Here is a 72,089-nt window from a genome sequence, read left to right on the forward strand (position 1 = left end):
CGCCGCCGGTTTTGGATCCCCGGCGAGTCGTTCTATCTCAGCGCTTACGAATTCCACGAAATCGTGATAGTCGTTTTCGGCAGTGGCCATACCGTTCTGTTTAAAGAACTAGTATTCCTGCCTTTGCGCTGGCTGTACTAATTTCCGTACAGCCGAGTACCGATCCGTGAGTTCCCTCCATAAGTTTTTGGCAAACTCGAGCTTTTCCTCAAGGCCTCGCACCGAGTAGCTCGCTTTTCCCTTCTTCTTGAGGTTAATGCCCAACTTATTGAGTCGGTATGCACCCTCGGTCAAGGCATCGATGTGATCATCGAGCTCCGACCACGTGGCGTGTTTAGCTACCGCTATAGTTGGGTTTTCGAGGATAAAACCGCTCGAAATAACCTCTTACGAGGTTAATTCCACACGTGTACGATCGTGCACCTTTTCCTGGTCCAATAAACCTCGTTTGGATCCGGCTCGAAGGACCTTATGTTACTTTAGGGAGGTTTCAAATATTTTACTTGAACGCCTCGTCTAACGGAGGTCCGGATCACGAGGGAAAGGACGTTGGAAATGTAGTAATTGCACGTTAGTTTATTTTTCGCTTCGTCGAATTTTCGACGAAGCCGATTATTTCAGTACTTTTTCTCTTTCAGGACGAACACAAACACAAACTCTTAATTCTAGCCGCCTGGCCGTCTGGCCGGCGTCTAGCCAGAAAAAGCCCCGCCGATGGGCCGTCTCCTTTTCGGCGGTTCGCGTCGCTCTATCCTGAAACAAAAGAGACGAGACTATGCGTAAATATCGAGTAACGTGAGTCACGTTGTTCGTCTCGTTCTAAGGTTCACGCGCTCTTGGTTGCGCGTGTCGCACTCACGAGCGGGGAACTCGGCCGCCGCGTTACGCAGCTAAGCTAGTGGACTGTATGTGAGAACGTTCCGTTTAAATCCGGAAACGTTTGATTGCAGATTTGGGAGACGAGAATCGATCTCGATTTTTCCCGACTGCTAATTTCGACTGTCGCAGGAGAGGTTAACAGAGGGAGGTTGTAAGGCTCCAACTATTTGCCTGCTCCTCGGCCGTTTATCGTCCTCGTAATGCGTACGGGCACTGTGTGGTGCAGCACTTTTACAGCGCATGCAGCGACTTGTAATTATAGTGCGTACACCACGGCGCTATACTGAGCGGTTCTACGCACAGGGTCCGTACACACTGACGATGATTGAACAGCGCCCTAGCTGGTCGCCGGATGCCGGAACTCAAGTATTGTCCCGAACACCGACTGGAGGACGGTAATACCACCCAGGGTATGCACGCCACGAAGGCCCCTAAGGGTGGGTTTGCACCGTTCGACAGTCGAGAGGTTCGAGGTTCAAATTCGAAACCTCGGACACGACCTCTGATTGCAGCGATACGTGTCTGATGTCAGACTGATGTGGACTATAGCCACCGCTGAATGGGAATTTCGGATTATAATTCACGAAATTCTACAGTCGCTTTGATCTGGTCGAAACCCGGCCTGATCTATATCGAATTACAACGAGTTGCGAAAGGAATCACGGGAAGAGATTGATTCACAATCCGTCCTCGTATTCGATTCCTTTCCTCGTTTACGATTTTTTAATTTAAATTGTAAACGGGTTACGGAAGGAGTCACGGTAAAAGATTGTTTTTACAATCCGTTCTCGTATGGAGTCCTTCCTATTCCACGTTCAGAATTTGTTCGAAAAGTTCGAGTGACTCGTAACTATTCGAGAACTATGGAATGACCGAGGAGCGGGGTCGTATGCCCATGTGCTCCCGCCGGTTCCAGATTAAGAGTGACGGACGAGCACGGACAGTCAAAATGTTCGCTCGAAGGGTGAAACCTCTGTAGAGCGGCCCTGTGAACGTTTTTTGAGTCCGTCTTTGTCTAATACAAAACTGTCGTACCTTCTCTAGACACGCGCGTCGAAACTTTCGTTTCGAACTTAAGCGTTACGTGATCGATCGCGTGAGGTCTCGAAAAAAACCCGAGAGCAGCTGTTCTCCTATCCCGTACTGTTTTCGCGTAGCGGACACGACGACCGAGGTACCTCTGGTCTTACGTACGCCGAAAATACAATACCGGGTGACGAATTATATTTTACTCGAAAATACGTCGAATTAACGCGATATTTATACACTCAGACATAAGCCATACCAAACCGGTGCTGTCAACTAAAATATAGATCGAAACCAGGTTTAGTTGACTATATCGGGATTATCCAAACCTGAAGAAAACCCAGGATCTGGCCAAGAATTATGAGAAAAATGCGAACGTATGAGCAAGATGAGGGCAAGTCGTCTATCTAACCGAGACCCAACCGGTGTTATCCTCTAAAATATAAATCGAAACCAGGTTTAATTGACTGTTTCAGTGTGGTACCACATTACTGCGTGATCCCAACCAGAAATAGCCCAGGATCTGGCCAACAGGTATGCGAAAGATGCGAAAGTATGAGCCAGATGAGGGCAAATCCCAGACATAACCCAGACCTAACCGGTGTTAACCTCTAGAATATTGATCCAATCCAAGTTTAATTGACTGTTTCAGTGTGGTACCACATTACTACGTGATCCAAACCAGAGGAAAACCCAGGATCTGGCGAACAAGTTTGCGATAAATGCGAAAGTATGAGCCAGATGAGGGCAAACCCCAGACATAAGCCAGACCTAACCGGTGTTATCCTCTAAAATATTGATCCAATCCAAGTTTAATTGACTGTTTCAGTGTGGTACAACATTACTGCGTGATCCAAACCAGAAATAGCCCAGGATCTGGCCAACAGGTATGCGAAAGTTGCGAAAAGTATGAGCCAGATGAGGGCAAATGCCAGACATAACCCAGACCCAACCGGTGTTATCTTCTAAAACATACATCGAAACCAGGTTTAATTGACTGTTTAAGTGTTATCCACACCAGAAACAGCCCAGGATCTGGCCAACAGGTATGCGAATGATGCGAAGGTATGAGTCAAATGAGGGCAAATCCCAGACATAACCCAAGCCTAAGCGGTGTTATCCTCTAAAATCTAGATCGAATCCAGGTTTAGTGGACTGTTTCAGTGTGGTACCACATCTGTACGTGATACAAACCAGAAATAACCCAGGATCTGGCTAACAAGTATGCGAAAAAAGCGAATGTATGAGCCAGATGAGGGCAAATCCCAGACATGACCCAGACCTAACCGGTATTATCCTTTAAAATATAGATCGAAACCAGGTTTAATTGACAGTTTCAGTGTGGTACCACATTACTACGTGATCCAAACAAGAAAACCCCAGGATCTGGCCAACAGGTATGCGAAAGATGCGATAGTATGAGCCAGATGATGGCAAATACCAGACATAACCCTGACCTAACCGTTGTTATCCTCTAAAATATACATCGAAACCAGGTTTAATTGACTGTTTCAGGGTTATCCAAACCAGAAGAAAACCAACGATCTGGCCAAGACGCATGAGAAAAAGGCGAACGTATGAGCCAGATGAGGACAAATCGCCGATCTAAGCGAGGCCCAACAGATGTTATCCTTTAAAATATTGATCGGGACCTGGTTAAATTGACTGTTTCAGTGTGGCACCACATTACTACGTGATCCAAACCAGAAAACCCCAGGATCTGGTCAACAGGTATGCGAAAGATGCGATAGTATAAGCCAGATGATGGCAAATCCCCGACATAACCCTGACCTAACCGGTGTTATCCTCTAAAATATAAATCGAAACCAGTTTTTATTGACTGTTTCAGTGTGGTACCACATTACTGCGTGATGCAAACCAGACGAAAACACAGGATCTGGCCAACAAGTATGCGATTAATGCGAAAGTATGAGCCAGATGATTGCAAATACCAGACCTAACACAAACCTAACCGTTGTTATCCTCTAAAATATTGTTCGAAACCAGGTTTAATTGACTGTTTCAGTGTGGTAACACATTACTGCGTGATCCAAACCAGAAATAGCCCAGGATCTGGCCAACAGGTATGCGAAAGTTGCGAAAGTATGAGCCAGATGAGGGCAAATGGCAGACATAACCCAGACCCAACAGGTGAAATCCTCTAAAATATACATCGAAACCAGGTTTAATTGACTGTTTCAGTGTGATACCACATTTCTACGTGATCCAAACCAGAAAATCCCAGGATCTGTCCAACAGGTATGCGAATGATGCGATAGTATGAGCCAGATGAGGTCAAATGCCACACATAACCCTGACCTAACCGGTGTTATCCTCTAAAATATAAATCGAAACCAGTTTTTATTGACTGTTTCAGTGTGGTACCACATTACTGCGTGATCCAAACCAGGAATAGCCCAGGATCTGGCCAACAGGTATGCGAAAGATGCGGAAGTATGAGCCAGATGAGGGCAAATCCCAGACATAACCCAGACCTAACCGGTGTTAACCTCTAGAATATTGATCCAATCCAAGTTTAATTGACTGTTTCAGTGTGGTACCACATTACTACGTGATCCAAACCAGTAAAACCCTAGGATCTGGCCAACAAGTATGCGATAAATGCGAAAGTATGAGCCAGATGATTGCACATACCAGACCTAACACAAACCTAACCGCTGTTATCCTCTAAAATATTGTTCGAATTCAGGTTTAATTGACTGTTTCAGTGCGGTACCACATTACTACGTGATCCAAACCAGAAAATCCCAGGATCTGTCCAACAGGTATGCGAATGATGCGATAGTATGAGCCAGATGAGGTCAAATGCCACACATAACCCTGACCTAACCGGTGTTATCCTCTAAAATATAAATCGAAACCAGTTTTTATTGACTGTTTCAGTGTGGTACCACATTACTGCGTGATCCAAACCAGGAATAGCCGAGGATCTGGCCAACAGGTATGCGAAAGATGCGGAAGTATGAGCCAAATGAGGGCAAATCCCAGACATAAACCAAGCCTAAGCGGTATTATCCTCTAAAATATAGATCGAATCCAGGTTTAGTGGACTGTCTCAGTGTGGTACCACATTTCTACGTGATACAAACCAGAAATAACCCAGGATCTGGCTAACAAGTATGCGAAAAAGCGAATGTATGAGCCAGATGAGGGCAAATCCCAGACATAACCCAGACCTAACCGGTGTTATCGTCTAAAATATAGATCGAAACCAGGTTTAATTGACAGCTTCAGTGTGGTACCACATTACTACGTGATCCAAACTAGAAAAAGCCCACGATCAGGCCAACAGGAATGCGAATGATGCGGAAGTATGAGCCAAATGAGGGCAAATCCCAGACATAACCCAAGCCTAAGCGGTGTTATCCTCTAAAATATAGATCGAATCCAGGTTTAGTGGACTGTTTCAGTGTGTTACCACATTTCTGCGTGATACAAACCAGAAATAACCCAGGATCTGGCTAACAAGTATGCGAAAAAGCGAATGTATGAGCCAGATGAGGGCAAATCCCAGACATAACCCAGACCTCACCGGTGTTATCCTCTAGAATATTGATCCAATCCAAGTTTAATTGACAGTTTCAGTGTGGTACCACATTACTGCGTGATCCAAATCAGAAGAAAACCCAGGATCTGGCCAACAAGTATGCGATTAATGCGAAAGTATGAGCCAGATGATTGCAAATACCAGACCTAACACAAACCTAACCGTTGTTATCCTCTAAAATATTGTTCGAATTCAGGTTGAATTGACTGTTTCAGTGTGGTACCACATTACTACGTGATCCAAACCAGTAAAACCCTAGGATCTGGCCAACAAGTATGCGATTAATGCGAAAGTATGAGCCAGATGACTGCAAATACCAGACCTAACACAAACCTAACCGTTGTTATCCTCTAAAATATTGTTCGAATTCAGGTTGAATTGACTGTTTCAGTGTAGTACCACATGTACTACGTGGTCCAAACTAGAAAAAGCCCAGGATCTGGCCAACAAGTATGCGAAAAATGCGAAATTGTGAGCCAGATAAGGGCAAATCCCAGACATAACCCAGACCTAACCGGTGTTATCCTCTAGAATAATGATCGAAACCAGGTTTAATTGACTGTTTCACCGTGGTACCACATTACTGCGTGATCCAAACCAGAAAACCCCAGGATCTGGCCAACAGGTATGCGAAAGATGCGAAAGTATGAGCCAGATGAGGGCAAATCCCAGACATAACCCAGACCTATCCGGTGTTAACCTCTAGAATATTGATCCAATCCAAGTTTAATTGACTGTTTCAGTGTGGTACCACATTACTACGTGATCCAAACCAGGAATAGCCCAGGATCTGGCCAACAGGTATGCGAAAGATGCGAAAGTATGAGCCAGATGAGGGCAAATCCCAGACATAAGCCAGACCTAACCGGTGTTAACCTCTAGAATATTGATCCAATCCAAGTTTAATTGACAGTTTCAGTGTGGTAGCACATTACTACGTGATCCAAACTAGAAATAGCCCAGGATCTGGCCAACAGGTATGCGAAAGTTGCGAAAAGTATGAGCCAGATGAGGGCAAATGCCAGACATAACCCAGACCCAACCGGTGTTATCTTCTAAAACATACATCGAAACCAGGTTTAATTGACTGTTTAAGTGTTATCCAAACCAGAAACAGCCCAGGATCTGGCCAACTGGTATGCGAATGATGCGAAGGTATGAGCCAAATGAGGGCAAATCCCAGACATAACCCAAGCCTAAGCGGTGTTATCCTCTAAAATCTAGATCGAATCCAGGTTTAGTGGACTGTTTCAGTGTGGTACCACATTACTGCGTGATCCAAACCAGAAATAGCCCAGGATCTGGCGAACAGGTATGCGAAAGATGCGAAATCATGAGCCAGATGAGGGCAAATCCCAGACATAACCCAGTCCCAGCCGGCGTTATCCTCTAAAATATAAATCGAAACCAGGTTTAACTGACTGTTTCAGGGTTATCCAAACCAGAAGAAAACCCAAGATCTGGCCAAGAATTATGAGGAAAATGCGAACGTATGAGCAAGATGAGGGCAAGTCCCAGACATAACCAAGACCTAACTGGTGTTATTCTCTAGAATATAGATCCAAAGCAGGATTAATTGACTGTTTCAGTGTGGTACCACATTACTACGCGATCCAAACCAGAAAGAGCCCAGGATCTGGCCAACAACTATGCGAAGAATGCGACATCATGAGCCAGATGAGGGCAAATCCCAGACATAACCAAGACCTAACTGGTGTTATCCTCTAGAATATAGATCCAAAGCAGGATTAATTGACTGTTTCAGTGTGGTACCACATTACTACGTGACCCAAACCAGAGGAAAACCCAGGATCTGGCGAACAAGTTTGCGGTAAATGCGAAAATATGAGTCAGATGGGGGCAAACCCCAGACATAAGCCAGACCTAACCGGTGTTATCCTCTAAAATATTGATCCAATCCAAGTTTAATTGACTGTTTCAGTGTGGTACCACATTACTGCGTGATCCAAACCAGAAATAGACCAGGATCTGGCCAACAGGTATGCGAAAGATGGGATAGTATGAGCCAGCTGAGGGCAAATCCCAGACATAAGCCAGACCTAACCTGTGTTATCCTCTAAAATATTGATCCAATCCAAGTTTAATTGCCTGTTTCAGTGTGGTAGCACATTACTACGTGATCCAAACTAGAAAAAGCCCAGGATCTGGCCAACAGGTATGCGAATGATGCGAAGGTATTAGCCAAATGGGGGCAAATCCCAGACATAACCCTGACCTAACCGGTGTTATCCTCTAAAATATAAATCGAAACCAGTTTTTATTGACTGTTTCAGTGTGGTACCACATTACTACGTGACCCAAACCAGAGGAAAACCCAGGATCTGGCGAACAAGTTTGCGGTAAATGCGAAAATATGAGTCAGATGGGGGCAAACCCCAGACATAAGCCAGACCTAACCGGTGTTATCCTCTAAAATATTGATCCAATCCAAGTTTAATTGACTGTTTCAGTGTGGTACCACATTACTGCGTGATCCAAACCAGAAATAGACCAGGATCTGGCCAACAGGTATGCGAAAGATGGGATAGTATGAGCCAGCTGAGGGCAAATCCCAGACATAAGCCAGACCTAACCTGTGTTATCCTCTAAAATATTGATCCAATCCAAGTTTAATTGCCTGTTTCAGTGTGGTAGCACATTACTACGTGATCCAAACTAGAAAAAGCCCAGGATCTGGCCAACAGGTATGCGAAAGATGGGATAGTATGAGCCAGCTGAGGGCAAATCCCAGACATAAGCCAGACCTAACCTGTGTTATCCTCTAGAATATTGATCCAATCCAAGTTTAACTGACTGTTTCAGTGCGGTACAACAATACTACGTGATCCAAACCAGAAAACCCCAGGATCTGGCCAACAGGTACGCGAAAGATGCGATAGTATGAGCCAGATAATGGCAAATCCCCGACATAACCCTGACCTAACCGGTGTTATCCTCTAAAATATAAATCGAAACCAGGTTTTACTGACTGCTTCAGTGTGGTACCACATTACTGCGTGATCCAAACCAGAAGAAAACCCAGGATCTGGCCAACAAGTATGCGATTAATGCGATAGTATGAGCCAGATGATTGCAAATACCAGACCTAACACAAACCTAACCGGTGTTATCCTCTAAAATATAGACCGAAACCAGATTTAATTTTCTGTTTCAGTGTAGTACCACATTTACTACGTGATACAAACTAGGAAAAGCCCAGGGTCTGGCCAACAAGTATGCGAAAAATGCGACATTGTGAGCCAGATAAGGGCAAATCCCAGACATAACCAAGACCTAACCGGTGTTATCCTCTAGAATATAGATCGAAACCAGGTTTAATTGACTGTTTCACTGTGGTACCACATTGCTGCGTGATCCAAACCAGAAAACCCCAGGATCTGGTCAACAGGTATGCGAAAGATGCGATAGTATAAGCCAGATGATGGCAAATCCCCGACATAACCCTGACCTAACCGGTGTTATCCTCTAAAATATAAATCGAAACCAGTTTTTATTGACTGTTTCAGTGTGGTACCACATTACTGCGTGATGCAAACCAGACGAAAACACAGGATCTGGCCAACAAGTATGCGATTAATGCGAAAGTATGAGCCAGATGATTGCAAATACCAGACCTAACACAAACCTAACCGTTGTTATCCTCTAAAATATTGTTCGAAACCAGGTTTAATTGACTGTTTCAGTGTGGTAACACATTACTGCGTGATCCAAACCAGAAATAGCCCAGGATCTGGCCAACAGGTATGCGAAAGTTGCGAAAGTATGAGCCAGATGAGGGCAAATGGCAGACATAACCCAGACCCAACAGGTGAAATCCTCTAAAATATACATCGAAACCAGGTTTAATTGACTGTTTCAGTGTGATACCACATTTCTACGTGATCCAAACCAGAAAATCCCAGGATCTGTCCAACAGGTATGCGAATGATGCGATAGTATGAGCCAGATGAGGTCAAATGCCACACATAACCCTGACCTAACCGGTGTTATCCTCTAAAATATAAATCGAAACCAGTTTTTATTGACTGTTTCAGTGTGGTACCACATTACTGCGTGATCCAAACCAGGAATAGCCCAGGATCTGGCCAACAGGTATGCGAAAGATGCGGAAGTATGAGCCAGCTGAGGGCAAATCCCAGACATAACCCAGACCTAACCGGTGTTAACCTCTAGAATATTGATCCAATCCAAGTTTAATTGACTGTTTCAGTGTGGTACCACATTACTACGTGATCCAAACCAGTAAAACCCTAGGATCTGGCCAACAAGTATGCGATAAATGCGAAAGTATGAGCCAGATGATTGCACATACCAGACCTAACACAAACCTAACCGCTGTTATCCTCTAAAATATTGTTCGAATTCAGGTTTAATTGACTGTTTCAGTGCGGTACCACATTACTACGTGATCCAAACCAGAAAATCCCAGGATCTGTCCAACAGGTATGCGAATGATGCGATAGTATGAGCCAGATGAGGTCAAATGCCACACATAACCCTGACCTAACCGGTGTTATCCTCTAAAATATAAATCGAAACCAGTTTTTATTGACTGTTTCAGTGTGGTACCACATTACTGCGTGATCCAAACCAGGAATAGCCGAGGATCTGGCCAACAGGTATGCGAAAGATGCGGAAGTATGAGCCAAATGAGGGCAAATCCCAGACATAAACCAAGCCTAAGCGGTATTATCCTCTAAAATATAGATCGAATCCAGGTTTAGTGGACTGTCTCAGTGTGGTACCACATTTCTACGTGATACAAACCAGAAATAACCCAGGATCTGGCTAACAAGTATGCGAAAAAGCGAATGTATGAGCCAGATGAGGGCAAATCCCAGACATAACCCAGACCTAACCGGTGTTATCGTCTAAAATATAGATCGAAACCAGGTTTAATTGACAGCTTCAGTGTGGTACCACATTACTACGTGATCCAAACTAGAAAAAGCCCACGATCAGGCCAACAGGTATGCGAATGATGCGGAAGTATGAGCCAAATGAGGGCAAATCCCAGACATAACCCAAGCCTAAGCGGTGTTATCCTCTAAAATATAGATCGAATCCAGGTTTAGTGGACTGTTTCAGTGTGTTACCACATTTCTGCGTGATACAAACCAGAAATAACCCAGGATCTGGCTAACAAGTATGCGAAAAAGCGAATGTATGAGCCAGATGAGGGCAAATCCCAGACATAACCCAGACCTCACCGGTGTTATCCTCTAGAATATTGATCCAATCCAAGTTTAATTGACAGTTTCAGTGTGGTACCACATTACTGCGTGATCCAAATCAGAAGAAAACCCAGGATCTGGCCAACAAGTATGCGATTAATGCGAAAGTATGAGCCAGATGATTGCAAATACCAGACCTAACACAAACCTAACCGTTGTTATCCTCTAAAATATTGTTCGAATTCAGGTTGAATTGACTGTTTCAGTGTGGTACCACATTACTACGTGATCCAAACCAGTAAAACCCTAGGATCTGGCCAACAAGTATGCGATAAATGCGAAAGTATGAGCCAGATGACTGCAAATACCAGACCTAACACAAACCTAACCGTTGTTATCCTCTAAAATATTGTTCGAATTCAGGTTGAATTGACTGTTTCAGTGTAGTACCACATGTACTACGTGGTCCAAACTAGAAAAAGCCCAGGATCTGGCCAACAAGTATGCGAAAAATGCGAAATTGTGAGCCAGATAAGGGCAAATCCCAGACATAACCCAGACCTAACCGGTGTTATCCTCTAGAATAATGATCGAAACCAGGTTTAATTGACTGTTTCACCGTGGTACCACATTACTGCGTGATCCAAACCAGAAAACCCCAGGATCTGGCCAACAGGTATGCGAAAGATGCGAAAGTATGAGCCAGATGAGGGCAAATCCCAGACATAACCCAGACCTATCCGGTGTTAACCTCTAGAATATTGATCCAATCCAAGTTTAATTGACTGTTTCAGTGTGGTACCACATTACTACGTGATCCAAACCAGGAATAGCCCAGGATCTGGCCAACAGGTATGCGAAAGATGCGAAAGTATGAGCCAGATGAGGGCAAATCCCAGACATAAGCCAGACCTAACCGGTGTTAACCTCTAGAATATTGATCCAATCCAAGTTTAATTGACAGTTTCAGTGTGGTAGCACATTACTACGTGATCCAAACTAGAAATAGCCCAGGATCTGGCCAACAGGTATGCGAAAGTTGCGAAAAGTATGAGCCAGATGAGGGCAAATGCCAGACATAACCCAGACCCAACCGGTGTTATCTTCTAAAACATACATCGAAACCAGGTTTAATTGACTGTTTAAGTGTTATCCAAACCAGAAACAGCCCAGGATCTGGCCAACTGGTATGCGAATGATGCGAAGGTATGAGCCAAATGAGGGCAAATCCCAGACATAACCCAAGCCTAAGCGGTGTTATCCTCTAAAATCTAGATCGAATCCAGGTTTAGTGGACTGTTTCAGTGTGGTACCACATTACTGCGTGATCCAAACCAGAAATAGCCCAGGATCTGGCGAACAGGTATGCGAAAGATGCGAAATCATGAGCCAGATGAGGGCAAATCCCAGACATAACCCAGTCCCAGCCGGCGTTATCCTCTAAAATATAAATCGAAACCAGGTTTAACTGACTGTTTCAGGGTTATCCAAACCAGAAGAAAACCCAAGATCTGGCCAAGAATTATGAGGAAAATGCGAACGTATGAGCAAGATGAGGGCAAGTCCCAGACATAACCAAGACCTAACTGGTGTTATTCTCTAGAATATAGATCCAAAGCAGGATTAATTGACTGTTTCAGTGTGGTACCACATTACTACGCGATCCAAACCAGAAAGAGCCCAGGATCTGGCCAACAACTATGCGAAGAATGCGACATCATGAGCCAGATGAGGGCAAATCCCAGACATAACCAAGACCTAACTGGTGTTATCCTCTAGAATATAGATCCAAAGCAGGATTAATTGACTGTTTCAGTGTGGTACCACATTACTACGTGACCCAAACCAGAGGAAAACCCAGGATCTGGCGAACAAGTTTGCGGTAAATGCGAAAGTATGAGTCAGATGGGGGCAAACCCCAGACATAAGCCAGACCTAACCGGTGTTATCCTCTAAAATATTGATCCAATCCAAGTTTAATTGACTGTTTCAGTGTGGTACCACATTACTGCGTGATCCAAACCAGAAATAGACCAGGATCTGGCCAACAGGTATGCGAAAGATGGGATAGTATGAGCCAGCTGAGGGCAAATCCCAGACATAAGCCAGACCTAACCTGTGTTATCCTCTAAAATATTGATCCAATCCAAGCTTAATTGCCTGTTTCAGTGTGGTAGCACATTACTACGTGATCCAAACTAGAAAAAGCCCAGGATCTGGCCAACAGGTATGCGAATGATGCGAAGGTATTAGCCAAATGGGGGCAAATCCCAGACATAACCCTGACCTAACCGGTGTTATCCTCTAGAATATTGATCCAATCCAAGTTTAACTGACTGTTTCAGTGCGGTACAACAATACTACGTGATCCAAACCAGAAAACCCCAGGATCTGGCCAACAGGTACGCGAAAGATGCGATAGTATGAGCCAGATAATGGCAAATCCCCGACATAACCCTGACCTAACCGGTGTTATCCTCTAAAATATAAATCGAAACCAGGTTTTACTGACTGCTTCAGTGTGGTACCACATTACTGCGTGATCCAAACCAGAAGAAAACCCAGGATCTGGCCAACAAGTATGCGATTAATGCGATAGTATGAGCCAGATGATTGCAAATACCAGACCTAACACAAACCTAACCGGTGTTATCCTCTAAAATATAGACCGAAACCAGATTTAATTTTCTGTTTCAGTGTAGTACCACATTTACTACGTGATACAAACTAGGAAAAGCCCAGGGTCTGGCCAACAAGTATGCGAAAAATGCGACATTGTGAGCCAGATAAGGGCAAATCCCAGACATAACCAAGACCTAACCGGTGTTATCCTCTAGAATATAGATCGAAACCAGGTTTAATTGACTGTTTCACTGTGGTACCACATTGCTGCGTGATCCAAACCAGAAAACCCCAGGATCTGGCCAACAGGTATGCGAAAGATGCGAAAGTATGAACCAGATGAGGGCAAATCCCAGACATAAGCCAGACCTAACCTGTGTTATCCTCTAAAATATTGATTCAATCCAAGTTTAATTGCCCGTTTCAGTGTGGTAGCACATTACTACGCGATCCAAACCAGAAAACCCCAGGATCTGGGCAACAGGTATGCGAATGATGCGAAAGTATGAGCCAGATGAGGGCAAATCCCAGACATAACCCAGACCTAACCGGTGTTATCCTCTAGAATATTGTTCGAATCCAGGTTGAATTGACTGTTTCAGTGTGGTACCACATTACTGCGTGATCCAAACGAGAAATAGCCCAGGATCTGGCCAACTGGTATGCGAAAGATGCGATAGTATGAGCCAGACGATGGCAAATCCCAGACATAACCCAGGCCCAACCGGTGTTATCCTCTAAAATATACATCGAAACCAGGTTTAATTGACTGTTTCAGGGTTATCCCAACCAGAAAAAGCCCAGTATCTGGCCAACAGGTATGCGAAAGATGCGAAATTATGAGCCAAATGAGGGTAAATCGCAGACATAACCCAAGCCTAAGCGGTGTTATCCTCTAAAATATAGATGGAATCCAGGTTTAGTGGACTGTTTCAGTGTGGTACCACATTTCTACATGTTACAAACCAGAAATAACCCAGGATCTGGCTAACAAGTATGCGAAAAAAGCGAATGTATGAGCCAGATGAGGGCAAATCCCAGACATAACCCAGTCCCAACCGGTGTTATCCTCTAAAATATAAATCGAAACCAGGTTTAGTTGACTGCTTCAGTGTGGTACCACATTACTGCGTGATCCAAACCAGAAAACCCCAGGACCTGGCCAACAGGTATGCGAAAGATGCGATAGTATGAGCCAGATGAGGGCAAATCCCAGACCTAACCCAGACCTAACCGGTGTTATCCTCTAAAATATTCAGCGAAACCAGATTTAATTGACTGTTTCAGTTTGGTACCACATTACTACGTGATCCAAACCAGAAGGAAACCCAGGATCTGGCCAACAAGTATGCGAAAGATGCGGAAGTATGAGCCAGATGAGGGCAAATCCCAGACATAACCCAGACCTAACCGGTGTTAACCTCTAGAATATTGATCCAATCCAAGTTTAATTGACTGTTTCAGTGTGGTACCACATTACTACGTGATCCAAACCAGTAAAACCCTAGGATCTGGCCAACAAGTATGCGATAAATGCGAAAGTATGAGCCAGATGATTGCACATACCAGACCTAACACAAACCTAACCGCTGTTATCCTCTAAAATATTGTTCGAATTCAGGTTTAATTGACTGTTTCAGTGCGGTACCACATTACTACGTGATCCAAACCAGAAAATCCCAGGATCTGTCCAACAGGTATGCGAATGATGCGATAGTATGTGCCAGATGAGGTCAAATGCCACACATAACCCTGACCTAACCGGTGTTATCCTCTAAAATATAAATCGAAACCAGTTTTTATTGACTGTTTCAGTGTGGTACCACATTACTGCGTGATCCAAACCAGGAATAGCCGAGGATCTGGCCAACAGGTATGCGAAAGATGCGGAAGTATGAGCCAAATGAGGGCAAATCCCAGACATAAACCAAGCCTAAGCGGTATTATCCTCTAAAATATAGATCGAATCCAGGTTTAGTGGACTGTCTCAGTGTGGTACCACATTTCTACGTGATACAAACCAGAAATAACCCAGGATCTGGCTAACAAGTATGCGAAAAAGCGAATGTATGAGCCAGATGAGGGCAAATCCCAGACATAACCCAGACCTAACCGGTGTTATCGTCTAAAATATAGATCGAAACCAGGTTTAATTGACAGCTTCAGTGTGGTACCACATTACTACGTGATCCAAACTAGAAAAAGCCCACGATCAGGCCAACAGGTATGCGAATGATGCGGAAGTATGAGCCAAATGAGGGCAAATCCCAGACATAACCCAAGCCTAAGCGGTGTTATCCTCTAAAATATAGATCGAATCCAGGTTTAGTGGACTGTTTCAGTGTGTTACCACATTTCTGCGTGATACAAACCAGAAATAACCCAGGATCTGGCTAACAAGTATGCGAAAAAGCGAATGTATGAGCCAGATGAGGGCAAATCCCAGACATAACCCAGACCTCACCGGTGTTATCCTCTAGAATATTGATCCAATCCAAGTTTAATTGACAGTTTCAGTGTGGTACCACATTACTGCGTGATCCAAATCAGGAGAAAACCCAGGATCTGGCCAACAAGTATGCGATTAATGCGAAAGTATGAGCCAGATGATTGCAAATACCAGACCTAACACAAACCTAACCGTTGTTATCCTCTAAAATATTGTTCGAATTCAGGTTGAATTGACTGTTTCAGTGTGGTACCACATTACTACGTGATCCAAACCAGTAAAACCCTAGGATCTGGCCAACAAGTATGCGATTAATGCGAAAGTATGAGCCAGATGACTGCAAATACCAGACCTAACACAAACCTAACCGTTGTTATCCTCTAAAATATTGTTCGAATTCAGGTTGAATTGACTGTTTCAGTGTAGTACCACATGTACTACGTGGTCCAAACTAGAAAAAGCCCAGGATCTGGCCAACAAGTATGCGAAAAATGCGAAATTGTGAGCCAGATAAGGGCAAATCCCAGACATAACCCAGACCTAACCGGTGTTATCCTCTAGAATAATGATCGAAACCAGGTTTAATTGACTGTTTCACCGTGGTACCACATTACTGCGTGATCCAAACCAGAAAACCCCAGGATCTGGCCAACAGGTATGCGAAAGATGCGAAAGTATGAGCCAGATGAGGGCAAATCCCAGACATAACCCAGACCTATCCGGTGTTAACCTCTAGAATATTGATCCAATCCAAGTTTAATTGACTGTTTCATTGTGGTACCACATTACTACGTGATCCAAACCAGGAATAGCCCAGGATCTGGCCAACAGGTATGCGAAAGATGCGAAAGTATGAGCCAGATGAGGGCAAATCCCAGACATAAGCCAGACCTAACCGGTGTTAACCTCTAGAATATTGATCCAATCCAAGTTTAATTGACAGTTTCAGTGTGGTAGCACATTACTACGTGATCCAAACTAGAAATAGCCCAGGATCTGGCCAACAGGTATGCGAAAGTTGCGAAAAGTATGAGCCAGATGAGGGCAAATGCCAGACATAACCCAGACCCAACCGGTGTTATCTTCTAAAACATACATCGAAACCAGGTTTAATTGACTGTTTAAGTGTTATCCAAACCAGAAACAGCCCAGGATCTGGCCAACTGGTATGCGAATGATGCGAAGGTATGAGCCAAATGAGGGCAAATCCCAGACATAACCCAAGCCTAAGCGGTGTTATCCTCTAAAATCTAGATCGAATCCAGGTTTAGTGGACTGTTTCAGTGTGGTACCACATTACTGCGTGATCCAAACCAGAAATAGCCCAGGATCTGGCGAACAGGTATGCGAAAGATGCGAAATCATGAGCCAGATGTGGGCAAATCCCAGACATAACCCAGTCCCAGCCGGCGTTATCCTCTAAAATATAAATCGAAACCAGGTTTAACTGACTGTTTCAGGGTTATCCAAACCAGAAGAAAACCCAAGATCTGGCCAAGAATTATGAGGAAAATGCGAACGTATGAGCAAGATGAGGGCAAGTCCCAGACATAACCAAGACCTAACTGGTGTTATTCTCTAGAATATAGATCCAAAGCAGGATTAATTGACTGTTTCAGTGTGGTACCACATTACTACGCGATCCAAACCAGAAAGAGCCCAGGATCTGGCCAACAACTATGCGAAGAATGCGACATCATGAGCCAGATGAGGGCAAATCCCAGACATAACCAAGACCTAACTGGTGTTATCCTCTAGAATATAGATCCAAAGCAGGATTAATTGACTGTTTCAGTGTGGTACCACATTACTACGTGACCCAAACCAGAGGAAAACCCAGGATCTGGCGAACAAGTTTGCGGTAAATGCGAAAGTATGAGTCAGATGGGGGCAAACCCCAGACATAAGCCAGACCTAACCGGTGTTATCCTCTAAAATATTGATCCAATCCAAGTTTAAGTGACTGTTTCAGTGTGGTACCACATTACTGCGTGATCCAAACCAGAAATAGACCAGGATCTGGCCAACAGGTATGCGAAAGATGGGATAGTATGAGCCAGCTGGGGGCAAATCCCAGACATAAGCCAGACCTAACCTGTGTTATCCTCTAAAATATTGATCCAATCCAAGTTTAATTGCCTGTTTCAGTGTGGTAGCACATTACTACGTGATCCAAACTAGAAAAAGCCCAGGATCTGGCCAACAGGTATGCGAATGATGCGAAGGTATTAGCCAAATGGGGGCAAATCCCAGACATAACCCTGACCTAACCGGTGTTATCCTCTAGAATATTGATCCAATCCAAGTTTAACTGACTGTTTCAGTGCGGTACAACAATACTACGTGATCCAAACCAGAAAACCCCAGGATCTGGCCAACAGGTACGCGAAAGATGCGATAGTATGAGCCAGATAATGGCAAATCCCCGACATAACCCTGACCTAACCGGTGTTATCCTCTAAAATATAAATCGAAACCAGGTTTTACTGACTGCTTCAGTGTGGTACCACATTACTGCGTGATACAAACCAGAAGAAAACCCAGGATCTGGCCAACAAGTATGCGATTAATGCGATAGTATGAGCCAGATGATTGCAAATACCAGACCTAACACAAACCTAACCGGTGTTATCCTCTAAAATATAGACCGAAACCAGATTTAATTTTCTGTTTCAGTGTAGTACCACATTTACTACGTGATACAAACTAGGAAAAGCCCAGGGTCTGGCCAACAAGTATGCGAAAAATGCGACATTGTGAGCCAGATAAGGGCAAATCCCAGACATAACCAAGACCTAACCGGTGTTATCCTCTAGAATATAGATCGAAACCAGGTTTAATTGACTGTTTCACTGTGGTACCACATTGCTGCGTGATCCAAACCAGAAAACCCCAGGATCTGGCCAACAGGTATGCGAAAGATGCGAAAGTATGAACCAGATGAGGGCAAATCCCAGACATAAGCCAGACCTAACCTGTGTTATCCTCTAAAATATTGATTCAATCCAAGTTTAATTGCCCGTTTCAGTGTGGTAGCACATTACTACGCGATCCAAACCAGAAAACCCCAGGATCTGGGCAACAGGTATGCGAATGATGCGAAAGTATGAGCCAGATGAGGGCAAATCCCAGACATAACCCAGACCTAACCGGTGTTATCCTCTAGAATATTGTTCGAATCCAGGTTGAATTGACTGTTTCAGTGTGGTACCACATTACTGCGTGATCCAAACGAGAAATAGCCCAGGATCTGGCCAACTGGTATGCGAAAGATGCGATAGTATGAGCCAGACGATGGCAAATCCCAGACATAACCCAGGCCCAACCGGTGTTATCCTCTAAAATATACATCGAAACCAGGTTTAATTGACTGTTTCAGGGTTATCCCAACCAGAAAAAGCCCAGTATCTGGCCAACAGGTATGCGAAAGATGCGAAATTATGAGCCAAATGAGGGTAAATCGCAGACATAACCCAAGCCTAAGCGGTGTTATCCTCTAAAATATAGATGGAATCCAGGTTTAGTGGACTGTTTCAGTGTGGTACCACATTTCTACGTGTTACAAACCAGAAATAACCCAGGATCTGGCTAACAAGTATGCGAAAAAAGCGAATGTATGAGCCAGATGAGGGCAAATCCCAGACATAACCCAGTCCCAACCGGTGTTATCCTCTAAAATATAAATCGAAACCAGGTTTAGTTGACTGCTTCAGTGTGGTACCACATTACTGCGTGATCCAAACCAGAAAACCCCAGAACCTGGCCAACAGGTATGCGAAAGATGCGATAGTATGAGCCAGATGAGGGCAAATCCCAGACCTAACCCAGACCTAACCGGTGTTATCCTCTAAAATATTCAGCGAAACCAGATTTAATTGACTGTTTCAGTTTGGTACCACATTACTACGTGATCCAAACCAGAAGGAAACCCAGGATCTGGCCAACAAGTATGCGATAAAATGCGAAACTATGAGCCAGATCGTGGTAAATCCCAGACCTAACACAGACATAACCTTTGCTATCCTCTAAAATATTGATCGAGACCAGGTTTAGTTGACTGTTTCAGTTTGGTACAACATTACTACGTGAGCCAAACCAGAAAAACCCCTGGATCTGTTCAACAAGTATGCGTAAAGTGCAAATGTATGAGCAAGTTGATGGCAAATTTCAGACCTAACCGAGAGCTAACCAGTGTTATCCTCTAAAATAGAGACCGTATCCAGGTTTAATTCACTGTTTCAGTGTGCTAACGCATTACCTACGTTATCCAAACCAGAAAAAACCCACGATATGGCCATGAAATATGGGAAAAATGCGTAAGTATGAGCCTGATGATGGCAAATCCCAGACCTTACCCAGACCTAACCGGTGTTATCCTCTAAAATATTCAGCGAAACCAGGTTTAATTGGTTGTTTCAGTGTGGTAACGCATTACCTACGTCATTCATACTAGAAAAACCCTTTTTTTTTTTTTTTTTTTACGTGGGGAAATCCTCGTGGACACTCCGAGGCCCTTAAGTAGGGGTGGGCCTCGGGGTAGTGCCGGACTCCTACCGGCTAAAACTCCACGGTGACCGTCCTCGGGCGCTGTGGCGGGAGACCGGGAAATCTAGTGAGACATCACAGAGTCCCCCGCCGCGCCTTGCCTGTCGAGGCTCCTCCCGGAGGGAACGACAACGTTTCATGCCCCCCTTATTTCTCCGCCGCGGGCGCCAGGTCACCCGACGCCCGCGGCCCCGGGGCTGACTTCGGTGCTTGGGCCCCTAACGCCGAGCACCTGCAACCCCCACGGGCGGCCCGTCCATCCCCCGGCCATCGACGTGGTGGCCGGAGGTGAAAGCTGACGACCCGCCCCACCTCTTCAGGAGCTATTGAAGGGGGCCAGGAGGCGAAGGTCGCCTCGCCCTCCCTCTCCGAGCGGGATGCGCGGCTTGCTCGCGCGCCCGCTCGGCGGCCTCCTTCTGTGACATAACTACCTCACAGAAGGAGGCCACCACTTGCCATGTCCTCTCGCTGGTCACCATCTTGCCAACTACTGTGGCCAGCGAGAGGTTCCTCCCAACTTCCTGTTGCAGGACACGGCGCTCGTCTGCCCACGCTGGGCAGGCTGCCAGCGTGTGCTGCGTCGTGTCCTGAGGGTCCCCACAGTGGTGGCACACCGCCGTCGCCTCCTTCCCGATTCGACACAGGTACTCACCAAAGCAACCATGCCCGGTGATCACCTGTGTCATCCTGTAGGGCAGCCTACCCGGTTTGTCCTGCCACTCTTGCCAATGTGGCAGGACTGCACCAACGGACCGTTGTGCGGCTCCACCAGCCTGAATTAGTTGGCGGAACCACACAAACAAAACGGTCCGTTGGGCATGGCGCCTCGTCGCTTCGACCGCTTGTCTCCTCTCCTCTGGCGGCCTCCCAGCCTCCTGAAGCTCCCTGGAATGCCGGAAAACCAATTGGTTTCTCCAGGCTAGGAGCTCCAAGGGCGGGAGACACGCCAGGGTAGTCGCCGCCTCGTGGGAGATGGTGCGATACCCTCTTACCACCCGGATTGCCAGCCGACGGTTGACGCTGCGCAGCACGGAGATGCTGCGCCGGCTGGCATCCTGTTGCGGGGCCCAAATTGGGGCCCCGTAGAGGGCAATTGAACGCACCACATCCACATAGAGGCGGCGGACCCCAGCATCAGGCCCCCCGATATTCGGAAGAAGGCGGCCTAACGCGGCAGCCGCCTTCTCCACACGGGGGGCCAAGCGGTCGAAATGCTCGACGAAGCGCCAACGGCTGTCGAGGATCAGGCCCAGATACTTCATATGGGCCTTCACCTCGACGTAGGCTGCCCCAACTCGGATCCGCAGGCCGGCCGGCGGAATCCCACGGGGGCCAAGTTTTTGAAAGTACATGGCCTCCGTTTTCTGGGGTGCCACCTCTAGGCCCAGCCTGCGGATTTCGGCGACGACGGTGGCCACCGCCACCTCCGCGGCGCGCGCTGTCCCTCTCCAGTCTGACCCGCTGACGAGCACCAGCGTGTCATCGGCATAACACGCCAGCGCTACGTCAGCGGGCAGAGGGGCCCGCAGTACCGAGTCGTACCCGATGTTCCATAGCAAGGGTCCTAGAACCGACCCCTGCGGAACACCGCGTACAACCCCCCTCCGCATCGTAACTCCGTCCCGGCCGGTGCAACTGATCCACCTGTCGCTCAGGTAGGACCCAACTATCCTCCTCAGATATGGGGGCACCCGATGAAACTCTAGCGCCCCCATAATCGCCTCCCAGGGCAGGGTGTTAAAGGCATTGACGATATCTAGTGATATCGCCAGAACCACCCTACCCTGGGAGGTGGCCCCCTGAGAGAGGGAACGGACCAGCTCGATGGCATCGAGGGTGGACCGTCCCTCTCTAAAGCCGAATTGGCAGGGGGCCAAGTCGGGTTCCACTGTGGACAGGTGGTTGGAGAGGCGGGCAGCCACTATGCGCTCAAAGAGCTTGCCCGCCTCATCCAACAAACACACCGGCCGGTACGCAGAGGGCGGACCTGCGGGCCTTCCCGCCTTCCGAAGAAGGACCAGCCGCGCCGCCTTCCAGGGCGAGGGTAATTCCCCTCGGCGGAGGCAACCGCTAAGCAGCCTCCCAAACCGCGGGCTCAAGACGCCAAGGGCACAGGCCAACACCTGGCCGGGCATGCCGTCGGGACCCGGAGCAACCCTCCGAGCCCTCATCCGACGAACGGCCCGGCCCATCTCCTCGGGGGTGACCTCCAGTTCCTGGGACCAGATGGCAGGGTCCCAGGGTTCTCGAGGAGGTGGTACCCCAACCCGGTTAGACCCCGGGAACAGGGTTGATACCACCTCCTTTAAAAACTGGAGGTTGAGAGTCTCCGTCAGAGGGGGCGCCCATGGTCGAAGCTTGTCCATTACAAGCCTGTACGGGCGCCCCCACGGATCTCTGTTCAGTTCCCCGAGGAGGTCCTTCCATGCTCGTGCCTTGGCGTCTCGAATGGCGCGTTGGAGGTTCCGCCGCTCTATGGCGAACTCCTCGTATATCTGCGCCATCTGCTCCGCGGTCGGGCGTCGACGACGTGATCTCCGGGCGCGGGTATATCTTCGGCGGGCGCGCACACATCGAGCGTTGCACTGCTCGATGTGTGGCGACCACCAATACGCCGCGCCCTGGGTTCTGGGAGGCCTGGCCCGGGGCATGGAGGCATCGCACACCTCCTTGAACTTGCCCCGGAACCACTCGGCCTCCCGCTCGACGTCGTCGACGGGTCCATCCTCTGGCTGGGACCAAGCTGCCACTGTTGCGGTTGCCTCCGCCATCGCCCAACTCACCCTCTTGAGGGACCATCGCGGTTGAGCCACGGCATCTGCTACACGCCTCCGGCCCAGGGGCTCTCTTCGCGCCGGGGTGGCCCTCACCGACATGGTGATATAGAGGTGGTCACTAAGTGTGGCCACCTCTACGGCCACTCGCCAACCCGACACGAGTCGCAGGGCCGCAGGGGTTGCCCACGCCAAATCGATGATGGACGTTCCCTGCGGTCCTACGAACGTGGCCTCGGAGCCCCGATTCACCAGCCGGAGGTCGTGCTCGGCCGCCCACCCCAAAAGCGCCTCGCCACGGCGGCTGGTCCTAGGGTTGCTCCATGCAGCTGCATGAGTATTGAAGTCCCCCAGGACCAATACTGGGTGGGGTAGGCATCTCCTGATACAATCGCCCACCCCGCTCAGGTATGCCGCATATGTGGCGAGGTCGCAGTTGGGCGACACATAGCAACCCACAACCGCGATGGTCCCCCATTGGACTGCCAGCACCCCCTCCCCACGGAACAAGATGGATAGGGAAGGAGAGTCTGGCGGCCACGCCCAGACCATCGCCACCAAACCGCACAGGCTCCCGATCCAATTGGGCTGATCAAGAACTGTGTACGGCTCAGTGGCGATGACCAAGCCTACCCTTCGGGCCCGCAGGGTGTGGACGAACATGTCGTGTGCCCTGCGGGCCCTCGCCAAATTGGCTTGCAGGAGAGTGAACTTTAAGCATTCACAGCCTCCTCCAGGCCTTTATTTTCGGTTGGGGTGGGGCGTTCCCCCTCCCCCTTCGACTGCGACGCCAGGAGGAGCCCATCCCCCCCGACAGCTTCGTCCACCTCCATCGACGGGGAGGCCGCAGCAGCATCTCCCTGTTTGACAGCAGGTGACACAGCTACCCTCTCCGCTTGCTTCAGCACAGTAGTTGGAGGGGCCAGAGCGGTCTCTCCCCTTTGATTGTCTGGGGCTTTAGGCCCCTTTGCCATCCCCGTTGCACGCCCTCGGCGGTCCTGCCTAGGCGGGGGAGCACAACTCGGCCCCCCTAAACGGTGCCCCGTAGGTCTCCCCGGTATGTCAATACACAACGGACATACCGGGGACGCCGCGCCACACTGCTTGGCTTGGTGGTCGGAGGAGCCGCATCTGTAGCAGCGGCCACTCCGATCCACCGTCGCCGTGCACCGCTGCCTAACATATCCTGTCTCTAGGCAGCGGTAGCACTGCAGTGGACGCGGTGCTAGGACCTCCACTCTCGCGGATGTCCACCCAAACTTTACCCATCCAGCCGCCACTATTATTCGGGCGGCCTTGATGGGGCACCTTACGCATACAGTGCCCAGAGTTGTGGGAGTCCGGCGGATATCCCCCACCTGGACTCCGTCCTCTGGGCATTCCCCCAGAGCCGCCATAGCTCCGCGGACCTCCGCTGGAGTGATGGCATCGTCCAAGCCGCTCACCCGCAACTCAGTCCGCTTGGTGGGTCGGGCCACCCTGACCGCCATCTCGGCCAGAGCCTTCTTCATTTCGAAGGCCAGGGCATCAGCCTTAGCTTCCCCCTCGGGCCCGGGGATCTCTAAGATTAAACCCCCAGTTATTGCCCTCTTTGTTCTGACCTCGGCAATGCCAAGGTACGTCAGCTTAATATTTGCCCGCGCTCGGGTCATTGCCGAGGCCAGGACTTCAGTTGCCCCATCAGTGACCTCGAGGGTCACGGCAGCCATTTTCGGCGCGCGGCCGACCACCGGGGCCTTCCTTGCAGTCCTCCCCTGTGGTTGACATCCAGTCCTCCTTGATCGCTGCTGCTGGGACGCAGGAGGCGAGACCTGGGCCGACTTCGGGGCCTGCTTGCCCCGCCTCACAGCATCCGCCCAGGTTCCGTGACCCACCTTGGCCGCCTGAGAAGGGGAGGCCAAAGGAACTGGTGCAAGGGCTGCAGTTGGAGAGGGACACAACAACGATGATGACGACGGCATCCTGCCCCTGCGGACCGTCGCCGGAATGTGCTGCGTAGTCTGCAGGCCTACCGTTCTAGAGGCGGAAGGGAGTGCTGCCGCCTCTTGCTTCTTCCTCTCTAGCGCCCGCCTCCTTTGGGCGTTCCTTTTTTGCGACCTAGTTAGGCCAGTCGTCGCCACTTTCTGCTGGGTAGTCCCACCAATCACCGGCATCTGACGCTTTTGCTTCGACGCAGATGCCGGACCAACTCGTTTCGGCAGCGAGGAGGTAACGGTGGAGCGTCTGAGAGAGGAGAGCAGCTCCTCCCTCATAGCCTGGCACCGCGCCTCCATAGCGGCCTCGATACCCTTTATCAGGGTGACGACATCAGCGGAAATCGGGGAGAAATCTCCTCCGCCACTCCTCGCTGCTATTGCGCTGTCAGCGGTCCTGGCCTCCTTGGAAGCCAACTGGGCTGGACAGATTTCAACGCCTTCCGACAAGGACGGAGACGAGGGTGCCACGCCGACACTTCGGCTCCTCACCGCCTCTAGCTCGCTTCTTGTAGCCGCCAGCTCCCCAGTCAGTTGGCGAATTTGAGAGGCCATCCTCTCGCCTTCCTCCTCCAAGGCCACTTGGTTTACCATGGGTGCTGCACGACTTCTCAGTTCTGTTGTCGCGGCGCGGATAAATTCCGCCGCGAACTTTAAGTCGCGTACACAGGTGCCCTTGAGGTTGGCGGACCGTTCAGCGACCTCAATGACCTTGTCCGTCTCGTCGCATATTTCGACGGACAAGGTCATCGCCTCCATTTTCATAATCTCCTGCCGGAGAGCCTCCCCCAATAAGTCCTTTCTCTTTATCTTCGTCTTACCGCCTGTGACGTTCCGCCACTCCCCCGAAGAGGCGGAATTACCAGCACAGACCGACTCCGGATCTACAGGATCCAACTGCCTCCTCCGCCGTGCCGTATACCTCTCCCCTGGCCCTGCCTGACTCGTGCGCTGCACCTGATCTGCCTTGCATCTTACCGTCAGACCCGCCGCCTTTTCCTCCTGCTGTGAGGCAGCAGCGGCCGCGATCCGCGATCCCGCGCTGCCTCCTTTCTCCTCACTATCTACGACCCTCCCCCCCTGTTTTGTTATTCTGGAGTCCATAATACATCCCACGAGTGTGGTCGGAAGTGAGGTCACCCCAGGCAGAGCCGCCTTACCTGGGGAAGCCTAGTACTCCGGAGGTTCGGCAGGTGCCCCCGGAGGTGGTCGCTAGGGATTGGGCCTTCTCTCCCAACCATGCATCCCATCGCCGCGCACCATAGCCTAGGATTAGAGGGTAATTTATAGAGTTACCATCCTCGCGGCCCAGGCGGTTAAGCCAAGACCCCAGGGGAATACCAGAAAAACCCAGGATACGGCCAACAAGTACGCGAAAAGTGCGAAAGTACGAGCCAGATGAGGGCAAATCCCAGACCTAACCCAGACCTGTTATCCTCTAACCTATTGATCGCAACCAGGTATAATTGACTGCTCCGGCCTCGGGTCGGTGTGGGCCCGGTGCCCCCTCTCCGCCGCCCGTAAGGTGGCGGAATCCGGGAGGGTGTTGGTGGGGTGGGTTTCGGCGCGAGTGGAAATCCTCGCGCCGCGCCCGCTCCAGTGTCACCGCTGCCCCGAATTGGGGCACGTGAGGCAGTGGTGCACCTCGCCGGTGGACCGCAGCGGTCAGTGTTACCGCTGCGGTGCCAAAGAGCACCGTGCGAGCCAGTGCTCGGCGGCCCCCCACTGCCCGCTGTGTGCGGACATGGGGAGGCCAGCCGATCACAGGGTGGGGAGCGAGAAGTCCCGGAAGGAGAGGAAGAGGCGGGCTGCACCGGCTCCGGTGCCGAGGGCGGTGGCATCGTCCTCCATGGAGGTGGACGGTGTTACGGGGACGGACGGCCGGGAGGAGGCTGGCGCGGCCATTAATTAATGCCGCCCCGCCTCCTCCTCCAGGCCAACCTCAACCACTGCCGCGCGGCACAGGACTTGATGTCCCAAGTCCTCGCGGAGTGGGGGGTTGGCCTGGCGGTCGCCGCCGAGCCGTACCGCGTCCCTGATCACCCTCATTGGGTGGGCGACGCGGACGGCTTGGTGGCGACGGTATGGGGAGGGGGCGACGGGTCCCCACCGTTCTCCTTGTTGGAGCGCGGTCGGGGATTCGTCGCCGTGGACTGGGGGGGGAGTCGCTGTGGTGGGGTGCTACATTTCGCCCCGTAGCGGTCACGCTGCGTTCGAGCTGTACTTGGCCGAGGTCGCGGCATGCGTGCAGCGCTACGCGGCCCGGCCGGTGCTGGTCCTGGGGGATTTTAATGCCAAGTCGGTGGCTTGGGGATCCCCCAGGACCTCCGTTCGCGGCGGGATCCTGGGCGATTGGGCGGCGGGGCTCGACCTCCGGGTATTGAACCGGGGGACGGAGCACACATGCGTGCGGCGATATGGGGGGTCCATCGTGGATGTTGGATTCGCGACCCCCAACGCCGTGCGCATGGTGTCGGGTTGGCACGTGGTCGCGGGGGCAGAGACACTCTCCGATCACCGGTACATCCGGATGGAGGTCTCTGCCGCCGCGAGTGCATCCCGACACGGCCGCCTGCGTGGCACCCCATCACGCCGCTGGGCGCTTCGGCGCCTGGACAAGGACGCCCTGATGGCAGCTGCCCTCGCTGCAACTTGGCCGCAGGGAGCGGCCGAGTTGCCGAGCATAGAGGAGGAGGTCGCCCGGCTCGGAGCATTGGTCGCGGGTATTTGCGACGCGGCGATGCCTCGGGTCGGGCGGGCTTCTCCTCGCCGGGCGGTGTACTGGTGGTCGGACGCGATCGCGGAGTTGCGAGTCGCGACTGTCCGCGCCCGACGCCAGTACACCCGCGCGCGCCGTCGTCAACGTACAGGCGACGGCGTGGCGCGAGCGAGGGCAGCTGATGACCTGTATGGAGCATACCGCGTGGCGCGGGTTGCTCTGCAGGTCGCCATCAAACGGGCCAAGACGCGGGCATGGAAGGAGCTCCTCCAGACCCTTGATGACGATCCATGGGGGCGCCCATATAAGGTGGTGCTGAATAAGCTCCGCCCGTGGGCGCCCCCCGTCACCGAGGGTCTTGACCCCCGGCTGCTGGAGGACGTGGTCAATACACTCTTCCCAATTGGGGAGAGGGGACCGCGTCCTCCGGCGGCGGCGGCTGTCCCAGTGGAGTGGACGGCCGAGCTGGGGGTCACGCAGGAGGAGCTGGCAGCGGCCATCAGACGGCTCGGGGTTCGTAACACGGCCCCGGGTCCGGATGGTGTGCCCGGCCGGGTTTGGGTCTTGACCCAGGGCGTCCTTGGGGCCGACCTCAGGCGGTTGTTCGACCGCTGCCTGAGGGACGGGCGATTCCCCCCCAGTTGGAAGGTGGCGAGGATGGTCCTCCTCCGGAAGGAGGGTCGGCCCGCGGAGTCTCCCTCCGCATACCGGCCCATTTGTCTCCTCGACGAGGTGGGCAAGCTCTTCGAGCGTGTGATTGCTGCCCGCCTCGTCGAGCACCTATCGCGGGGTGATCCCGGTCTGGCCGACTGCCAGTTCGGCTTCCGGGGGGGCCGATCGACTATCGACGCGATAGGTCGTGTGAGGGCCCTCTCGGAGGCGGCCGTCTCCCGGGGAGGGGTGGCATTGGCAATATCCTTGGATATTGCCAATGCCTTTAACACCCTCCCCTGGGAAGAGATAAGGAGGGGACTCGAATATCATCGAGTCCCCCCTTGTCTCAGGGCGGTCGTCGGGGATTATCTCCGCGGCAGGTGGATCGAGTATCCGGGCCGGGATGGTGATATGCGGAGGGAGGTGTACTGCGGTGTTCCGCAGGGGTCGGTCCTCGGGCCACTCCTGTGGAACATCGCGTACGACTCGGTGTTGCGGGCCGGCCTCCCCGACGGCGTCAGCACGGTGTGTTATGCGGATGACACACTGGTGCTGGCCGTCGGGGCGCACTGGGGGAGGGCCATGCGTCGCGCGGAGGAGGGGTCGCAACGCGTCGTCGACCGGATCAGGGGGATGGGGATGACGGTGGCGGTCCATAAGACCGAGGTGATTGCGTTTCATTCACCTCGGCAGGATCCGCCACCCCCTCTGATCCGGGTGGGTGGGGCTGTCATCGAGGTGAAGCCCCAGATCAGGTATCTAGGGCTGATCCTCGATAGCCACTGGCGTTTCGAGGAGCATTTCCGCTGCCTGGTCCCCCGGTTGGAAAGGATGGTTGCGGCTCTGGGCCGGATCCTGCCCAACCTGGGGGGCCCGACGGGCCGAGTTCGTCGCCTCTATGTGGCAATGGTCCAGTCGGTGGCCCTATACGGGGCCCCCGTCTGGGCGGACGACCTGGCTGCCTCCCGGCGCAGCATGACTATGCTGCGTCGGGTGCAGAGGCGCATGGCGCTCAGGGTCGTCCGCGGGTATCGGACCATGTCACATGGAGCGGCGACGGTTCTAGCGGGGATGCCGCCCATGGACCTGCTCGCGCGGTCGCACGCGGTGATGTACCGGCACCGCGTCGACCGTCGCGCGGGGGTGGGGGCGGTCCCGGGCGGGCAGGAACCTGCTTGGGGCGATTTGAAGCGCCAGGCCCGGCAGTCCGTGTTGCTCGCGTGGCAGGAGCGGCTGGCTCTGCCAACCGCGGGGCACCGGACTGTCGGGGCTGTTCGGCCACTCCTGAAGGAGTGGCTGGACAGAGGCCATGGCAGCCTCACCTACCGGATGGCACAGGTGTTTTCCGGGCATGGCAGCTTCGGAAGATACCTGTGCCGGATAGGGAAGGAGCCGACGGCGCGTTGCTGCCACTGCGACGCTGAGCAGGACACGGCGGATCATACCCTGGAGGTATGCCCCGCGTGGGAGGGGGAGCGCCGTGTCCTGGTCGGCGTCGTCGGGCGGGATGTCTCGCTGCCGGGCGTGGTGCGCGCCATGCTCGGCAGCGAGGAGAAGTGGAGGGCCGTGGCCTCCTTCTGCGAGAACGTAATGTTGCAGAAGGAGGCCGCGGGGAGGGAGCGCGAGCTTCAGCGGCGCGCTGAAGCTCGCGCTCGTGCGGTGGCCCGAGGTCGTCGCCCGGTCGCGAGGCGTCGCGGGCGGCCGCCTCGGCGTGGCGGATGACCTAGGCTGGGAGGGGGGTCCCGAGGGGACCCTCCTCCCGCCAGGCGGCGCCGGGTCGGACCGGTTGGGGGTAGGAGTGCCTCCCCCTACCGGTCCGACGCAAGGGGAGGCACCCTCGTCGGTCTGGTGCGGCCATGAACGCCCGGCCGCCGAGGGGTGGAAACGGGGTCGCGGGCGGTTGCGAGTTGGGGCTCGCAGCCGCCACTAAACGCGGCCCCGGACGGATAGCGGCGGGATGGAGTGGCCCCGTCCCGCCGCTATGAGGCAGTGTGTCTACTGGGGGGACCGATTGTCCCCCCGGGGGATGGGCGCGAAAGCGCGGGCACAGGGAGGATACCGGAAGAATGCTTCGAGCGATTCCCGGTATCCGCCCAAAGCGTGCCGAAGGGTCACCGTGGGGTTTTTAGTGGGTAGGTCCCGCGCCTGTCGTTGTACGGGCGCGGGGAATCCCACACAACCCTCCCACCTCTCCCCAAGGAGGTGGGAGGGAGTCTTTCGAAGATTTTCCCCACGACAAAAAAAAAAAAAAAAAAAAAAAAAAAAAAAAAAAAAGTGTGGTACCACATTACTACGTGATCCAAACCAGAAAAAAAACCGGATCTGGCCAAAAACTATGCGCAAAATGCGACAGTATGAGCCAGATGAGGGCAAATCCCAGACCTAACCCAGACCTAACCGGTGTTATCCTGGAAAATATTAATCGGGACCAGGTTTAATTGACTGTTTCAGTTTGGTACCACATTACTACGTGATCCAAACCAGAAAAAACCCAAGATATGGCCAAGAAATATGCGAGAAATGCGAAACTATGAGCCTGATCATGGTAAATCCCTGACCTAACCCACACCTAACCGGTGTTATCCTTTAAAATATTGATCGAGGCCAGGTTTAATTGACTGTTTGTGTGTGGAACGACATTACTAAGCGATCCAAACCAGAAGAAAACACAGGATCTGGCCACCAAGTATGCGATTAATGCGAAAGTATGAGCCAGAAGATTGCAAATACCAGACCTAACACAAACCTAACCGTTGCTATCCTGTAAAATATCGTTCGAATCCAGGTTGAATTGACTGTTTCAGTGCGGTACCACATTACTACGTGATCCAAACCAGAAAACCCCAGGATCTGGCAGACAGGTATGCGAAAGATGTGATAGTATGGGTCAGATGATGGCAAATCCCAGACATAACCCAGACCCAATCGGTGTTATCCTCTAAAATATACATCGAATCCAAGTTTAATTGACAGTTTCAGGGTTATCCAAACCAGAAAAAGCCCAGGATCTAGCCACTAGGTATGCGAAAGATGCGATAGTATGAGCCAGATGATGGCAAATACCAGTCCTAACACAAACCTAATCGGTGTTACCCTCTAAAGTATTGATCGAATGCAGGTTTAGTTGCCTGCTTCAGTGTGGTACAGCATTACTATGTTATACAAACCTGAAGAAACCCACGATCTGGCCAACAAGTATGCGAAAAATGCGAAAGTATGAGCCAGATGAGGGCAAATCCCAGACATAAGCCAGACCTAACCGGTGTTATCCTCGGAAGTATAGATCGACTTCAGGTTTAGTGGAATGATTCAGTGTGGTACCACGTTTCAACGTGATCAAAACCAGAAAAAACCCAGGATCTGGCTAACAAGTATGCGAAAGATGCGTTAGTATGAGCCTGATGAGGGCAAATCCCAGACATAACCCTGACCTAACCTGTGTTATCCTCTAAAATATAGATCGAAACCAGGTTTAATTGATTGTTTCAGTGTGGTACCAAATTACTACGTGATCCAAACCAGTAAAACGCCAGTATCTGGCCAACAGGTTTGCGATAAATGCGAATGTATGAGCCAGATGCTTGCAAATGCCAGATATAACCCAGAACTAACCTGTGTTATCCTCTAAAATATTGATCCAATCCAGATTTAATTAACTGTTTCAGTGTGGCACCACATATCTACGTTGTCCAAACCAGAAAACCCCAGGATCTGGCGCACAAGTTTGCGATAAATGCGAAAGTATGAGCCAGAAGTGGCAAATCCCAGACATAACCCAGACCTAACCGGTGTTATCCTCTAAAATATAACATCGAAACCAGGTTTAATTGACTGTTTCTGTGTGGTACGACATTACTACGTGATCCAAACCGGTAAAACCCTAAGACCTTTTTTTTTTTTTTTTTTTTTTTTTTTTTTTTTTTTTGTCGTGGGGAAAATCTTCGAGAGACTCCCTCCCACCTCCTTGGGGAGAGGTGGGAGGGGTGTGTGGGATTCCCCGCGCCCGTACAACGACAGGCGCGGGACCTACCCACTAAAAACCCCACGGTGACCCTTCGGCACGCTTTGGGAGGATACCGGGAATCGCTCGAAGCATTCTTCCGGTATCCTCCCCGTGCCCGCGCTTTCGCGCCCATCCCCCGGGGGGACAATCGGTCCCCCCAGTAGACACACTGCCTCATAGCGGCGGGACGGGGCCACTCCATCCCGCCGCTATCCGTCCCGGGGCCGCGTTTAGTGGCGGCTGCGAGCCCCAACTCGCAACCGCCCGCGACCCCGTTTCCACCCCTCGGCGGCCGGGCGTTCATGGCCGCACCAGACCGCCGAGGGTGCCTCCCCTTGCGTCGGACCGGTAGGGGGAGGCACTCCTACCCCCAACCGGTCCGACCCGGCGCCTCCTGGCGGGAGGAAGGTCCCCTCAGGACCCCCCTCCCAGCCTAGGTCATCCGCCACGCCGAGGCGGCCGCCCGCGACGCCTCGCGACCGGGCGACGACCTCGGGCCACCGCACGAGCGCGAGCTTCAGCGCGCCGCTGAAGCTCGCGCTCCCTCCCCGCGGCCTCTTTCTGCAACATTACGTTCTCGCAGAAGGAGGCCACGGCCCTCCACTTCTCCTCGCTGCCGAGCATGGCGCGCACCACGCCCGGCAGCGAGACATCCCGCCCGACGACGCCGACCAGGACACGGCGCTCCCCCTCCCACGCGGGGCATACCTCCAGGGTATGATCCGCCGTGTCCTGCTCAGCGTCGCAGTGGCAGCAACGCGCCGTCGGCTCCTTCCCTATCCGGCACAGGTATCTTCCGAAGCTGCCATGCCCGGAAAATACCTGTGCCATCCGGTAGGTGAGGCTGCCATGGCCTCTGTCCAGCCACTCCTTCAGGAGTGGCCGAACCGCCCCGACAGTCCGGTGCCCCGCGGTTGGCAGAGCCAGCCGCTCCTGCCACGCGAGCAACACGGACTGCCGGGCCTGGCGCTTCAAATCGCCCCAAGCAGGTTCCTGCCCGCCTGGGACCGCCCCCACCCCCGCGCGACGGTCGACGCGGTGCCGGTACATCACCGCGTGCGACCGCGCGAGCAGGTCCATGGGCGGCATCCCCACTAGAACCGTCGCCGCCTCATGTGACATGGTCCGATACCCGCGGACGACCCTGAGCGCCATGCGCCTCTGCACCCGACGCAGCATAGTCATGCTGCGCCGGGAGGCAGCCAGGTCGTCCGCCCTGACGGGGGCCCCGTATAGGGCCACCGACTGGACCATTGCCACATAGAGGCGACGAACTCGGCCCGCCGGGCCCCCCAGGTTGGGCAAGATCCGGCCCAGAGCCGCAACCATCCTTTCCAACCGGGGGACCAGGCAGCGGAAATGCTCCTCGAAACGCCAGTGGCTATCGAGGATCAGCCCTAGATACCTGATCTGGGGCTTCACCTCGATGTCAGCCCCACCCACCCGGATCAGAGGGGGTGGCGGATCCTGCCGAGGTGAATGAAACGCAATCACCTCGGTCTTATGGACCGCCACCGTCATCCCCATCCCCCTGATCCGGTCGACGACGCGTTGCGACCCCTCCTCCGCGCGACGCATGGCCCTCCCCCAGTGCGACCCGACGGCCAGCACCAGTGTGTCATCCGCATAACACACCGTGCTGACGCCGTCGGGGAGGCCGGCCCGCAACACCGAGTCGTACGCGATGTTCCACAGGAGTGGCCCGAGGACCGACCCCTGCGGAACACCGCAGTACACCTCCCTCCGCATATCACCATCCCGGCCCGGATACTCGATCCACCTGCCGCGGAGATAATCCCCGACGACCGCCCTGAGACAAGGGGGGACCCGATGATATTCGAGTCCCCTCCTTATCTCTTCCCAGGGGAGGGTGTTAAAGGCATTGGCAATATCCAAGGATATTGCCAATGCCACCCCCCCCCCCCGGGAGACGGCCGCCCCCGAGAGGGCCCTCACACGACCTATCGCGTCGATAGTCGATCGGCCCCCCCGGAAGCCGAACTGGCAGTCGGCCAGACCGGGATCACCCCGCGACAGGTGCTCGACGAGGCGGGCAGCAATCACCCGCTCGAAGAGCTTGCCCACCTCGTCGAGGAGACAAATGGGCCGGTATGCGGAGGGAGACGCCGCGGGCCGACCCTCCTTCCTGAGGAGGACCATCCTCGCCACCTTCCAACTGGGGGGGAATCGCCCGTCCCTCAGGCAGCGGTCGAACAACCGCCTGAGGTCGGCCCCAAGGACGCCCTGGGTCAAGACCCAAACCCGGCCGGGCACACCATCCGGACCCGGGGCCGTGTTACGAACCCCGAGCCGTCTGATGGCCGCTGCCAGCTCCTCCTGCGTGACCCCCAGCTCGGCCGTCCACTCCACTGGGACAGCCGCCGCCGCCGGAGGACGCGGTCCCCTCTCCCCAATTGGGAAAAGTGTATTGACCACGTCCTCCAGCAGCCGGGGGTCAAGACCCTCGGTGACGGGGGGCGCCCACGGGCGGAGCTTATTCAGCACCACCTTATATGGGCGCCCCCATGGATCGTCATCAAGGGTCTGGAGGAGCTCCTTCCATGCCCGGGTCTTGGCCCGTTTGATGGCGACCTGCAGAGCAACCCGCGCCACGCGGTATGCTCCATACAGGTCATCAGCTGCCCTCGCTCGCGCCACGCCGTCGCCTGTACGTTGACGACGGCGCGCGCGTGTGTACTGGCGTCGGGCGCGGACAGTCGCGACTCGCAACTCCGCGATCGCGTCCGACCACCAGTACACCGCCCGGCGAGGAGAAGCCCGCCCGACCCGAGGCATCGCCGCGTCGCAAATACCCGCGACCAATGCTCCGAGCCGGGCGACCTCCTCCTCTATGCTCGACAACTCGGCCGCTCCCTGCGGCCAAGTTGCAGCGAGGGCAGCTGCCATCAGGGCGTCCTTGTCCAGGCGCCGAAGCGCCCAGCGGCGTGGTGGGGTGCCACGCAGGCGGCCGTGTCGGGATGCACTCGCGGCGGCAGAGACCTCCATCCGGATGTACCGGTGATCGGAGAGTGTCTCTGCCCCCGCGACCACGTGCCAGCCCGACACCATGCGCACGGCGTTGGGGGTCGCGAATCCAACATCCACGATGGACCCCCCATATCGCCGCACGCATGTGTGCTCCGACCCCCGGTTCAATACCCGGAGGTCGAGCCCCGCCGCCCAATCGCCCAGGATCCCGCCGCGAACGGAGGTCCTGGGGGATCCCCAAGCCACCGACTTGGCATTAAAATCCCCCAGGACCAGCACCGGCCGGGCCGCGTAGCGCTGCACGCATGCCGCGACCTCGGCCAAGTACAGCTCGAACGCAGCGTGACCGCTACGGGGCGAAATGTAGCACCCCACCACAGCGACTCCCCCCCAGTCCACGGCGACGAATCCCCGACCGCGCTCCAACAAGGAGAACGGTGGGGACCCGTCGCCCCCTCCCCATACCGTCGCCACCAAGCCGTCCGCGTCGCCCACCCAATGAGGGTGATCAGGGACGCGGTACGGCTCGGCGGCGACCGCCAAGCCAACCCCCCACTCCGCGAGGACTTGGGACATCAAGTCCTGTGCCGCGCGGCAGTGGTTGAGGTTGGCCTGGAGGAGGAGGCGGGGCGGCATTAATTAATGGCCGCGCCAGCCTCCTCCCGGCCGTCCGTCCCCGTAGCACCGTCCACCTCCATGGAGGACGATGCCACCGCCCTCGGCACCGGAGCCGGTGCAGCCCGCCTCTTCCTCTCCTTCCGGGAGGGGGGGGAGCACTTCTTGCTCCCCACCCTGTGATCGGCTGGCCTCCCCATGTCCGCACACAGCGGGCAGTGGGGGGCCGCCGAGCACTGGCTCGCACGGTGCTCTTTGGCACCGCAGCGGTAACACTGACCGCTGCGGTCCACCGGCGAGGTGCACCACTGCCTCACGTGCCCCAATTCGAGGCAGCGGTGACACTGGAGCGGGCGCGGCGCGAGGATTTCCACACGCGCCGAAACCCACCCCACCAACACCCTCCCGGATTCCGCCACCTTACGGGCGACGGAGAGGGGGCACCGGGCCCACACCGACCCGAGGCCGGAGGGCGACCTGCGGATCTCTCCGATCCGCAGGTCCTCCACAGGACAGTCCCCCGCCCTCGCAAGGGCACGGGACACATCCTGTGCGCTGACCGAGTCGTCCAGCCCACAAACGCGCATCTCCGTGCGCTTCGTGGGCCGGGCGACCCGGACACCTCGCTCGCCCAGCTGCTCCCGGAGCCTCTGGGCGAGACGATCCGCCTTCGCGCCGCCTTCTTCACCGGGGATCTCCAGCAAGAGACCCCCGGTCACGGCCCTCTTCGCCCTCACGGAGGCGATGCCCAGCTCTTCCAGGGAGATATTCTCCCTGGCGAGCCGCATCGCCTCCGCGAGGGTCAGGTCGCCCCCCTGCGCAACGGTCAGCGTCACCGCTGCCGTTTTTGGGGGACGACCTGGTCGTGCCTTCCCGACCTTCGCGGCCTTTACCTTGGCCGCCGGCGGCGGAGGCGGAGGCCGCGGTTGCGAGGCCTTCCTCGCCGCCCGCTTCGCCTTCCGCCCCACCACCTCACTCCACGCCACCCCCCCTTGGGAGGGTGCCGTGGAGGACGCGACCACCGCGACCACGGGTACACCACCACCCTTGGGGGTCGCGACCCGGGGCCCTGGTGCCGCAACGCTGGGCGGAGCCTTCACTCCGCCCTTCTTTGCCTTCCCCGACTGTACCGGAACAGGTCGGGGAGGCACCGCCTTCCTGCTGACCGCTCTTCCGGCGAGGAGCTCCTCCCGGAAGGCGGCCAGCTTGCCATCAATCATGTCCCCAATCCTCCTCAGAAGATCGTCTTCTGAGGAGGACGGGGACTTCTTCACGGGCGGAGTGCGGGTGGAGGGGCCCGCGGTGCCCCGCACCACTGCCGCCGCACTCCGCTTATTTACCTCCGCCGAGGGACGCGGCGGTGGAGGAGGAGGGAGGATGGGAGGGAGGGCCGCGCTGTTCCACAGCGCCTCTGCCCTCCTCCTCCCCTGTCGCTCCTCCTCCAACAGGAGCTGCAGACGGGCGTTCCGCCCTCTGAGCTCCCGCGCCGCCTCCCTCATTTCCTCCGCCGCGGCCTTCAGGGCCTCCGCGCCACCGCTTTTCTGCCCCTTAAAGGCGCAGGCAGCGGCGACTTTCTCCACCCGCCTCAGGGACGAGGAGATCCTCTCCGATATCTCCTCGGTCACCTCGTCCCTGAGGCAACTCAGCCTCACCGACGGGCTCATCGCCCCGCCCACCTCGACGGCGGCCTGCCCCGCCCTCTTCCTCTTAGAGCCTATGAGGCTCCTGGTGGAGGAGAAGGACGAGACTGACGCAGTCTCGTCGTCCTCCTCCACCTTCCACGAAGCCGGGCCAGGCGCTGGAGGCGGCGCGAGCGCCGCCACCCTAACCCCAACCCCGTCTCCGTCCTCCCCAACCGACAAAACCCGCCCCATCCCCATTTTATTTTCTGAGTTCATAAAAATCCCACGAGATGGTCGGAAATAAAGGTCCACCCGGACAGAGCCGCCTTACCCGGGTAAGCCTAATACTCCGGGGGTTCGGCAGGTTCCCCGGAGGTGGTCGCTTGGGATTGGGCCTTCTCCCCCAACCATGCATCCCATCGCCGCGCACCATAGCTTAGGATTGGAGGGCGATTTTATAGAGTCGCCATACTCGTGGCCCAGGCGGTAAAGCCAAGACCCCCGTTCCTCCTGCCGTCACGTACCATTCACAAAACCAATAGGGAATTGTGAATGGGTCGTTGTGACGACCAACAGGAGGCTTACGGTGTGTGTATGACTCGGGTACTCCGGGTTCGTTAAGCCCGTACTGCAGCTGAAAGGCTGGCAGCCCCTGAGGGAAAACCCTAAGACCTGGCCAACAAGTATACGATAAATGCGAAAGTATGAGCCAGATGATTGCAAATGCCAGACATAACCCAGACCTAACCTGTGTTATGCTCTTAAATATTGATCCAATCCAGGTTTAATTAACTGATTCAGTGTGGCACCACATTACTACGTAATCCAAACTAGAAAAAGTCCAGGATCTGACCAACAAGTATGCGATAAATGGAAAGTATGAGCCAGATGGGGGCAAATCTCTGACATAACCCAGCCCTAACCGGTGTTATCATCTAGAATATAGATCGAAACCAGGTTTAGATGACTGTTTCAGTGTGGTACCACATTACTACGTGATCCAAACCAGAAAACCCCAGGATCTCGCCAACAGGTATGCGAAAGATGCGAAAGTATGAGCCTGATGAGGGCAAAGCCCAGACATAACCCTGACCTAACCGGTGTTATCCCCTAAAATATAGATCGAATCCAGGTTTAGTGGAATGTTTCAGAGTGGTACCACGTTTCTACGTGATCAAAACCAGAAAAAACCCAGGATCTGGCTAACAAGTATGCGAAAGATGCGATAGTATGAGCCTGATGAGGGCAAATCCCAGACATAACCCTGACCTAACCGGTGTTATCCCCTAAAATATAGATCGAATCCAGGTTTAGTGGAATGTTTCAGAGTGGTACCACGTTTCTACGTGATCAAAACCAGAAAAAACCAAGGATCTGGCTAACAAGTATGCGAAAGATGCGATAGTATGAGCCTGATGAGGGCAAAGCCCCGACATAACCCTGACCTAACCGGTGTTATCCTCTAAAATATACATCGAAACCAGGATTAGTTGACTGTTTCAGTGTGGTACCACGTTTCTACGTGATCAAAACCAGAAAAAACCCAGGATCTGGCTAACGAGTATGCGTTAAATGCGAAATAATAAGCCAGATGATTGCAAATGCCAGACATAACAAAGACCTAACCTGTGTTATCCTCTAAAATATTGATCCAATCCAGGTTTAATTAACAGTTTCAGTGTGGCTCCACATTACTACGTGATCCAAACCGGTAAAACCCTAGGATCTGGCGAACAAGTTTGCGATAAATGCGAAAGTATGAGCCAGATGTGGGCAAATCCCAGACATACCCCAGTCCTAACCGGTGTTTTCCTCTAAAATATTGATCCAATCCAAGTTTAATTGACAGTTTCTGTGTGGTATCAATTTTCTACGTGATGCAAACCAGAAAACCCCAGGATCTGGCCAACAAGTATGCGATAAATGCGAAAGTATGAGCCAGATGATTGCAAATACCAGACTTAACCCAGACCTAACCTGTGTTATCCTCGAAAATATTGATCCAATCCAGGTTTAATTGACTGTTCCAGTGTGGTACCACATTAATACGTGATCAGAAACTAGATAAAGCCCAGGATCTGACCAACAAGTATGCGATAAAGGCGAAAGTATGAGCCAGATGATTACAAATACCAGACATAACCCAGACCTAACCTGTGCTATGCTCTAAAATATTGATCCAATCCAGGTTTAATTGACTGTTTCAGTGTGGTACCACATTACTACGTGATCCAAACCGGTAAAACCCTAGGATCTGGCCAACAAGTATGCGATAAATGCGAAAGTATGAGCCAGATGATTGCAAATGCCAGATATAACCCAGAACTAACCTGTGTTATCCTCTAAAATATTGATCCAATCCAGGTTTAATTAACTGTTTCAGTGTGGCACCACATTACTACGTGATCCAAACCAGAATACCCCAGGATCTGGCCAACAGGTATGCGAATGATGCGAAATTATGAGCCAGATGAGGGCAAATCCTAGACATAACCAAGACCAAACCGGTGTTACCCTCTAAAATATAGATCGAAACCAGATTTAATTTTCTGTTTCAGTGTGGTACCACGTTACTACGTTATCCAAACCAGGAGAAAACCCAGGATCTGGCCAAGAAGTATGAGAAAAAAGCGAACGTATGAGCCAGATGAGGGCAAATCGCAGACGTAACCCGGGCCTAACCGGTGTTCTCCACTAAACTATGGTTTGAATCCAGGTTGAATTGACTGTTTCAGTGTGGTACCACATTACTACGTGATTCAAACCAGTAAAACCCTAGGATATGGCCAACAAGTATGCGATTAATGCGAAAGTATGAGCCAGATGAGGGCAAATCCCAGACATAACCAAGACGTAACCGGTGTTATCATCTAGAATATAGATCGAAACCTGGTTTAATTGACTGTTTCAGTGTGGTACCACATTACTACGTGATCCAGACCAGAAAACCCCAAGATCTGGCCAACAGGTATGCGAAAGATGCGAAAGTATCAGCCAGATGATTGCAAATACCGGAACTAACACAAACCTAACCGTTGTTATCCTTTAAAATATTGATCGAGGCCACATTTAATTGACTGTTTTAGTGTGGTACGACGTTACTACGCGATCCAGACCAGAAGAAAACCCAGGATCTGGCCAGCAAGTATGCGATTAATGCGAAAGTATGAGCCAGATGATTGCAAATACCAGGCCTAACACAAACCTAACCGTTGTTATCCTCTAAAATATTGTTTGAACCCAGGTTGAATTGACTGTTTCAGTGTGGTTCCACATTACTACGTGATTCAAACCAGTAAAACCCTAGGATATGGCCAACAAGTATGCGATAAATGCGAAAGTATGAGCCAGATGATTGCAAATACCAGACCTAACACAAACCTAACCGGTGTTATCCTCTAAAATATAGATCGAAACCAGATATAATTATCTGTTTCAGGCTGGTACCACATTACTACGTTATCCAAACCAGAAGAAAACCCAGGATCTGGCCAACAAGTATGAGAAAAAAGCGAACGTATGAGACAGATGAGGGCAAATCGCCGACGTAACCCAGACCTAACCGGAGTTAACATCTAAAATATTGAACCAATCCAGGTTTAATTGACTGTTTTAGTGTGGTACCATATTTACTACGTGATCCAAAATAAAAAAAGGCCAGGATCTGACCAACAAGTATACGGAGAATGCGAAAGTATGAGCCAGATGATTGCAAATACCAGACCTAACACAAACCTAACCGGTGTTATCCTTTAGAATATAGATCGAAACCAGGTTCAATTGGCTGTTTCAGTGTGGTACCACGTTACTACTTGATCCACACCAGTAAAACCCTAGGATCTGGCCAACAAGTATGCGATAAATGCGAAAGTATGAGCCAGATGAGGGCAAATCCCAGAAATAACCCTGACCTAACCAGTGTCATCCTCCAAAATATTAATCCAATCCAAGTTTAATTGACAGTTTCAGTGTGGTACCACATTACTACGTGATCCAAACCAGAAAACCCCAGGATCTGGCCAACAGGTATGCGAAAGAGGCGATAGTATGAGCCAGATGAAGGCAAATCCCAGACATAACCCTGACATAACCGGAGTTATCCTCTAAAATATACATTGAAACCAGGTTTAATTGACTGTTTCAGTGTGATACGACATTACTACGCGATCCAAACCTGAGGAAAACCCAGGATCTGGCGAACAAGTTTGCGATAAATGCGAAAGTATGAGCCAGATGATTGCTAATACCAGACATAACCCAGACGTAACCTGTGTTAACATCTAAAATATTGAGCCAATCCAGGTTTAATTGACTGTTTCAGTGTGGTACCACATTTACTACGTGATTCAAAATAGAAAAAGGCCAGGATCTGACCAACAAGTATACGGAGAATGCGATAGTATGAGCCAGATGAATGCAAATACCAGACCTAACACAAACCTAACCTGTGCTATCCTTTAGAATATAGATCGAAACCAGGTTTAATTGAATGTTTCAGTGTGGCACCACGTTACTACTTGATCCAAACCAGTAAAACTCTAGGATCTGGCCAACAAGTATGCGATAAATGCGAAAGTATGAGCCAGATGATTGCAAATACCAGACATAACCCAGACCTAACCTGTGTTATCCTCTAAAATATTGATCCAATACAGGTTTAATTGACGGTTTCAGTGTGGTACCACGTTACTACGTGATCCAAACCAGCAGAAAAGCCAGGATCTGGCCAAGATGTATGAGAAAAAAGCGAACGTATGAGCCAGAAGAGGGCAAATCGCAGACGTAACCCAGACCTAACCGGTGTTAACATCTACAATATTGAACCAAACCAGGTTTAATTGACTGTTTCAGTGTGGTACCACATTTACTACGTGATCCAATATAGAAAAAGGCCAGGATCTGACCAACAAGTATACGGAGAATGCGAAAGTATGAGCCAGATGAGGGCAAATCCTAGACATAACCAAGACCTAACCGGTGTTATCCTCTAAAATATTGATCCAATCCAAGTTTAATTTACAGTTTCAGTGTGGTACCAAATTACTACGTGATCCAAACCTGAAAACCTCAGGATCTGGCCAACAAGTATGCGATAAATGCGAAAGTATGAGCCAGATGATTGCAAATACCAGACATAACCCAAACCTAACATGTGTTATCCTCTAAAATATAGATCGCAACCAGGTTTAATTGACTGTTTCAGTGTGGTACCACGTTACTACTTGATCCAAATCAGTAAAACCCTAGGATCTGGCCGACAAGTATGCGATATATGCGAAAGTATGAGCCAGATGAGGGCAAATCCCAGAAATAATCCTGACCTAACCGGTGTTATCCTCTAAAATATAGATCGAATCCAGGTTTAGTGGAATGTTTCAGAGTGGTACCACGTTTCTACGTGATCAAAACCAGAAAAAACCCAGGATCTGGCTAACAAGTATGTGAAAGATGCGAAATTATGGGCCAGATGAGGGCAAATCCCAGACATAACCAAGACCTAACCGGTGTTATCCTCTAAAGTATTGATCGAATGCAGGTTTCATTGACTGCTTCAGTGTGGTACCGCATTACTACGTCATCCATACCTGAACAAACCCACGATATGGCCAACAAGTATGCGAAAGATGCGTTAGTATGAGCCAGTTGAGGGCAAATCCCAGACATAACCCTGACCTAACCGGTGTTATCCTCTAAAATATACATTGAAACCAGGTTTAATTGACTGTTTCAGTGTGATGCGACATTACTACGCGATCCAAACCAGAGGAAAACCCAGGATCTGGTGAACAAGTTTGCGATAAATGCGAAAGTATGAGCCAGATGATTGCTAATACCAGACATAACCCAGACCTAACCTTTGTTATCCTCTAAAATATTGATCCAATCCAGGTTTAATTGACTGTTTCAGTGTGGTACCACATTACTACGTGATCCAAACTAGAAAAAGCCCGGGATCTGACCAACAAGTATGCGATAAATGCAAAATTAGGAGCCAGGTGAGGGCAAATCCCAGACATAACCAAGACCTAACCGGTGTTATCGTCTTAAATATTGATCCAATCCAGGTTTAATTGATTGTTTCAGTGTGGTACTACATTACTGCGTGACCCAAACTAGAAAAAGCCCAGGATCTGACTAACAAGTATGCGATAAATGCGAAATTATGAGCCAGATGAGGGCAAATTCCAAACAACACCAAGACCTAACCAGTGTTATCCGCTAAAATATACATCGAAACCAGGTTTAGTTGACTGTTTCAGTGTGGTACGACATTAGTACGCGAACCAAACCAGAAGAAAACCCAGGATCTGGCCAACACGTAAGCGATAAGTGCGAAAGTATGAGCCAGATGATTGCAAATACCAGACCTAACACAAACCTAACCGGTGTTATCCTTTAAAATATTGATCGAGGCCAGGTTTAATTCACTGTTTCAGCGTGGTACGACATTACTACGCGATCTAAACCAGAAGAAAACCCACGATCTGGCCAAAAAGTATGCTATTAATGCTAAAGTATGAGCCAGATGAGGGGAAATCCCAGACATAACCCAGACCTAACCGGTGTTATCCTCTAAAATATAGATCGAATCCAGGGTTGGTGGACAGTTTCAATGTGGTACCACATTACTACGTGAACCAAACCGGAATACCCCAGGATCTGGCCAACAGGTATGCGAAAGATGCGAAAGTATGAGCCAGATGAGGGCAAATGCCAGGCATAACCCAGACCCAACCGGTGACATCCTCTAAAATATGCATCGAAACCAGGTTTAATTGACTGTTTCAGGGCTATCCAAACCAGAAGAAAACCCACGATCTGGCCAAGAAGTATGAGAAAAATGCGAGCGTATGAGCCAGATGAGGGCAAATCCCAGACATAACCCTGACCTAACCGGTGTTATCCTCTAAAATATACATCGAAACCAGGTTTGATTGACTGCTTCAGTGTGGTACGAAATTAATTGACTGTTTCAGTGTGGTTCCACATTACTACGTGATCCAAACTAGAAAAAGCCCGGGATCTGACCAACAAGTATGCGATAAATGCAAAATTAGGAGCCAGGTGAGGGCAAATCCCAGACATAACCAAGACCTAACCGGTGTTATCGTCTTAAATATTGATCCAATCCAGGTTTAATTGATTGTTTCAGTGTGGTACCACATTACTACGTGACCCAAACTAGAAAAAGCCCAGGATCTGACTAACAAGTATGCGATAAATGCGAAATTATGAGCCAGATGAGGGCAAATTCCAAACAACACCAAGACCTAACCGGTGTTATCCTCTAAAATATACATCGAAACCAGGTTTAGTTGACTGTTTCAGTGTGGTACGACATTAGTACGCGAACCAAACCAGAAGAAAACCCAGGATCTGGCCAACACGTAAGCGATAAGTGCGAAAGTATGAGCCAGATGATTGCAAATACCAGACCTAACACAAACCTAACCGGTGTTATCCTTTAAAATATTGATCGAGGCCAGGTTTAATTCACTGTTTCAGCGTGGTACGACATTACTACGCGATCTAAACCAGAAGAAAACCCACGATCTGGCCAAAAAGTATGCTATTGATGCTAAAGTATGAGCCAGATGAGGGGAAATCCCAGACATAACCCAGACCTAACCGGTGTTATCCTCTAAAATATAGATCGAATCCAGGGTTAGTGGACAGTTTCAATGTGGTACCACATTACTACGTGAACCAAACCGGAATACCCCAGGATCTGGCCAACAGGTATGCGAAAGATGCGAAAGTATGAGCCAGATGAGGGCAAATGCCAGGCATAACCCAGACCCAACCGGTGATATCCTCTAAAATATGCATCGAAACCAGGTTTAATTGACTGTTTCAGGGCTATCCAAACCAGAAGAAAACCCACGATCTGGCCAAGAAGTATGAGAAAAATGCGAGCGTATGAGCCAGATGAGGGCAAATCCCAGACATAACCCTGACCTAACCGGTGTTATCCTCTAAAATGTACATCGAAACCAGGTTTAATCGACTGTTTCAGTGTGGTACCACGTTACTACTTGATCCAAACCAGTAAAACCGTAGGATCTGGCCAACAAGTATGCGATAAATGAGAAAGTATGAGCCAGATGAGGGCAAATCCCTGACATAACCCTGACCTAACCGGTGTTATCCTCTAAAATATACATCGAAACCAGGTTTAATTGACTGCTTCAGTGTGGTACGAAATTAATTGACTGTTTCAGTGTGGTTCCACATTACTACGTGATCCAAACTAGAGGAAAACCCAGGATCTGACGAACAAGTTTGCGATTAATGCGAAAGTATGAGCCAGATGAGGGCAAACCCCAGACATCACCCAGACCTACCCGGTGTTATCCTCTAAAATATAGGTCGAATCAAGGTTTAGTGGACTGTTTCAGTGTGGTACCACATTTCTACGTGATACAAACCAGAAGAAAACCCACGATCTGGCCAAGAAGTATGAGAATAATGCGAGCGTATGAGCCTGATGAGGGCACATCCCAGACATAACCCTGACCTAACCGGTGTTATCCTCTAAAATATACATCGAATCCAGGTTTAGTTGACTGTTTCAGTGTGGTACGACATTAGTACGTGATCCAAACCAGAGAAAAACCCAGGATCTGGCGAACAAGTTTACGATAAATGCGAAACTATGAGACAGATGTGGGCAAATCCCAAGCGTAACCCAGACCTAACCGGTGTTATCCTCTAAAATACTGATCCAATCCAAGTTTAATTGACAGTTTCAGTGTGGTACCAAATTACTACGTGATCCAAACCAGAAAACCCCAGGATCTGGCCAACAAGTATGCGATAAATGCGAAATTATGAGCCAGATGAGGGCAAATGCCAGGCATAACCCAGACCCAACCGGTGATATCCTCTAAAATATGCATCGAAACCAGGTTTAATTGACTGTTTCAGGGCTATCCAAACCAGAAGGAAACCCACGATCTGGCCAAGAAGTATGAGAAAAATGCGAGCGTATGAGCCAGATGAGGGCAAATCCCAGACATAACCCTGACCTAACCGGTGTTATCCTCTAAAATATACATCGAAACCAGGTTTAATTGACTGCTTCAGTGTGGTACGAAATTAATTGACTGTTTCAGTGTGGTTCCACATTACTACGTGATCCAAACTAGAGGAAAACCCAGGATCTGACGAACAAGTTTGCGATTAATGCGAAAGTATGAGCCAGATGAGGGCAAACCCCAGACATCACCCAGACCTACCCGGTGTTATCCTCTAAAATATAGGTCGAATCAAGGTTTAGTGGACTGTTTCAGTGTGGTACCACATTTCTACGTGATACAAACCAGAAGAAAACCCACGATCTGGCCAAGAAGTATGCGATAAATGCGAAAGTATGAGCCAGATGATTGCAAATACCAGACATAACCCAGACCTAACCAGTGTTATCCTCTAAAATATTGATCCAGTCCAGGTTTAATTGACTGTTTCACTGTGGTACCACATTACTACTTGATCCAAACCAGTAAAACCCTAGGATCTGGCCAACAAGTATGCGATAAATGAGAAAGTATGAACCAGATGAGGGCAAATCCCAGACATAACCCAGACCTAACCAGTGTTATCCTCTAAAATATTGATCCAATCCAGGTTTAATTGACTGTTTCAGTGTGGTGCCACATTACTACGTGACCCAAACTAGAAAAAGCCCATGATCCGACCAACAAGTATGTGATAAATGCGAAATTATGGGCCAGATGAGGGCAAATCCCAGACATAACCAAGACCTAACCGGTGTTATCCTCTAAAGTATTGATCGAATGCAGGTTTCATTGACTGCTTCAGTGTGGTACCGCATTACTACGTCATCCATACCTGAAGAAACCCACGATATGGCCAACAAGTATGCGAAAGATGCGATAGTATGAGCCAGATGAGGGCAAATCCCAGACATAACCCTGACCTAACCGGTGTTATCCTCTAAAATATACATCGAAACCAGGTTTAATTGACTGTTCCAGTGTGGAACAACATAACTGCCTGATCCAAACCAGAAGAAAACACAGGATCTGGCCAACAAGTATGCGATTAATGCGAAAGTATGAGCCAGATGATTGCAAATACCAGACCTAACACAAACCTAACCGGTGTTATCCTCTAAAATATAGATCGAAACCTGATTTAATTTTCTGCTTCAGTATGGCACCACATTACTACGTTATCCAAACCAGAAGAAAACACAGGATCTGGCCAAGAAGTATGAGAAAAAAGCGAACGTATGTGCCAGATGGGGGCAAATCGCAGAAGTACCCCAGACCTAACCGGTGACATCCTCTAAAATATAGGTCGAATCAAGGTTTAGTGGACTGTTTCAGTGTGGTACCACATTTCTACGTGATTCAAACCAGAAATAACCCTGGATCTGGCTAACAAGTATGCGAAAGATGCGATAGTATGAGCCTGATGAGGGCAAATCCCAGACATAACCCTGACCTAACCGGTGTCATCCTCTAAAATATACATCGAAACCAGGATTAGTTGACTGTTTCAGTGTGGTACGACATTACTACGTAATCCAAACCAGAGGAAACCCCAGGATCTGGTCCACAGGTATGCGAAAGATGCCAAAGTATGAGCCAGATGATTCCAAATCCCAGACCTAAAACAAACCTAACCGGTGTTATCCTTTAAAATATTGATCGAGGCCAGGTTTAATTGGCTGTTTCAGTGTGGTACAACGTTACTACTTGACCCAAACCAGTAAAACTCTAGGATCTGGCCAACAAGTAAGCGATAAGTGCGAAAGTATGAGCCAGATGATTGCAAATACCAGACCTAACACAAACCTAACCGGTGTTTTCCTTTAAAATATTGATCGAGGCCATTCACTGTTTCAGTGTGGTTCCACATTACTACGTGATCCAAACTAGAGGAAAACCCAGGATCTGACGAACAAGTTTGCGATTAATGCGAAAGTATGAGCCAGATGAGGGCAAACCCCAGACATCACCCAGACCTACCCGGTGTTATCCTCTAAAATATAGGTCGAATCAAGGTTTAGTGGACTGTTTCAGTGTGGTACCACATTTCTACGTGATACAAACCAGAAGAAAACCTACGATCTGGCCAAGAACTATGAGAATAATGCGAGCGTATGAGCCTGATGAGGGCACATCCCAGACATAACCCTGACCTAACCGGTGTTATCCTCTAAAATATACATCGAATCCAGGTTGAGTTGACTGTTTCAGTGTGGTACGACATTAGTACGTGATCCAAACCAGAGAAAAACCCAGGATCTGGCGAACAAGTTTACGATAAATGCGAAACTATGAGCCAGATGTGGGCAAATCCCAAGCGTAACCCAGACCTAACCGGTGTTATCCTCTGAAATACTGATCCAATCCAAGTTTAATTGACAGTTTCAGTGTGGTACCAAATTACTACGTGATCCAAACCAGAAAACCCCAGGATCTGGCCAAAAAGAATGCGAAAGATGCCAAAGTATGAGCCAGATGATTCCAAATCCCAGACCTAAAACAAACCTAACCGGTGTTATCCTTTAAAATATTGATCGAGGCCAGGTTTAATTGGCTGTTTCAGTGTGGTACAACGTTACTACTTGACCCAAACCAGTAAAACTCTAGGATCTGGCCAACAAGTATGCGATAAATGCGAAGGTATGAGCCAGATGACTGCGAATACCAGACATAACCCAGACCTAACCTGTGTTATCCTCTAAAATATGGATCCAATCCAGGTTTAATTGACTGTTTCAGTGTGGTACCAAATTACTACGTGATCCAAACTAGAAAAAGCCCAGGATCTGACCAACATGTATGCGATAAATGCGAAAGTATGAGCCAGATGATTGCAAATACCAGACATAACCCAGACCTAACCAGTGTTATCCTCTAAAATATTGATCCAATCCAGGTTTAATTGACTGTTTCACTGTGGTACCACATTACTACTTGATCCAAACCAGTAAAACCCTAGGATCTGGCCAACAAGTATGCGATAAATGAGAAAGTATGAACCAGATGAGGGCAAATCCCAGACATAACCCAGTCCTAACCAGTGTTATCCTCTAAAATATTGATCCAATCCAGGTTTAATTGACTGTTTCAGTGTGGTGCCATATTACTACGTGACCCAAACTAGAAAAAGCCCATGATCCGACCAACAAGTATGTGATAAATGCGAAATTATGGGCCAGATGAGGGCAAATCCCAGACATAACCAAGACCTAACCGGTGTTATCCTCTAAAGTATTGATCGAATGCAGGTTTCATTGACTGCTTCAGTGTGGTACCGCATTACTACGTCATCCATACCTGAAGAAACCTACAATATGGCCAACAAGTATGCGAAAGATGCGATAGTATGAGCCAGATGAGGGCAAATCCCAGACATAACCCTGACCTAACCGGTGTTATCCTCTAAAATATACATCGAAACCAGGTTTAATTGACTGTTCCAGTGTGGAACAACATAACTGCCTGATCCAAACCAGAAGAGAACACAGGATCTGGCCAACAAGTATGCGATTAATGCGAAAGTATGAGCCAGATGATTGCAAATACCAGACCTAACACAAACCAAACCGAGGTTATCCTTTAAAATATTGATCCAATCCAGGTTTAATTGACTGTTTCAGTGTGGTACCACATTACTACGTGATCCAAACCATTAAAACCCTAGGAACTGGCCAACAAGTATGCGATAAATTCGAAAGTATGAGCCAGATGATTGCAAATACCAGACCTAACACAAACCTAACCGGTGTTATCCTCTAAAATATAGATCGAAACCTGATTTAATTCTCTGCTGCAGTATGGTACCACATTACTACGTTATCCAAACCAGAAGAAAACACAGGATCTGGCCAAGAAGTATGAGAAAAAAGCGAACGTATGTGCCAGATGGGGGCAAATCGCAGAAGTACCCCAGACCTAACCGGTGACATCCTCTAAAATATAGGTCGAATCAAGGTTTAGTGGACTGTTTCAGTGTGGTACCACATTTCTACGTGATTCAAACCAGAAATAACCCTGGATCTGGCTAACAAGTATGCGAAAGATGCGATAGTATGAGCCTGATCAGGGCAAATCCCAGACATAACCCTGACCTAACCGGTGTCATCCTCTAAAATATACATCGAAACCAGGATTAGTTGACTGTTTCAGTGTGGTACGACATTAGTACGCGAACCAAACCAGAAGAAAACCCAGGATCTGGCCAACACGTAAGCGATAGATGCGAAAGTATGAGCCAGATGATTGCAAATACCAGACCTAACACAAACCTAACCGGTGTTATCCTTTATAATATTGATCGAGGCCAGGTTTAATTCACTGTTTCAGCGTGGTACGACATTACTACGCGATCTAAACCAGAAGAAAACCCAGGATCTGGCCAAAAAGTATGCTATTAATGCTAAAGTATGAACCAGATGAGGGCAAATACCAGACATAACCCAGTCCTAACCGGTGGTATCCTCTAAAATATAGGTCGAATCAAGGTTTAGTGGACTGTTTCAGTGTGGTACCACATTTCTACGTGATTCAAACCAGAAATAACCCTGGATCTGGCTAACAAGTATGCGAAAGATGCGATAGTATGAGCCTGATGAGGGCAAATCCCAGACATAACCCTGACCTAACCGGTGTCATCCTCTAAAATATACATCGAAACCAGGATTAGTTGACTGTTTCAGTGTGGTACGACATTACTACGTAATCCAAACCAGAGGAAACCCCAGGATCTGGTCCACAGGTATGCGAAAGATGCCAAAGTATGAGCCAGATGATTCCAAATCCCAGACCTAAAACAAACCTAACCGGTGTTATCCTTTAAAATATTGATCGAGGCCAGGTTTAATTGGCTGTTTCAGTGTGGTACAACGTTACTACTTGACCCAAACCAGTAAAACTCTAGGATCTGGCCAACAAGTAAGCGATAAGTGCGAAAGTATGAGCCAGATGATTGCAAATACCAGACCTAAGACAAACCTAACCGGTGTTTTCCTTTAAAATATTGATCGAGGCCATTCACTGTTTCAGCGTGGTACGACATTACTACGCGATCTAAACCAGAAGAAAACCCAGGATCTGGCCAAAAAGTATGCTATTAATGCTAAAGTATGAGCCAGATGAGGGGAAATCCCAGACATAACCTAGACCTAACCGGTGTTATCCTCTAAAATATAGATCGAATCCAGGGTTAGTGGACAGTTTCTATGCGGTACCACATTACTACGTGAACCAAACCGGAAAAACCCAGGATCTGGCCAACAGGTATGCGAAAGATGCGAAAGTATGAGCCAGATGAGGGCAAATGCCAGGCATAACCCAGACCCAACCGGTGATATCCTCTAAAATATGCATCGAAACCAGGTTTAATTGACTGTTTCAGGGCTATCCAAACCAGAAGGAAACCCACGATCTGGCCAAGAAGTATAAGAAAAATGCGAGCGTATGAGCCAGATGAGGGCAAATCCCAGACATAACCCTGAGCTAACCGGTGTTATCCTCTAAAATATACATCAAAACCAGGTTTAATTGACTGCTTCAGTGTGGTACGAAATTAATTGACTGTTTCAGTGTGGTTCCACATTACTACGTGATCCAAACTAGAGGAATACCCAGGATCTGACGAACAAGTTTGCGATTAATGCGAAAGTATGAGCCAGATGAGGGTAAACCCCAGACATCACCCAGACCTACCCGGTGTTATCCTCTAAAATATAGGTCGAATCAAGGTTTAGTGGACTGTTTCAGTGTGGTACCACATTTCTACGTGATACAAACCAGAAGAAAACCTACGATCTGGCCAAGAACTATGAGAATAATGCGAGCGTATGAGCCTGATGAGGGCACATCCCAGACATAACCCTGACCTAACCGGTGTTATCCTCTAAAATATACATCGAATCCAGGTTGAGTTGACTGTTTCAGTGTGGTACGACATTAGTACGTGATCCAAACCAGAGAAAAACCCAGGATCTGGCGAACAAGTTTACGATAAATGCGAAACTATGAGCCAGATGTGGGCAAATCCCAAGCGTAACCCAGACCTAACCGGTGTTATCCTCTAAAATACTGATCCAATCCAAGTTTAATTGACAGTTTCAGTGTGGTACCAAATTACTACGTGATCCAAACCAGAAAACCCCAGGATCTGGCCAAAAAGAATGCGAAAGATGCCAAAGTATGAGCCAGATGATTCCAAATCCCAGACCTAAAACAAACCTAACCGGTGTTATCCTTTAAAATATTGATCGAGGCCAGGTTTAATTGGCTGTTTCAGTGTGGTACAACGTTACTACTTGACCCAAACCAGTAAAACTCTAGGATCTGGCCAACAAGTATGCGATAAATGCGAAGGTATGAGCCAGATGACTGCAAATACCAGACATAACCCAGACCTAACCTGTGTTATCCTCTAAAATATGGATCCAATCCAGGTTTAATTGACTGTTTCAGTGTGGTACCAAATTACTACGTGATCCAAACTAGAAAAAGCCCAGGATCTGACCAACAAGTATGCGATAAATGCGAAAGTATGAGCCAGATGATTGCAAATACCAGACATAACCCAGCCGTAACCAGTGTTATCCTCTAAAATATTGATCCAATCCAGGTTTAATTGACTGTTTCACTGTGGTACCACATTACTACTTGATCCAAACCAGTAAAACCCTAGGATCTGGCCAACAAGTATGCGATAAATGAGAAAGTATGAACCAGATGAGGGCAAATCCCAGACATAACCCAGACCTAACCAGTGTTATCCTCTAAAATATTGATCCAATCCAGGTTTAATTGACTGTTTCAGTGTGGTGCCATATTACTACGTGACCCAAACTAGAAAAAGCCCATGATCCGACCAACAAGTATGTGATAAATGCGAAATTATGGGCCAGATGAGGGCAAATCCCAGACATAACCAAGACCTAACCGGTGTTATCCTCTAAAGTATTGATCGAATGCAGGTTTCATTGACTGCTTCAGTGTGGTACCGCATTACTACGTCATCCATACCTGAAGAAACCCACAATATGGCCAACAAGTATGCGAAAGATGCGATAGTATGAGCCAGATGAGGGCAAATCCCAGACATAACCCTGACCTAACCGGTGTTATCCTCTAAAATATACATCGAAACCAGGTTTAATTGACTGTTCCAGTGTGGAACAACATAACTGCCTGATCCAAACCAGAAGAAAACACAGGATCTGGCCAACAAGTATGCGATTAATGCGAAAGTATGAGCCAGATGATTGCAAATACCAGACCTAACACAAACCAAACAGAGGTTATCCTTTAAAATATTGATCCAATCCAGGTTTAATTGACTGTTTCAGTGTGGTACCACATTACTACGTGATCCAAACCATTAAAACCCTAGGAACTGGCCAACAAGTATGCGATAAATTCGAAAGTATGAGCCAGATGATTGCAAATACCAGACCTAACACAAACCTAACCGGTGTTATCCTCTAAAATATAGATCGAAACCTGATTTAATTCTCTGCTGCAGTATGGTACCACATTACTACGTTATCCAAACCAGAAGAAAACACAGGATCTGGCCAAGAAGTATGAGAAAAAAGCGAACGTATGTGCCAGATGGGGGCAAATCGCAGAAGTACCCCAGACCTAACCGGTGACATCCTCTAAAATATAGGTCGAATCAAGGTTTAGTGGACTGTTTCAGTGTGGTACCACATTTCTACGTGATTCAAACCAGAAATAACCCTGGATCTGGCTAACAAGTATGCGAAAGATGCGATAGTATGAGCCTGATGAGGGCAAATCCCAGACATAACCCTGACCTAACCGGTGTCATCCTCTAAAATATACATCGAAACCAGGATTAGTTGACTGTTTCAGTGTGGTACGACATTAGTACGCGAACCAAACCAGAAGAAAACCCAGGATCTGGCCAACACGTAAGCGATAATTGCGAAAGTATGAGCCAGATGATTGCAAATACCAGTCCTAACACAAACCTAACCGGTGTTATCCTTTATAATATTGATCGAGGCCAGGTTTAATTCACTGTTTCAGCGTGGTACGACATTACTACGCGATCTAAACCAGAAGAAAACCCAGGATCTGGCCAAAAAGTATGCTATTAATGCTAAAGTATGAACCAGATGAGGGCAAATACCAGACATAACCCAGTCCTAACCGGTGGTATCCTCTAAAATATAGATCGAAACCAGGTTTAATTGACAGTTTCGGTGTGGTACCACATTACTACGTGATCCAAACCAGAAAACCCCAGGATCTGGCCAACAGGTATGCGAAAGATGCGATAGTATCAGCCAGATAATGGCAAATCCCAGACATAACCCTGACCTAACCGGTGTTATCCTCTAAAATATACATTGAAACCAGGTGTAATTGACTGTTTCAGTGTGGTACGACATTACTACGTAATCCAAACCAGAGGAAAACCCAGGATCTGGTCCACAGGTATGCGAAAGATGCCAAAGTATCAGCCAGATGATTCCAAATCCCAGACCTAACACAAACCTAACCGGTGTTATCCTTTAAAATATTGATCGAGGCCAGGTTTAATTGGCTGTTTCAGTGTGGTACAACGTTACTACTTGACCCAAACCAGTAAAACTCTAGGATCTGGCCAACAAGTAAGCGATAAGTGCGAAAGTATGAGCCAGATGATTGCAAATACCAGACCTAACACAAACCTAACCGGTGTTATCCTTTAAAATATTGATCGGGGCCATTCACTGTTTCAGCGTGGTACGACATTACTACGCGATCTAAACCAGAAGAAAACCCAGGATCTGGCCAAAAAGTATGCTATTAATGCTAAAGTATGAGCCAGATGAGGGGAAATCCCAGACATAACCCAGACCTAACAGGTGTTATCCTCTAAAATATAGATCGAATCCAGGGTTAGTGGACAGTTTCAATGCGGTACCACATTACTACGTGAACCAAACCGGAAAAACCCAGGATCTGGCCAACAGGTATGCGAAAGATGCGAAAGTATGAGCCAGATGAGGGCAAATGCCAGGCATAACCCAGACCTAACCGGTGATATCCTCTAAAATATGCATCGAAACCAGGTTTAATTGACTGTTTCAGGGCTGTCCAAACCAGAAGGAAACCCACGATCTGGCCAAGAAGTATGAGAAGAATGCGAGCGTATGAGCCAGATGAGGGCAAATCCCAGACATAACCCTGACCTAACCGGTGTTATCCTCTAAAATATACATCGAAACCAGGTTTAATTGACTGCTTCAGTGTGGTACGAAATTAATTGACTGTTTCAGTGTGGTTCCACATTACTACGTGATCCAAACTAGAGGAAAACCCAGGATCTGACGAACAAGTTTGCGATTAATGCGAAAGTATGAGCCAGATGAGGGCAAACCCCAGACATAACCCAGACCTAACCGGTGTTATCCTCTAACATATAGGTCGAAACAAGGTTTAGTGGACTGTTTCAGTGTGGTACCACATTTCTACGTGATACAAACCAGAAGGAAACCCACGATCTGGCCAAGAAGTATGAGAAAAATGCGAGCGTATGAGCCTGATGGGGGCACATCCCAGACATAACCCTGACCTAACCGGTGTTATCCTCTAAAATATACATCGAATCCAGGTTTAGTTGACTGTTTCAGTGTGGTACGACATTAGTACGTGATCCAAACCAGAGAAAAACCCAGGATCTGGCGAACAAGTTTGCGATAAATGCGAAACTATGAGCCAGATGTGGGCAAATCCCAAGCGTAACCCAGACCTAACCGGTGTTATCCTCTAAAATATTGATCCAATCTAAGTTTAATTGACAGTTTCAGTGTGGTACCAAATTACTACGTGATCCAAATCAGAAAACCCCAGGATCTGGCCAACAAGTATGCGATAAATGCGAAGGTATGAGCCAGATGATTCCTAATACCAGACATAACCCAGACCTAACCTGTGTTATCCTCTAAAATGTTGATCCAATCCAGGTTTAATTGACTGTTTCAGTGTGGTACCACATTACTACGTGATCCAAACTGGATGGAAACCCAGGATCTGGTCCACAGGTATGCGAAAGATGCCAAAGTATGAGCCAGATGATTCCAAATCCCAGACCTAAAACAAACCTAACCGGTGTTATCCTTTAAAATATTGATCGAGGCCAGGTTTAATTGGCTGTTTCAGTGTGGTACAACGTTACTACTTGACCCAAACCAGTAAAACTCTAGGATCTGGCCAACAAGTATGCGATAAATGCGAAAGTATGAGCCAGTTGAGGGCAAATCCCAGACATAAACCAGACGAAACCGGTGTTATCCTCTAAAATATAGATCGAAACCAGGTTTAATTGAATGTTTCAGTGTGGTATCACATTACTACGTGATCCAAACCAGAAAAAGTCCAGGATCTGGTCCACAGGTATGCGGAAGATGCCAAAGTATGAGCCAGATTGTTTAAATATCGCGTGAGTCCGAGACGGAGAAACTCGGCCGCGATGCCCGTATCTATATTGAATTCGCGGAATTCTAGATGGTTGTGCTGACGTGGAAATTTTCCATCGTTCAGTTTTGTATACCGCGGCTATTTACGTGTTTTTTCCAGTTAGCTTCACGGGAATTCTCGAGTTTTGAGAGAAATTCTAGGAATTGTGTTGCTAGCGATGAGAAAGAGAGAGAAACGAGATCTATCGGTGAAAGGTCGATAGACGAAGCGCGGCAGCGCCGCGCCGTGGCCACGCAGCGAGGAGCTGCCCGGGGCCCAGCAGCGCGATGCGTCGCTAACCAGTACTGCGCCTGCGCGACGGAGCCAGCCGGGGCCGTGGCTGCTTGCAGATCGTCACGCTTCAGTACTGAGCCGTCGGTGATCCAGAGCAGACCTATTTACGATCTCGCTCCGGTTTTCAATCGAAGCTCAGAAGAGTGTGAGCTAAGCTCGCTCTTAAGTAGAGACAGCAAGTGGACAGCGATAATAATTTATTGGAAAGTCTCGTCATCGTGACTTGAGATTTTCCCAGAGATAGGACAATCTGCCTGTTGTTGTAGCGATCGCACGGCACGCCGGGTGTGAAGCGATCGTAGACGCAGGAGTGTGATTGAACGTTGCCGGTCGTGGATGCGACTGCGACGTTGGAGACTCGGTGTCGATCGCCTTGAGTCTTCTTCCAATTATCCGGTTAGAGCTACTGGAAGGCTGATACTGATATACTAGTATCGCCTGGTGGTAGTTCACCGTTTGTAGAAGTCGTACGAAACCCACGGAAGCCACCCGTCCTGTGTACCGTAGAGAGTACACCGATCGGTGGGGTGGAAAGTTTCACCGACCAGTCTGGAGCTATACGGCGTAGGAGCAACCGGAAGGTAGATATTCAGGAAGGATATCACCTCGTGGTGCTCTCCGTGCATCGGGCTTCGGAGAACCCGTTCCAATATACCGTCGTGAGGGGACAATAAGTAGAGCCTAAGCGTACGGTGGAGCAAAGGGTTCGAAGAGCCTTCCTCCCACCTCTACACCTACTACCAGCTGTGAGTCGACCACACTGGGCTGTAAAAGTAGGGTGGATAGGTTAGCAGGGGAATTTCGTCCTAATCTGGCGAGCCGCAGGCCAGTTCCTCGAACTAAAGGAGCCGCCGTCGAGGCCGCTACGGCTGGCTGTCGGGCATTCCTGGCTGAAAGGAATCGCTGGCTAGGCAGCTGCGTAGGCAGGCCGCAGGTCCCTCCTGAGGAGCAGCTGACGAGGGAGCCGAACCAGGACAAGACGTCCTCTTGCGTAGGTGGTGTCCAGACGCCACTCGCACGGTGAGCGTGCTCGCGGGATATAGCCTCTTGGAGCCTTACAACCTCCATTTGGTTTCCCGTCCGTGGCATTGCGAGAGCGAACCCGGTAGATAGGAGGAGATCTTCATCTACCCGGTTGTGCACGTCGGTGAGATCGTAAGAAACGAATCTCATCGACCAGAAAGAATATACAGTCCACTGGTTAGAGCGCTAAATTGCCAGGCAGCTCTCCCCTCCAAACACACTAGACTGTCGCTGGAGCGCGAGATAAGCAGCTGACGCGCGCGTTAACGTGTAAGCTGTCCGCAAAATATTCATACTTTGCTGTACAACTGTGTTACAGAAGGCTTCCACCAAGGTAAACGAATTAGGAGAAAGCAAAGAGGAGACCGGCCGGGAAAGTGAGCCGTGTTTTCCGCAATTTTTTGTTTTCCTTTATATTTATTTTCACATTTTAGTTTTGTAAGAAATTATATTTTGTAAAATAAATTTAACTTTTTTTGTAAAAGTTGTAACTGTTTCTCTACCTGTCTGTTCCCTCATCCGGACCCACGTTAAAGTCCCTTAGTACTTTAACAGATGATTGCAAATACCAGGCATAACCCAGACCTAACCTGTGTTATCCTCTAAAATATGGATCCAATCCAGGTTTAATTGACTGTTTCAGTGTGGTACCAATTTACTACGTGATCCAAACTAGAAAAAGCCCAGGATCTGACCAACAAGTATGCGATAAATGCGAAAGTATGAGCCAGATGATTGCAAATACCAGACATAACCCAGACCTAACCTGTGTTATCCTCTAAAATATGGATCCAATCCAGGTTTAATTGACTGTTTCAGTGTGGTACCAAATTACTACGTGATCCAAACTAGAAAAAGCCCAGGATCTGACCAACAAGTATGCGATAAATGCGAAAGTATGAGCCAGATGATTGCAAATACCAGACATAACCCAGACCTAACCTGTGTTATCCTCTAAAATATTGATCCAATCCAGGTTTAATTGACTGTTTCACTGTGGTACCACATTACTACTTGATCCAAACCAGTAAAACCCTAGGATCTGGCCAACAAGTATGCGATAAATGAGAAAGTATGAGCCAGATGAGGGCAAATCCCAAACATAACCCAGACATAACCAGTGTTATCCTCTAAAATATTGATCCAATCCAGGTTTAATTGACTGTTTCAGTGTGGTGCCACATTACTACGTGACCCAAACTAGAAAAAGCCCATGATCCGACCAACAAGTATGTGATAAATGCGAAATTATGAGCCAGATGAGGGCAAATCCCAGACATAACCAAGACCTAACCGGTGTTATCCTCTAAAGTATTGATCGAATGCAGGTTTAATTGACTGCTTCAGTGTGGTACCGCATTACTACGTCATCCATACCTGAAGAAACCCACGATATGGCCAACAAGTATGCGAAAGATGCGATAGTATGAGCCAGATGAGGGCAAATCCCAGACATAACCCTGACCTAACCGGTGTTATCCTCTAAAATATACATCGAAACCAGGTTTAATTGACTGTTTCAGTGTGGTACAACATAACTGCCTGATCCAAACCAGAAGAAAACCCAGGATCTGGCCAACAAGTATGCGATTAATGCGAAAGTATGAGCCAGGTGATTGCAAATACCAGACCTAACACAAACCTAACCGAGGTTACCCTTTAAAATATTGATCCAATCCAGGTTTAAGTGACTGTTTCAGTGTGGTACCACATTACTACGTGATCCAAACCATTAAAACCCTAGGAACTGGCCAACCAGTATGCGATAAATTCGAAAGTATGAGCCAGATGATTGCAAATACCAGACCTAACACAAACCTAACCGGTGTTATCCTCTAAAATATAGATCGAAACCAGAATTAATTTTCTGCTTCAGAGTGGTACCACATTACTACGTTATCCAAACCAGAAGAAAACACAGGATCTGGCCAAGAAGTATGAGAAAAAAGCGAACGTATGTGCCAGATGGGGGCAAATCGCAGAAGTAACCCAGACCTAACCGGTGACATCCTCTAAAATATAGGTCGAATCAAGGTTTAGTGGACTGTTTCAGTGTGGTACCACATTTCTACGTGACTCAAACCAGAAATAACCCTGGATCTGGCTAACAAGTATGCGAAAGATGCGATAGTATGAGCCAGATGATTGCAAATACCAGACCTAACACAAACCTAACCGGTGTTATCCTTTAAAATATTGATCGAGGCCAGGTTTAATTCACTGTTTCAGCGTGGTACGACATTACTACGCGATCTAAACCAGAAGAAAACCCACGATCTGGCCAAAAAGTATGCTATTAATGCTAAAGTATGAGCCAGATGAGGGGAAATCCCAGACATAACCCAGACCTAACCGGTGTTATCCTCTAAAATATAGATCGAATCCAGGGTTAGTGGACAGTTTCAATGTGGTACCATATTTCTACGTGATCCAAACCAGAAAAAACCCAGGATCTGGATAACAAGTATGCGAAAGATGCGACGGTATGAGCCTGATGAGGGCAAATCCCAGACATAACCCTGACCTAACCGGTGTCATCCTCTAAAATATACATCGAAACCAGGTTTAATTGACAGTTTCAGTGTGGTACCACATTACTACGTGATCCAAACCAGAAAACCCCAGGATCTGGGAACAGGTATGCGAAAGATGCGATAGTATCAGCCAGATAATGGCAAATCCCAGACATAACCCTGACCTAACCGGTGTTATCCTCTAAAATATAAATCAAAACCAGGTTTAATTGACTGTGTCTGTGTGGTACCACATTACTGCGTGATCCAAACCAGAAATAGCCCAGGATCTGGCCAACAGGTATGCGAAAGATGCGAAAGTATGAGCCAGATGAGGGCAAATGCCAGACATAACCCAGATCCAACCGGTGTTGTCCTCTAAAATATACATCGAAACCAGGTTTAGTTGACTGTTTCAGGGTTATCCAAACCAGAAAAGGCCCCGGATCTGGCCAACAGGTATGCGAAAGATGCGATAGTATGAGCCTGATGAGGGCAAATCCCAGACATAACCCTGACCTAACCGGTGTTATCCTCTAAAATATACATCGAAACCAGGTTTAGTTGACTGTCTCAGTGTGGTACGACATTACTACGTGATCCAAACCAGAGAAAAACCCAGGATCTGGCGGACAAGATTGCGATAAATGCGAAAGTATGAGCCAGATGAGGGCAAATCCCAGACATAAACCAGACCTAACCGGTGTTATCCTCTAAAATATTGATCCCATCCAAGTTTAATTGACTGTTTCAGTGTGGTACCACATTTCTACGTGATACAAACTAGAAATAACCCAGGATCTGGCTAACAAGTATGCGAAAGATGCGATAGTATGAGCCAGATGATTCCAAATCCCAGACCTAAAACAAACCTAACCGGTGTTATCCTTTAAAATACTGATCTAGGCCAGGTTGAATTGACTGTTTCAGTGTGGTACCACATTTCTACGTGATCCAAACCAGAGGAAAACCCAGGATCTGGCGAACAAGTTTGCGATAAATGCGAAAGTATGAGCCAGATGGGGGCAAATCCCAGACATAACCCAGATCCAACCGGTGATATCCTCTAAAATATAGATCGAACCCAGGTTTAGTGGACTGTTTCAGTGTGGTACCACATTTCTACGTGATCAAACCCAGAAAAAACCCAGGATCTGGCTAACAAGTGTGCGAAAGATGCGATAGTATGAGCCTGATGAGGGCAAATCCCAGACATAACCCTGACCTAACCGGTGTTATCCACTAAAATATAGATCGAATCCAGGTTTAGTTGACTGTATCTGTGTGGTACCACATTACTGCGTGATCCAAACCAGAAATAGCCCAGCATCTGGCCAACAGGTATGCGAAAGATGCGAAAGTATGAGCCAGATGAGGGCAAATGCCAGACATAACCCAGATCCAACCGATGTTATCCCCTAAAATATAAATCGAAACCAGGTTTAATTGACTGTGTCTGTGTGGTACCACATTACTACGTCATCCAAAATAGAAAAAGCCCAGGATCTGACCAACAGGTATGCGAATGATGCGAAAGTATGAGCCAGATGGGGGCAAATCCCAGATGGATCCCCGACCTAACCGGTGTTATCCTCTAAAATACAGATCGAATCCAGGTTTAATTGACAGTTTCAGTGTGGTACCACATGACTACGTGATCCAAACCAGAAAATCCCAGGATCTGGCCAACAGGTATGCGAAAGATGCGATAGTATCAGCCAGATAATGGCAAATCCCAGACATAACCCAGATCCAACCGATGTTATCCCCTAAAATATAAATCGAAACCAGGTTTAATTGACTGTGTCTGTGTGGTACCACATTACTACGTGATCCAAAATAGAAAAAGCCCAGGATCTGTCCAACAGGTATGCGAATGATGCGAAAGTATGAGCCAGATGGTTGCAAATACCAGACCTAACACAAACCTAACCGGTGTTATCCTCTAAAATATTGAGCCAATCCAGGTTTAATTGACTGTTTCAGTGTGGTACCACATTACTACGCGATCCAAACCAGAAGAAATCCCAGGATCTGGTCAACAAGTTTGCGATTAATGCGAAAGTATGGGGCAGATTATTGCAAATACCAGACCTAACACAAACCTAACCGTTGTTATCCTTTAGAATATTGTTCGAAACCAGGTTGAATTGACAGTTTCAGTGTGGTGCCACATTACTACGTGATCCAAACCAGTAAAACCCTAGGATCTGGTCAACAGGTATGCGAAGGATGCGAAAGTATGAGCCAGATGAGGGCAAATCCCAGACATAACCCTGACCTAACCGGTGTTATCCTCTAGTATATACATCGAAACCAGGTTTAGTTTACTGTTTCAGTGTGGTACGACATTACTACGTGATCCAAACCAGAGAAAAACCCAGGATCTGGCGGACAAGTTTGCGATAAATGCGAAAGTATGAGCCAGATGAGGGCAAATCCCAGACATAAGCCAGACCTAGCCGGTGTTATCCTCTAAAATATTGATCCAATCCAAGTTTAATTGACTGTTTCAGTGTGGTACCACATTTCTACGTGATACAAACCAGAAATAACCCCGGATCTGGCTAACAACTATGCGAAAGATGCGATAGTATGAGCCTGATGAGGGCAAATCCCAGACATAACCCTGACCTAACCGGTGTTATCCTCTAAAATATACATCGAAACCAGGTTTAGTTGACTGTCTCAGTTTGGTACGACATTACTACGTGATCCAAACCAGAGAAAAACCCAGGATCTGGCGGACAAGTTTGCGATAAATGCGAAAGTATGAGCCAGATGAGGGCAAATCCCAGACATAAACCAGACCTAACCGGTGTTATCCTCTAAAATATTGATCCCATCCAAGTTTAATTGACTGCTTCAGTGTGGTACCACATTACTACGTGATCCAAAATAGAAAAAGCCCAGGATCTGGCCAACAGGTATGCGAATGATGCGATAGTATGAGCCTGATGAGGGCAGATCCCAGACATAACCAATACCTAACCGGTGTTATCCTCTAAAATATTGAGCCAATCCAGGTTTAATTGACTGTTTCAGTGTGGTACCACATTACTACGTGATCCAAACCAGTAAAACCCTAGGATCTGGTCAACAGGTATGCGAAGGATGCGAAAGTATGAGCCAGATGAGGGCAAATCCCAGACAAAACCCAGACCTAGCCGGTGTTATCCTCTAAAATATAGATCAAATCAAGGTTTAGTGGACCGTTTCAGTGTGGTACCACATTTCTACGTGATACAAACCGGAAATAACCCAGGATCTGGCTAACAAGTATGCGAAAGATGCGATAGTATGAGCCTGATGAGGGCAAATCCCAGACATAACCCTGACCTAACCGGTGTTATCCTCTAAAATATAAATCGAAACCAGGTTTATTTGACTGTGTCTGTGTGGTACCACATTACTGCGTGATCCAAACCAGAAATAGCCCAGGATCTGGCCAACAGGTATGCGAATGATGCGAAAGTATGAGCCAGATGAGGGCAAATCCCGGACATAACCCAGACCAAACCGGTGTTATCCTCTAAAATATAGATCGAATCCCGATTTAGTGGACTGTTTCAGTGTGGTACCACATTTCTACGTGATACAAACCAGAAATAACCCTGGATCTGGCTAACAAGTATGCGAAAGATGCGATAGTATGAGCCTGATGAGGGCAAATCCCAGACATAACCCTGACCTAACCGGTGTTATCCTCTAAAATATGCACCGAAACCAGGTTTCGATGAATGTTTCAGTGTGGTACGACATTACTACGTGATCCAATCCAGAGAAAAGCCCAGGATCTGGCGGACAAGTTTGCGACAAATGCGAAAGTATGAGCCAGATGGGGGCAAATCCCAGACATAAGCCAGACCTAACCGGCCTTATCCTCTAAAATATGTATCGAAACCAGGGTTAGTTGAATGTTTCAGTGTGGTACGACATTACTACGTGCTCCAAACCAGAGAAAACCCCAGGATCTGGCCAACGAGTATGCTATAAATGCGAAAGTATGAGCCAAATGGTTGCAAATACCAGACCTAACACAAACCTAACCGTTGTTATCCTCTAGAATATTGTTTGAAACCAGGTTGAATTGACTGTTTCAGTGTGGTACCACATTACTACGTGATCCAATCTAGAAAAGGCCCAGGATCTGGCCCACAGGTATGCGAATGATGCGAAAGCATGAGCCAGATGAGGGCAAATCCCGGACATAACCCAGACCAAACCGGTGTTATCCTCTAAAATATAGATCGAGTCCTGATTTAGTGGACTGTTTCAGTGTGGTACCACATTTCTACGAGATACAAACCAGAAATAACCCAGGATCTGGCTAACAGGTATGCGAAAGATGCGAAAGTATGAGCCAGATGAGGGCAAATGCCAGACATAACCCAGATCCAACCGGTGTTGTCCTCTAAAATATACATCGAAACCAGGTTTAGTTGACTGTTTCAGGGTTATCCAAACCAGAAAAGGCCCCGGATCTGGCCAACAGGTATGCGAAAGATGCGATAGTATGAGCCTGATGAGGGCAAATCCCAGACATAACCCTGACCTAACCGGTGTCATCCTCTAAAATATACATCGAAACCAGGTTTAATTGACAGTTTCAGTGTGGTACCACATTACTACGTGATCCAAACCAGAAAACCCCAGGATCTGGGAACAGGTATGCGAAAGATGCGATAGTATCAGCCAGATAATGGCAAATCCCAGACATAACCCTGACCTAACCGGTGTTATCCTCTAAAATATAAATCAAAACCAGGTTTAATTGACTGTGTCTGTGTGGTACCACATTACTGCGTGATCCAAACCAGAAATAGCCCAGGATCTGGCCAACAGGTATGCGAAAGATGCGAAAGTATGAGCCAGATGAGGGCAAATGCCAGACATAACCCAGATCCAACCGGTGTTGTCCTCTAAAATATACATCGAAACCAGGTTTAGTTGACTGTTTCAGGGTTATCCAAACCAGAAAAGGCCCCGGATCTGGCCAACAGGTATGCGAAAGATGCGATAGTATGAGCCTGATGAGGGCAAATCCCAGACATAACCCTGACCTAACCGGTGTTATCCTCTAAAATATACATCGAAACCAGGTTTAGTTGACTGTCTCAGTGTGGTACGACATTACTACGTGATCCAAACCAGAGAAAAACCCAGGATCTGGCGGACAAGATTGCGATAAATGCGAAAGTATGAGCCAGATGAGGGCAAATCCCAGACATAAACCAGACCTAACCGGTGTTATCCTCTAAAATATTGATCCCATCCAAGTTTAATTGACTGTTTCAGTGTGGTACCACATTTCTACGTGATACAAACTAGAAATAACCCAGGATCTGGCTAACAAGTATGCGAAAGATGCGATAGTATGAGCCAGATGATTCCAAATCCCAGACCTAAAACAAACCTAACCGGTGTTATCCTTTAAAATACTGATCTAGGCCAGGTTGAATTGACTGTTTCAGTGTGGTACCACATTTCTACGTGATCCAAACCAGAGGAAAACCCAGGATCTGGCGAACAAGTTTGCGATAAATGCGAAAGTATGAGCCAGATGGGGGCAAATCCCAGACATAACCCAGATCCAACCGGTGATATCCTCTAAAATATAGATCGAACCCAGGTTTAGTGGACTGTTTCAGTGTGGTACCACATTTCTACGTGATCAAACCCAGAAAAAACCCAGGATCTGGCTAACAAGTGTGCGAAAGATGCGATAGTATGAGCCTGATGAGGGCAAATCCCAGACATAACCCTGACCTAACCGGTGTTATCCACTAAAATATAGATCGAATCCAGGTTTAGTTGACTGTATCTGTGTGGTACCACATTACTGCGTGATCCAAACCAGAAATAGCCCAGCATCTGGCCAACAGGTATGCGAAAGATGCGAAAGTATGAGCCAGATGAGGGCAAATGCCAGACATAACCCAGATCCAACCGATGTTATCCCCTAAAATATAAATCGAAACCAGGTTTAATTGACTGTGTCAGTGTGGTACCACATTTCTACGAGATACAAACCAGAAATAACCCAGGATCTGGCTAACAAGTATGCGAAAGATGCGATAGTATGAGCCTGATGAGGGCAAATCCCAGACATAACCCTGACCTAACCGGTGTTATCCTCTAAAATATGCACCGAAACCAGGTTTAGTTGAATGTTTCAGTGTGGTACGACATTACTACGTGATCCAAACCAGAGAAAACCCCAGGATCTGGCGGACAAGTTCGCGATAAATGCGAAAGTATGAGCCAAATGACGGCAAATCCCAGACATAAACCAGACCTAACCGGTGTTATCCTCTAAAATATTGATCCAATCCAAGTTTAATTGACTGTTTCAGTGTGGTACCACGTTACTACGTGATCCAAAATAGAAAAAGCCCAGGATCTGGCCATCAGGTATGCGAATGATGCGAAAGCATGAGCCAGATGAGGGCAAATCCCGGACATAACCCAGACCAAACCGGTGTTATCCTCTAAAATATAGATCGAATCCTGATTTAGTGGACTGTTTCAGTGTGGTACCACATTTCTACGTGATACAAACCAGAAAACCCCAGGATCTGGCCAACTGGTATGCGAATGATGCGAAAGTGTGAGCCAGATGAGGGCAAATCCCAGACAAAACCCAGACCTAACCAGTGTTATCCTCTAAAATATGCACCGAAACCAGGTTTAGTTGAATGTTTCAGTGTGGTACGACATTACTACGTGATCCAAACCAGCGAAAAACCCAGGATCTGGCGGACAAGTTTGCGATAAATGCGAAAGTATGAGCCAGATGAGGGCAAATCCCAGACAAAACCCAGACCTAGCCGGTGTTATCCTCTAAAATATAGATCAAATCAAGGTTTAGTGGACTGTTTCAGTATGGTACCACATTTCTACGTGATACAAACCGGAAATAACCCAGGATCTGGCTAACAAGTATGCGAAAGATGCAATAGTATGTGCCTGATGAGGGCAAATCCCGACATAACCCTGACCTAGCCGGTGTTATCCTCTAAAATATACATAGAAACCAGGTTTGGTTGACCGTTTCAGTGTGGTGCGACATTATTACGTGATCCAATCCAGAGAAAAGCCCAGGCTCTGGCGGACAAGTTTGCGATAAATGCGAAAGTATGAGCCAGATAGGGGCAAATCCCAGACATAAGCCAGACCTAACCGGTCTTATCCTCTAAAATATGCATCGAAACCAGGTTTAGTTGAATGTTTCAGTGTGGTACGACATAACTACGTGCTCCAAACCAGAGAAAACCCCAGGATCTGGCCAACGAGTATGCTATAAATGCGAAAGTATGAGCCAGATGGTTGCAAATACCAGACCTATCACAAACCTAACCGTTGTTATCCTCTAGAATATTCTTGGAAACCAGGTTGAATTGACAGTTTCAGTGTGGTACCACATTACTACGTGATCCAAACCAGTAAAACCCTAGGATCTGGTCAACAGGTATGCGAAGGATGCGAAATTATGAGCCAGATGAGAGCAAATCCCAAATGAAACCCAGACCTAACCGGTGTTATCCTCTAAAATATAGATCGAAACCAGGTTTAATTGACAGTTTCAGTGTGGTACCACATTACTAAGTGATCCGAACCATAAAACCACAGGATCTGGCCAACAGGTATGCGATAGATGCGATAGTATCAGCCAGATAATGGCAAATCCCAGACATAACCCTGACCTAACCGGTGTTATCCTCTAAAATATAAATCGAAACCATGTTTAATTGACTGTGTCTGTGTGGTACCACATTACTGCGTGATCCAAACCAGAAATAGCCTAGGATCTGGCCAACAGGTATGCGAAAGATGCGAAAGTATGAGCCAGATGAGGGCAAATGCCAGACATAACCCAGATCCAACCTGTGTGATCCTCTAAAATATACATCGAAACCAGGTTTAGTTGACTGTTTCAGGGTTATCCAAACCAGAAAAGGCCCCGGATCTGGCAAACAGGTATGCCAAAGATGCGATGGTATGATCCTGATGAGGGCAAATCCCAGACATAACCCTGACCTAACCGGTGTTATCCTCTAAAATATACATCGAAACCAGGTTTAGTTGACTGTCTCAGTGTGGCACAACATTACTGCGTGATCCAAACCAGAGCAAACCCCAGGATCTGGCGGACAAGTTTGCGATAAATGCGAAAGTATGAGCCAAATGACGGCAAATCCCAGACATAAACCAGACCTAACCGGTGTTATCCTCTAAAATATTGATCCAATCCAAGTTTAATTGACTGTTTCAGTGTGGTACCACATTACTACGTGATCCAAAATAGAAAAAGCCCAGGATCTGTCCAACAGGTATGCGAATGATGCGAAAGTATGAGCCAGATGAGGGCAAATCCCAGACAAAACCCAAACCAAACCGGTGTTATCCTCTAAAATATAGATCAAATCAAGCTTTAGTGGACTGCTTCAGTGTGGTACCACATTTCTACGTGATACAAACCAGAAAACCCCAGGATCTGGCCAACTGGTATGCGAAAGATGCGATAGTATGAGCCTGATGGGGGCAAATCCCAGACATAACCCTGACCTAACCGGTGTTATCCTCTAAAATATGCACCGAAACCAGGTTTAGTTGAATGTTTCAGTGTGGTACGACATTACTACGTGATCCAAACCAGAGAAAACCCCAGGATCTGGCGGACAAGTTTGCGATAAATGCGAAAGTATGAGCCAAATGACGGCAAATCCCAGACATAAACCAGACCTAACCGGTGTTATCCTCTAAAATATTGATCCAATCCAAGTTTAATTGACTGTTTCAGTGTGGTACCACATTACTACGTGATCCAAAATAGAAAAAGCCCAGGATCTGTCCAACAGGTATGCGAATGATGCGAAAGTATGAGCCAGATGAGGGCAAATCCCAGACAAAACCCAAACCTAGCCGGTGTTATCCTCTAAAATATAGATCAAATCAAGCTTTAGTGGACTGCTTCAGTGTGGTACCACATTTCTACGTGATACAAACCAGAAAACCCCAGGATCTGGCCAACTGGTATGCGAAAGATGCGATAGTATGAGCCTGATGAGGGCAAATCCCAGACATAACCCTGACCTAACCGGTGTTATCCTCTAAAATATGCACCGAAACCAGGTTTATTTGACCGTTTCAGTGTGGTGCGACATTACTACGTGATCCAATCCAGAGAAAAGCCCAGGATCTGGCGGACAAGTTTGCGATAAATGCGAAAGTATGAGCCTGATGAGGGCAAATCCCAGACATAACCCTGACCTAACCGGTGCTATCCACTAAAATATAGATCGAATCGAGGTTTAGTGGACTGTTTCAGTGTGGTATCACATATCTACGTGATACAAACCAGTCGAAAACCCAGGATCTGACGAACAAGTTTGCGATAAATGCGAAAGTGTGAGCCAGATGAGGGCAAATCCCAGACATAAGCCAGACCTAACCGGTGTTGTCCACTAAAATATTGGGCAATCCCAGTTTAATTGACTGTTTCAGTGTGGTACCACATTACTACGTGATCCAAACTAGAAAAGGCCTAGGATCTGGCCAACAGGTATGCGAATGATGCGAAAGCATGAGCCAGTTGAGGGCAAATCCCGGACATAACCCAGACCAAACCGGTGTTATCCTCTAAAATATAGATCGAATCCTGATTTAGTGGACTGTTTCAGTGTGGTACCACATTTCTACGTGATACAAACCAGAAAACCCCAGGATCTGGCCAACTGGTATGCGAAAGATGCGATAGTATGAGCCAGATGAGGGCAAATGCCAGACATAACCCAGATCCAACCGGTGTGATCCTCTAAAATATACATCAAAACCAGGTTTAGTTGACTGTTTCAGGGTGGTACCACACTTCTACGTGATCAAAACCAGAAAAAACCCAGGATCTGGATAACAAGTATGCGAAAGATACGATGGTATGAGCCTGATGAGGGCAAATCCCAGACATAACCCTGACCTAACCGGTGTTATCCTCTAAAATATACATCGATACCAGGTTTAGTTGACTGTCTCAGTGTGGTACGACATTACTACGTGATCCAAACCAGAAATAGCCCAGGGCCTGGCCAACAGGTATGCGAAAGATACGAAAGTATGAGCCAGATGAGGGCAGATCCCAGACAAAACCCAGACCTAACCGGTGTTATCCTCTAAAATATAGATCGAACCCAGGTTTAGTGTACTGTTTCAGTGTGGTACCACATTTCTACGTGATCAAAACCAGAAAAAACCCAGGATCTGGATAACAAGTATGCGAAAGATGCGATGGTATGAGCCTGATGAGGGCAAATCCCAGACATAAGCCAGACCTACACGGTGTTGTCCACTAAAATATTGGTGCAATCCAAGTTTAATTGACTGTTTCAGTGTGGTGCCACATTACTACGTGATCCAAACCAGAAAAAGCCCGAGATCTGGTCAGCAGGTATGCGATAAATGCGAAAGTATGAGCCAGATGATGGCAAATCCCAATAAGACAGACCTAACCGGTGTTATCCTCTAAAATATAGATCGAATCCATGTTCAGTGGACTGTTTCAGTGTGGTACCACATTTCCACGTGATACAAACCAGAAAACCCCAGGACAGGTCAACAGGTATGCGAAAGATGCGAAGGTATGAGCCAGATGATGGCAAATCCCAGACATAAATCCGACCTAACCGGTGTTATCCTCTAAAATAAAATCGAAACCAGGTTTAATTGACTGATTCAGTGTGGTACCACATTACTGCGTGATCCCAACCAGAAATAGCCCAGGATCTGGCCAACAGGTATGCGAGAGATGCGAATGTATGTGCCAGATGAGGGCAAATGCCCGACATGACCCAGACCCAACCGGTGTTATCCTCTAAAGTATACATCGATACCAGGATTAATTGACTGTTTCAGGGTTATCCAAACCAGAAAAAGCCCAGGATCTGGCCAACAGGTATGCGAAAGATGCGATAGTATGACCCTGATGCGGGCAAATCCCAGACATAACCCAAACCTAACCGGTGTTATCCTCCAAAATATACATCGAAACCAGGTTTGATTGACTGTTGCAGTGTGGTACGACATTACTACGTGATCCAAACCAGAAAAAGCCCAAGGTCTGGTCAAAAGGTATGCGAAAGATGCGATAGTATGAGCCTGATGA

The sequence above is a fragment of the Colletes latitarsis genome, chromosome 8, assembly GCF_051014445.1.
Source record: "Colletes latitarsis isolate SP2378_abdomen chromosome 8, iyColLati1, whole genome shotgun sequence".
NCBI lineage: Eukaryota > Metazoa > Arthropoda > Insecta > Hymenoptera > Colletidae > Colletes > Colletes latitarsis.